Consider the following 72,089-nt stretch of genomic DNA (forward strand, 5'->3'; position numbering starts at 1 on the left):
CCCCAATACCCTTAGGGTCCAGGTATCGGCCTTAGGGGCACTGTATAATACCAAGCTAACGGAACATCCCTGGATATCCAGATTCCTTAAGGCAGCAGATAGGATCAGACCTACGATTAAAAACATGGTGCCACCATGGAACCTTAATACGGTACTAGGGGGTCTAACCTCCAATCCATTTGAACCTCTGGACTCTATTCACATCAGATGGCTTACCGTTAAAACTATTTTTTTGGTGGCAATAACCTCAGCCAGAAGGGTCTGTGAGCTGCAGGCCTTGTCCATCCAAGAACCATTCCTTACAATATTTGAGGACAGATTAATTTTCAAATTAGATCCAACTTTCCTCCCCAAGGTAGTCTCGACCTTCCATAGGTCTCAGGACATTGTTCTCCCTTCGTTCTGTGACGATCTGAAAAACGATCAGGAAACCACTTACCACACATTAGATGTCCGGAGAGCGGTCTTAAAGGGATTCTGTCACCTCCCCTAAGCCAAAAAACTATTTTAAAGCAGCCATGAAGCACAGCTTACCTGGATTAGGCTGTGCTCTTTGATCTTGAAATCCGTCCAGTAGTTACTGCAAAAAACGACTTTGATTGATATGTAAATGATGTCCTGAAGGTGCCCAGAGGGGCGTTTTTTTCTTCTTAGAGAGCCCAGTACCGCCCCTCTTTCAGTGCCCAGCCCGCCTTCCTTGTACTGTCTAACCGCCCCCAGCCTGCCACAGCCTCTCCTCCCTCTCCTCCCCCTCCCTCACGCCGAACGAACTCTCGCACAGGCGCAGTACCCACTGAGGGCTGCGCCTGTGCGATCAGCAGGAGACTGAGGGCAGCAGCTTCATCTTCGTCACTGGGCATGCGCCGAGCCCAGTGGCGTCCGATGCTCGCTCTTCCCTCAGTCAGCAGGGAAGAGCGAGCATCGGACGTCACTGGGCTCGGCGCATGCCCAGTGACGAAGATGAAGCTGCTGCCCTCAGTCTCCTGCTGATCGCACAGGCGCAGCCCTCAGTGGGTACTGCGCCTGTGCAAGAGTTCGTTCGGCGTGAGAGAGGGGGAGGAGAGGGAGGAGAGGCTGTGGCAGGCTGGAGGCGGCGGTTAGACAGTACAAGGAAGGCGGGCTGGGCACTGAAAGAGGGGCGGTACTGGGCTCTCTAAGAAGAAAAAAACGCCCCTCTGGGCACCTTCAGGACACATTTACATATCAATCAAAGTCGTTTTTTGCAGTAACTGCTGGACGGATTTCAAGATCAAAGAGCACAGCCTAATCCAGGTAAGCTGTGCTTCATGGCTGCTTTAAAATCGTTTTTTGGCTTAGGGGAGGTGACAGAATCCCTTTAAAGTACCTGGAAGCTACCAGTCTTGGAGAATAGACAAAAATCTGTTTGTCCAATTTTCAGGTCCTAACAAGGGGAGGAAAGCGGCGAAAAGTTCCATCTCCAGATGGATTAAGATGGCCATCTCTGAAGCATACAAAGTTCAGGGAAAAGATGTCCCTGCTTCACTAAAGGCACATTCTACGAGAGGCATGGCCGCCTCCTGGGCGGAAAAAGCTTCAGCCTCCTTACAACAGATTTGCAGGGCAGCAACCTGGAAAAGAGCTCATACTTTCACTAAGCACTACAGGCTAGACTTAGCCGCTAATGATGACCTAAGATTCGGACGTAAGGTCCTGTCGGCAGTCGTCCCCCCCTAATTGTATCTTTGATATTATCTCAGGATGTGGTGTCATGGAGACGACTGGGGAAATAAGTATTACACTCACCGGTAATCCGGTTTCCTGGAAGTCTCCATGACACCACATACATCCCACCCTTTTTTCTGCTATTAGCTATTATCCTTTCATCCTGGGGTTCTTCGTTAAAATACACTGGTGATGTGAGGAGGGGGTGGGGGTTTTAACCTCTCTGTGTTTTTCCTGTCCAATCAGGAGGGAGTCAATCTCAGGATGTGGTGTCATGGAGACTTCCAGGAAACCGGATTACCAGTGAGTGTAATACTAATTTCACACGAGCGAGTATTCTGCACAGGTGCAATGCGCAATGCGAACGCATTATGCACGCACTGAATCCGGACCCATTCATTTCAATGGGCCTGTGTACATGAGCGTTGTTTTTCACACATCACTTGTGCTTTGCGTGAAAATCACAGCATGTTCTATATTCTGTGTTTTTCACGCAACAGTGAATAGGGCTGCGTGAAAAACGATGCATTTTTCACGGATGGTTGCCAAGAGATGTTTGTAAACTGTAACTGTACGCATGAATGAACTTGCTTGTGAAATCTCATATTTTTAACTGAACGCATCCAGAACGCATTCGGACCTAATCCGTATTGCTCGCCTGCAAGGTGACTAAGGGAGCTAGTGTAGATTTAGACAAGTGTAAAGTCTGCCTACCGCCAGCGCAGGAGGACAAAGACCGACGTCTAAATCGCCGGGCTTCATAAATGTCCCCATTAGTGTTATTCTCATAGGCTCCAATGCTAATGTATTGGATTATATGAGAGTAGCAATCTAAAGAGTGTTTATTTCCCTAGGGGAACTATAAAAAAAAAGGTTTTTAAAATATAAAAATTAAAATCACCTAAACAATAAAAAATAAATAATTAAAAAAGGAAATGCTGTAAAAGAAAAACCCATAAAACTGTGATGAAATTGTGTTGTTTTTTTTATAATTCCACCCCATTTGGAAAAAAAAAATCCCGCTTCCCACTATATTGTATGCAACTGTAAATGGTGTCATTAGAAATTACAACTTGTCCCGCAAAAAACAAGCCCTAATAAGGACAGAAAAATAAAACCGTTAGGCCTCTTTCACACAAGCGTGACGGATTAGGTCTGGATGTGTTTAGAGTGCGTTCAGGGAAACTCGCACCATTTCTCAAGCAAGTTCAGTCAGTTTTGTCTGCGATTGCGTTCAGTGTTTCAGTTTTTTCCACGCAGGTACAATGCGTTTTGATGTGTTTTTCATGCGCATGATAGAAAACTGAACCACCCTCTGGAGTCACCTAGTGTCACGACCATGGTCATGGTTGTGACTCCTGAACCGCATGCTGTTGCCGGCGGTTTGGTTTCGTTGTTCAACCACAGGTGAGGGCCGCTAGTATGTTGCATCACTTGTGGTTGCCGCTGGCAACATGTTATTTTGTATGTTGCAGTATTGCAGCCTGAGTTGGTGCTAGGCTGCTTGCTGCTATGTGCATGCGGTTGCACCTGGCAACCTCTCTTTATAGGTGTGCCTTTTATCGGTGTGCACGGGCTGTTACATGTTTTCTGTGCACTTTCCCCTTTAAGTGGTTGTCTTCCCTTCCCTGGTGTGAGAAGGGTTAATTCCTTCCTAGTGTGTGTGCACTGGGTGTGTCTGAGTGTGGGTGTGGCTACATGGGCTTTAAAGCCTCAGTTGAGACCTGATGTCTGGGGGGTACTCCAGCCTTGTAGTAAGCTGGAGACGCCCTCCTGGTCTCTAATACCAACTGCCAGTGGGGGCCACCCTTCTGGTCATAAATAATACCTTGTCTGATGTTATGTAGATGTGTATGTGGTTGCTTTTTTATTGCAACCTTATGGTTTCCTGGTTTCCAGTGTGGTGTGTGCTGTTTCCTTTCTGTTATTGTGGACAACAGCACTTGTACATGGGTTCCAGGCTGTGTGTCTGTGGCAGGTAGGTGAGGTTTTAGTTTCCACGTACCTGCCATTGCCATAAGTTGTATTGGTTTCCCTTTATTGTAGCCTGGCCTGTGAGACTCCTGTTCCTCTGTGCCTAGGAGGAACAGGTCGTCTTACCCTGCTCCTAGTTGATTTCAACCCTGAGGGCTAGTAGGGACTTCAAGGTTCCGGAGCATGAGTCCTCCTACCTTCAAGGTCGGCTCATGTCGCTAGGAGTTAGGGTCAGATTAGGGAAGCTTTAGGAGGTGACCTGCTACCTAATTCTGTCTTCCTGGCCGAATCGTGACTACCAGCATCAGGCATCGCACGTCTGAGGGTTTTCCCCATCCTCAGCCGTGACAGCTAGTCACTGCAAACACAGAAATACCCCCAGCATGCATTTGTTTTGATGGGAAAGCTCAATTTCTGTTGTAGATTGGATTGTTTGGCTGGTGTGTGTGTTGGGTTTTTGGATTTCCCTTTGCAGGATTTCCACTTTCCTCCTATCATCGACTGAACATGTGTTCTTGCACTGGCTGGTCTCCTGTTGTTTTGGAGAGCAGCCAGAAATGTTAGAGGGGGAACCGCGGAGGAAGTGGATGTGGGTGCATATTATCATTTCACAGCGGGCCAGCAAAGGGCAATTTGTTACTTTGTTATTATGATCTCCGTGCGCACCCTGTTAAGTTCTTTAATTATTGCCACATGTCGGTGGCTACATTTGATTGGCTGTTGGGGGAGTTGCGGCCTGTCTTGACTTTCAAGGACAACAACATGCGGCGGAGTGTGTCACCTGAAGAACGTCTCATTATTACTTTAAGGTAATTATTATCAGACTCATAGATGAATGACCCACTGTTTGCCAATATATAGCCGTTTGGTTTACAACCCTGTCTTAGCCATCCACCTCTAGATTGAGGGGCAGCGTGCTGGTGTGCAACAAATCGGCGATGTAATGGCAGCGAAGCGGCTCGCAAAGCGCCAACATTAAAAGGGCGAAACCCCGACGCCCCCCCGGGTGACAGCCAATCCGGCCAGAAGGCCGCAGTCAAAAAGGGGGACTTCACAGAGGCTCTGTATGAACATGCCATCGGAGTATCAATACCTAAACTATTATAAGTGGAATGTGATAAAGCAAAAGGAGAAGAAAAAGAGAACGAGTGTTGACACACCGCAGAGACAAGACATCACTATAAGGAGCCAATGAGTGTCAGAGGATGATAACACTTGATAATCATAAATACAATAGGCGTATTTGAGGCCAAAGGCATGTTCATATGAATGGCACAAAAGAAATGGCATTATTGAGGCCAGATGGTTCGATGGTGTTTAAGGAAAAAATCAATTGCGCCTCTTTCTGCAGGAGGATGCGGTCACAATCACCGCCCCTTGATGACATTTTCACAGAATCAATCGCCTGAAACTTAACAGATAACACTGCCCCTATGACAGTCAGACACATGACATGCAATAGGGGTGTCTTTCAAGTTCGTAATGTCCATAACGTGCTCCCCTATATGCCGTCTAAATTCCCTAATAGTTTTGCCAACATATTTGATGCCGCAAACACATGTCATCAGATAAATAACACCAACTGACTTGCAGTTGAAAAATGACCTAATAAAATAGGTCTTGTCTGATGTGCTGTTGGCAAAGCTTTTGGTCTTGTCTATAAATCCACAGAACTTGCAAGATCCACAGGGGAATGTCCCTGTAAGGGAACTCCGCAACCAGGACTGTGGTTTTGGACTTTGATATAGACTATGTGTCAACATGTCTCGTAAATTGTTGCTACGCCGATAGGTGATGGATGGTCTGGGTGGGATCATATTACCAATGTCTGGATCAGATTTAAGTATATCCCAATGATCAAGGAGGACTTGACGTACAGCCTCATGGACACTGTCGTAGGTGCCAATAATTCTGACAGTGTTGTCACCGACCTCCCTGTTTTTAGGGGACAGCAGAAGATCCCTATTAGCGCCCGAGTGAATGTTGATACGCCTGTCTCAGGCATCGTTGTGGATAGCCACGATGCCAGAATCTCTGTTGGAGATCTTTCGCAGCCACCTTAAAGTCACCTAATTGAGAACAATTCCGACTCACTCTTAAATATTGTCCCTTCGAGATCCCTCTTTTCAGGGCCAAAGGGTCCCCACTCTCCCATTTTAACAAGTTGTCGGTAGCCGTGGGTTTCCTGAACACATTGGTAATCATATGACCAAATGCATCCAGTGAAATGGTGAGATCCAAAAAGGAAATGTGCTTGGAATTGATGAAGACGCCGAAGTGGATAGATCAGCATCTGAAATCAGACAGCGGTGACTTGATATAGCCTGGGGCTTCCTGGAGAGGGCACAATTCCCTTCCACCTTGGAAGATCGGGATCTGATGGACTGAGCGTAAGGGAGTTATTTTTGGATTATTTTATGTCCCCTCTCGGTTCTGTCCCTTTCAAGCAGCAGTACTCAGCACATGGAAGGTTGTAATTGCTAAATATAAATATATATATATATATACAGATGTAGCAGGGTTAGCACTCCAGCTCTTAACGCGATGAGTTAAGAAATTTTAGTTATCTTGAGACAAAAGCTATTGAAAAGCAATGTGTTTGCTTAGATTAGATGACACAACTCAGAAATCTCAAAAAACAGGAGTGTTAACTGTACTCCATCAGTACATATATATATATATATACAGACGTGGACAAAATTGTTGGTACCCTTTGGTCAATGAAAGAAAAAGTCACAATGGTCACAGAAATAACTTTAATCTGACAAAAGTAATAATAAATTAAAATTCTATAAATGTTAACCAATGAAAGTCAGACATTGTTTTTCAACCATGCTTCAACAGAATTATGTAAAAAAATAAACTCATGAAACAGGCATGGACAAAAATGATGGTACCCCTAGAAAACACAGAACATAATGTGACCAAAGGGACATGTTAATTCAAGGTGTGTCCACTAATTAGCATCACAGGTGTCTACAACCTTGTAATCAGCCATTGGGCCTATATATATGGCTCCAGGTAATCACTGTGTTGTTTGGTGATATGGTGTGTACCACACTCGACATGGACCAGAGGAAGCAAAGGAAAGAGCTGTCTCAAGAGATCAGAAAGAAAATTATAGACAAGCATGTTAAAGGTAAAGGCTATAAGACCATCTCCAAGCAACTAGATGTTCCTGTGAGTACAGTTGCACATATTATTCATAAGTTTAAGATCCATGGGACTGTAGCCAACCTCCCTGGACGTGGCCGCAGGAGGAAAATTGATGACAAATCTAAGAGACGGATAATCCGAATGGTAACAAAAGAGCCTAGAAAGACTTCTAAAGAGATTCAAGGTGAACTTCATGCTCAAGGAACATCAGTGTCAGATCGCACCATCCGTCGTTGTTTGAGCCAAAGTGGACTACATGGGAGACGACCAAGGAGGACACCATTGTTGAAAACGAATCATAAAAAAGCAAGACTGGAATATGCCAAACTACATGTTGACAAGCCACAAAGCTTCTGGGAGAATGTCCTGTGGACAGATGAGACAAAAATCGAAGTTTTTGCCAAGGCACATCAGCTGTATGTTCACAGACGAAAAAATGAAGCATATCAAGAAAAGAACACTGTCCCTACTGTGAAACATGGAGGAGGCTCTGTTATGTTCTGGGGCTGCTTTGCTGCGTCTGGCACAGGGTGTCTTGAATCTGTGCAGGGTACAATGAAATCTCAAGACTATCAAGGAATTCTAGAGAGAAATGTACTAGCCAGTGTCAGAAAGCTTGGTCTCAGTCGCAGGTCATGGGTCTTGCAACAGGACAATGACCCAAAACACACCGCTAAAAACACCCAAGAATGGCTAAGAGGAAAAAATTGGACTATTCTAAAGTGGCCTTCTATGAGCCCTGACCTCAATCCTATTGAGCATCTTTGGAAGGAGCTGAAACATGCAGTCTGGAAAAGGCACCCTTCAAACCGGACACAACTGGAGCAGTTTGCTCATGAGGAGTGGGCCAAAATACCTGCTGAGAGGTGCAGATGTCTCATTGACAGTTACAGGAAGCGTTTGATTGCAGTGATTGCCTCAAAAGGTTGCGCAACAAAATATTAAGTTAGGGGTACCATCATTTTTGTCCATGCCTGTTTCATGAGTTTATTTTTTTACATAATTCTGTTGAAGCATGGTTGAAAAACAATGTCTGACTTTCATTGGTTAACATTTATAGAATTTTAATTTATTATTACTTTTGTCAGATTAAAGTTATTTCTGTGACCATTGTGACTTTTTCTTTCATTGACCAAAGGGTACCAACAATTTTGTCCACGTCTGTATATATATATATATATATATATATATTCATTTATTTGTAAAAACCTGGATGGTGTTTTTTTTGTTAGTTTTTGAATTTTTTAGTTAGGGACTCGCCAGATAATGAGGACCCTTGATGTGGGTTTCGAGCGTACATATTTTGCAGACCTACTGGGGGAGATTTATCAGAACTGGTGTAAAGTAGAACTAGCTTACAGCACTTTGATAATTCTCCCTCATACTGTTTTTAGAAATGTCTGTGAAACATGAACTAATACCCAATTGTTAGGAACAGAGCAATGTAATTTGCAATCTATAAAATAAATGTATACCTGTAACAATAATTGTATTTGGCCTACTTTAATTAATGGTTAAATATGTAATGTGAAAATAAAACATGATTATTGTTTTTCAAATTGGGTACATTACGTACATTATAGTCATTGATGTTTTGAGCCCTGACATGTATTGTAATGAAGATGTGTAATAAAGTAGCTATTATTTTATTACAATTTAGAAGCAAGGGTATACTTGTTTAGGTACATTTTCTCACAGTCAAACACATCCTCAGTGTACTTTGGGTATGTTAATTATAGGAAAAAATGCCTACGGAGGGTTATGTTGAATGTGTCAGTACACAATAAATATAAATATGTACTCTTTAATAATGAAAACCATACAAGTGAACAAAGAATAATGTCCTTTATTTTAAAAGTGAGATTTGTCACCATAAGCGTCCATTCACATATCCGCAAAATTAGTCCGCATCCGTTCCGCAATTTTGCGGAACAGGTGCGGACTCATTCATTTTCAATGGGGCCGGAATGTGCTGTCCGCATTTGCGGATCCGCACTTCCGGATCTACACTTCCATTCCGCAAAAAAATAGAACATGTCCTATTCTTGTCCGCAATTGCGGACTAAAAAATGTATTTTCTATGAGAGTGTCGGCAATGTGTGGTCCTCAAAATGCAGAACGCACATTGCCGGTGTCTGTGTTTTGCGGATCCTGATATGGATAATTTGGTTGAACTTTGCGCACAAATCTCTGGTGCACTAAAAGGTGCACTTCAGTATTAAAGTGCGCCCAGCACAAACAATTCCGTAGCTATTATTCAGTTCTTTCTGTATAAGGGATGAAGTACTTCTTTAGCCCAGGAAGAGTCAGACACAATGCTAGTTCAAACTGGAGTCCGTGTAAAAAGCCCCCCAATCGACTCCAGACTCCTTCTTTATTAAGGCACTAGAACGACACCAAGTGGGAGATGGCTTTACAATTTCAGCCAGTCATCCAAGAAAGTGCAGGTACATATCAAAGGACGGGGGAGGGCATCAACATGGCCGAACAGTGCAATGCACACACCTCATCCCTTTATAAGGAAGGATGAGTCATGTCCATTGTCTGATCAGCCAGGCTGCCCATCCGCTATCACTGTCAGCATGGACCCCATTCAATACTGCTCAAAGTGACCAGTATCTAGTGAAGATCATTCTACTGGTTCTTAAAGATTTGGAACTATCTGCTGGATATTGCTACAGCTACTGTCAGTATATGGTACGAGTAAACAAGGCAAATATGCATGTCTTAAAAGCAGATATGTATCTAGAAAGGGATAGCAAAGCCGCAGCAGAGGTATAATATGTATCTCTCGTTATGCAGACTTCGCTTCTCTAATGTGTATAGACGTTTGAAGGGAAGAAGCCCAGCGCATTGCACTTAGTGCTCACAAACCGGAAAATGTCCCCCTACATACTGAGAACAAATCTCCAAGCCCATGAGAAGGTTTTCATACTGACGGTTTTACTGCTGGTCCTGATTCAACCCAAGTACCCTCTGCTAGAGCGTCCCTCGGTTAAATCCGACACAGGGGGACAGATCACAAGCTATAAAACACACACACATCCTAAGATAAAATGTCCGCATAATTCCATATAATATTTTGGAGCTCCTTTTGCAGAGACTGCACATACCCCGTCACATGGGAATGTAAAGAAGACAGCTGTTGAGGGTAGTACAATCCCGTCTTTGGATTTCGTAGGGTGATAACCCATGGGGCTTCCTGGGGGAATTCCTGATGGAATAAAGGGCTATAGCGATACATTCAGGCCATGATTTTTGAGTATCCTGTTCTTAATAATCCCATTAAGACGTTCAACCTTACCACTGCTCTGAGGATGATATGGGGTATGTAATCCCTGGTTGACATGTAGAGCTTTACATATTTCTGCAAAAATATGACCGGTGAAGTGAGAGCCACGATCTGACTCGATCGTTTCAGGCAGGCCCCAGAGGCAGACTATCTCGGATAGGACCTTTTTTGCTGTGGTAGTGGCGTTGGCGCATCAAACGAGCCATGCTTCTGGCCATCCGGAAAACATATCTATACAGACTAAAGCATGCTCGCATGGCCCACTCCTTGGCAACGTAATGTAGTCTATCTGTATGCGCTGAAAGGGATATTCCAGTTTGGGCGAATGCCGTTCTGGCGGTTTCACTGTTCTGCCAGGGTTGTGCAAAGCACAGACAGGCAAGAAGCTGTAAAATTGGATGCTGCAGTAGTGAACCCAGGAGCAATCCAGTGCTCTTCCACCTGCGCACACATAACCATCTTTGACTGATGCCCTGGGTAATGACTCAAATGGGCCATCATTGGAAAAACTGATCTTGGCAGACACCATTTGTTGCCAAGACCCCAGATGTCATCTGGGCCCTGTGTAGCCCCCAGAGCTATCCACTTTCTCTTCTCCTGCATCCCTGCCTGCCCCTGCAGTTTTTTTAACTCTCCCAGAGATACATCAGGAGGGACGGCCAGCATTAAGGTCTCTACAGAGGGGCTTAGAGCACCTTCCTTGGCAGCTCTATCTGCCTAGGCGTTCCCATGTGCCTACAGGGACCTATCAACCATGTGTGCCTTCACTTTCAGAATGGCCATTTCGTATGGCAGGCTGAAGGCAACGAACAGCCTGTCGATCAACTCTGCATGTTTCACTGGCTTCCCCGAACTATTCAAAAACCCTCTAGCTTTCCAGATTGGACCAAAGTCATGTGCTATCCCAAAAGCATATCTAGAGTCTGTATAGTTGTTAATCCTCTGGTCCTTGTGAATCTCACAAGCCCTTGCCAGTGCCCACAGCTCAGCCTCCTGTGCTGACATGTGTGAGCTCAAAGAGCCTTTCTCCACAACCTCACTGACTGTAGTTACAGCATATCCAGTGTGTGGCTTACCGTCTGTACCTGGAACCATCTACAAAAAGGTTTTTGTCCTCTGGAATGGGAGTCTCTCTCACCGGGCTGATGTTTGTTGACTCAAGTTCCTTCAAGGAAAAGCAGTCGTGATGGTCCTCGAGGTGATTCCCTTCTAGGTTGGAAAATTGATTAGAAGTTGAGAGGTTAGAATGGTTAGTACAAGTTGGAAAATTATTGTTTTTCACACCAGTTTCCCCCCTTTTCTTCCTCCTTAATAACAGGAAGAAGAGAAGCTGGGTTCAAAATGGTGCATCGTCTTAAAGTCAGGTTAGTAGGTGTTAGGAGAACCACTTTGTACTTAGTCAACCTGGCAGCCGAGAGGTGTTTTTTCTGGGCCTGATTCAGGATCTCCTGCACCGAATGGAGAGTATAGAGGGTCAACGGGGAGTCCAAGACTATGTCACCTACTTTCTGTAGTAGTACAGGGCAGGCGGCCACGGCTTGTACACATCCCGGTGAGCCTCGGATGACCAGATCTAGGGCAGTCGATAGGTACAGGGTGGTACCTGGACCCATGTAGTTGGGTCAATACTCCAGTTGCATGGCCCTGATTGTTATGGCAAAAGAGATAGAAGGGGCGGTCATAGTTGGGCAGACCTAAGGCAGGTGCTTTGCAGAGCTCCAAATCAGATCCTGTAGGATCGACCAGATGTCATGTGACAATTGAAAAGGTGCCTTTGATGTCAGCTCATAAAGGGGCCCTAATTTGGATGATATGTTAGGGATCCAGTCTCTGCAATAATTGATAAGTCCGAGAATGGCTCTCAATTGTCGGGTGTTTTTAGGTCTCTGCAGGTCTTTCAATGTCTGTACTCTCTAGGTGGTTAAATGTCAGGTGCCCTGAGAGATGCAATGTTCCAAAAAGATAAACTTTTCCTTGCAAAACTGTAGTTTCTCCCTTGCTAGCCTTATTCCCCGTGGACGCCAGATGGTTAAGCAATGATACAGTATGCTGATAACAGACCTCCTACCTGGCTCGCCAGATGATATGGATAATTTGAATAATTTGAACTTTGCACACAAATCTCCAATGCACTAAAAGGTGCACTTTAGTATTAAAGTGCGCCCAGCACAAACAATTCCGTAGCTATTATTCAGTTCTTTCTGTATAAGGGATGAAGTACTTCTTTAGCCCAGGAAGAGTCAGACACAATGCTGGTTCAAGCTGGAGTTCGTGTAAAAAGCCCCCCAATCGACTCCAGACTCCTTTATTAAGGCAATAGAACGCCATGTCCATTGTCTGATCAGCCAGGTGGCTGCCCATCCGCTATCACTGTCAGCATGGAAAATCATTCTACTGGTTCTTAAAGATTTGGGACTATCTGTCGGCTATTGCTACGGCTAATGTCAGTATACGGTACGAGTATACCGACAAGGCAGATATGCATGTCTTAAAAGCAGATATGTATCCAGAAAGGGATAGCAAAGCCAGAGCAGAGGTATATGTATCTCTCGTTATGCAGACTTCACTTCTCTAATGTGTATAGACGTTTGAAGGGAAGAAGCCCAGCGCATTGCGAGGTTAAACATAGTGATGTTTAACCTCTTCAGGACACATGACGTACCAGTACGGCATGTTGTCCTGGTACTTAAGGACACATGACGTACTGTTACGTCATGTATAGTTCCAATCACCGCCGCCAAGCGGGCAGTGGGTGATCGGAACCCGGTGCCTGCTCAAATCATTGAGCAGGCTCCTTGGCTAGATGCGCCGGGGGGTCCTGTGACCCCCCCCCCCCCCACCCCATGTCGGCGATTGCAGAAAACTGCAGGTCAATTCAGACCTGCGGTTTGCTGCGGGTCCGGGTTATTCTGGTCTCTGAGGACCCGATAACCCGGAACAGGATGGTGATCGGTGGTGTGATTTTACACCACCAATCACCATCCTGCGATCCTGAGAGATGATGTGACATCACCTCTCAGGATCGCCTCTGATTGGTAGTTGGGCGGGCAGGAGATTCAAATCTTCGCAGTGCACCTCTCCTCCTCCTTTTGTGTCCGGGGAGCAGAGGAGAGCGGACCGCTGCCTGCACGTGTGGATCTCAACCCCATCTGTGTCCCAACACCCATCCTTGCCCCAGGACCCGATCTGTGCCCCAGCACCCCCCATCTGATCAGCCAGGTAATTAGGGAAAGGCTAGGGAAAGGTTGGGCTAGGCAGGGATATAAAAAGGTAAAGTTAGTGGCAAATTTATTTTTTTATTGCATCACCCTAAGTAGGGTGTCTGGGGTCCACAGACCCACCAGCGGTGCTGCCGCTTGCCCCCCTGCCCTCCCCTCCCCCCCACAACTTTTTGGGGGCACAGGCAGTTGTTTTTTTGTGTGTGTGCGTCTGCTGACTGTAGCCGGCACTCTTAGTGTCCGGCCACTGTTAGCGCATCGCACACCCCACCGCTGATCAACTTTGGACGGTTGATCAGCGGTTTAAATTTGTAAAAAAAAAAATTTGGGGTTAGTCCTTTTTTTTCTGTTCGTTTTAGGAATAAGTCCGCAAACACCCGTGCCCCCACACACACGCACATTAAATAAAGATTTACATGCACGCACATACACACGCAGACACACACTCTCCTATGGCCCGCCAGATGTTCTCGGCCGAGGAGGCATACGCCCAGCTTGCCTCCGAGTCCGAGACTCCCAGTGAAGATGAGGATGACCCCACTGTCCTGTTGTCATCTGCGTGCTCCTCATCTAGCGATGATGATGAGTTCCCAAGGCGGCGGAGATGCCGCCAGGCGGCGGAGATGCCGCCAGGCGGCGCAAGGGGACCACCATGCTAGGGACCCTGTGGCCCACCCTAGTATGAGCAGCTCTGGGGCTCGTACTAGTTTTCCGGCCCACCAGTTAAATCCACCGGAGCCCCCTGCCGGTGAACTTGTCTGGTGTACCCCAGAGCCATTTGAGACTGTGATTTCTGATTTTGTAGGCCAACCAGGAATCCAGATTTCCACAGTAGGCTTCACTGAATATGACTTTTTTAGTCATTTTTTCAGTGACCAATTGGTAAATCTAATGGTGGAGCAGACAAACCTGTATGCCCAACAGTTCATTGCTCAACACCCGGGGTCCTTTTTGCCTAGGCTTGGTGGCTGGAACACCGGTCAGTGCAGCCGTGATGAGGACATTTTGGGGCCTCGTGCTGCATATGGGCTTAGTCAAGAAACCTAGTGTCAGGCATTACTGGAGTGGGGACGTCCTCTACAGACCCCGCTTTACAGTACGGCCATGACACGCTCCCAGTTCGAGGCCATCCGGAAATGCCTGCATTATTCAGATAATGCAGCATGTCGCCCCCGAGGTGATCCTGCCTATGACCGCCTGTAAAAAATCAGGCCGGTCATCGATCACTTAGGGGCCAAATTTGTACAGGCCTATGTACCTGGAAGGGAGGTCGCGGTTGATGAGTCTCTCATTGCATTCAAGGGGAGACTCATTTTCCACCAGTATGTTCCCTCAAAGCGGGCGAGGTATGGCGTGAAGCTGTACAAACTTTGTGAGAGTACCTCAGGGTACACTTACAAGTTTCGTGTGTATGAGGGGCGAGATTCCCGTATTCAACCCCCAGAATGTCCCCCCACTCTGGGTGTTAGCAGGAAACTTGTGTAGGACCTTATGCACCCACTGCTAGATAAGGGTTACCACCTGTACGTGGATAACTTTTATACTAGTATCCCCTTGTTCCAGTCCCTCACCGCCAGATCCACGTCCGCTTGTGGGACCGTGCGGAAAAATCAACACGGCCTCCCTGCCCACCCCCTCCAGGTACCTATCCTCAGGAGTGAGACCCATGCCCTTACCACTGGATACCTGTTGCTGGTCAGATATAAGGACAACAGGGATGTCCTTGTACTGTCCACAATTTAGGGTAACGGCATCACCCCTGTCCCTGTGCGAGGTACCGCGGCAACGGTCCTTAATACCGATTGTATCGTCGACTACAATCGGTATATGGGAGGAGTTGATCTCTCTGATCAAGTCCTCAAGCCATATAATGCCATGCGCAAAACCCGGGCATGGTACAAAAAAGTTGCAGTCTACTTGGTATAGGTTGCCTTGTAGAACTCTTTTGTGCTGTTCCGGAGCGCTGGCAACACAGGGACAATCTTTCAGTTCTATGAGGCAATCCTCAAGGCCCTGATCTTTTCGGACCGGGAAAGAGCAGGCCGGAGTACCTCGGGAACTGGAGGTGCCCGGATCGTTTCTGGCCAACACTTTCCAGGTATGGTCCCCCATACTGGAAAGAAGGTACGGACCCAAAAAAGGTGCAGAGTGACACACTCTGTACCTTTTTTGGGTCCGTCCCTTCTTTCCAGTATGGGGGACCATACCTGGAAAGTGTTGGCCAGGGACAGGAGGAGGATACGGAAGGACACCACTACTCAATGTGACACGAGCCCCGATCATCCGGGCCTCTGCATTATTGGTTGCTTCAGGGAGTATTACAGGGAGTACTACAGGGAGTAATACATTTATATCCCAATTTAGCCACTGACAATCGGATAAAAAAAACTATGGTTCTCAGACTTGAGACACCCCCAAAAATTGGAAAAACAAAAATTATTTTTAAAAAAGTATGCAAATTCGGTATCACTGCGTCGGTAATAATCTCCTTTATAAAAATACCCTATGACCTAACCCCCCAGGGTCCCCCAAAAAAACTGTTCAAAAAAAGAACTTTTTTGTCACCTTACGTAACAAAAAGTTTAATAGCAAGCGATCAAAAAGTCATATAGCCCCCAGAATAGCACAAATAAAACCGTTCTCTCATCCCGCAAAAAATGAGCCCCTACATAAGATAATCGTCTGAAAAACTAAAAGACTCTTAGGGCTGTTTCACACGAGCGGATGCCGTGCGTGACATCCGCTCCATGAAAGAGTGCCAAGACCCGATGCAGACTGCAGAGTCACGGAACATTAACATGACTGATAATGCTCCGTGCCTCTCTGTGACCTCTTTACTACGAAATAACAGTGACAACTTTACCTCACTGTGATTTCGTAGTAAAGAGATCACAGAGAGGCACGGAGCATTATCAGTCATGTTAATGCTCCGCGCCTCTGCAGTCTGCATCGGGTCTTGGCACTCTTTCACGGAGCGGATGTCACGCATGGCATCCGCTCGTTTGAAGCAGCCCTTAGACTTTAGAGATACAAAAATGAAAAAATTTGTATCAAAAAAGGATAATATAGTCTAAAACCTAAATAATTGTAAAAAAAGTAGACTTATTAGGTATCGCTGCGTCCATAAGAATCTCCTCTATAAAAATACCCCATGACCTAACCCCCCAGATTAACACGGTACATAAAAAAAAAAGGTGCAAAAAAGATAATTTTTTTCACCTTACATAACAAAAAGTCATATAGCCCCCAAAATAGTGCCAATAAAACCGCCCTCTCATCCCGCAAAAAATGATCCCCTACATAAGATAATCGGCTAAAAAACCTTAAAAAAAAATTACTCTTAGACTTTAGAGATAAAAAAAAAAAATTGTATCAAAAAGGATAATATAGTCTAAAACCTAAATAATTTAAAAAAGTAGACTTATTAGGTATCGCCACGTCCGTAAGAATCTCCTCTATAAAAATACCCCATGACCTAGCCCCCCAGAATAACACGGTCAAAAAAAAATAATTATACGGTGCCAAAACTGCTATTTTTGGCACTTTTCCATTTCAATCAGTTTTTTTCGGTAACAAATCAAGGGTTAACAACCAAACCAAACATAATATTTATTACCCTGATACTGCAGTTTACAGAAACGCCACATTTGTGGTCGTAAACTGCTGTATCACTAAAAGGCAGGGCGCAAAAGGAAAGGACCGACATGGTTTCTGGAAAGCCGATTTTGATAGGCTTTTTTATTGACACCATGCCCCTTTTGAAGCCCCCCTGATGCACCCCATGAGTAGAAACTCCCTAAAAGTGACCCCATCTAAGAAACTACACCCCTCAAGGTATTCAAAACTGATTTTACAAACTTTATTAACCCTTTAGGTGTTCCTCAACAGTTAATGGCAAATGGAGATAAAATTCAGAATTTAAATGTTTGGTAACCTTACCTCACAAAAATGTAATATGGAGCAACCAAAAATCATATGTACCCTAAAAATAGTTCCAACAAAACCGACACCTTATTCCGTAGTTTCCAAAATGCGGTCACTTTTATAGAGTCTCTACTCCAGGGGTGCATCAGGAGGGTTGAAACAGGACACGGTATAAATAAACCGGTCCATAAAAATCAGCCCTCAAAAACCACACAGCGCTCCTTTCCCTCTACGCCCCGCTGCGTGGCCGTACAGTAGTGAACGACCACATATGGGGTGTTTCTGTAAACGGCAGAGTCAAGGCAATAAAGATACAGTCTTGTTTGGCTGTTAACCCTTGCTTTGTTAGTGGAAAAAATGGGTTAAAATGGAAAATTTGGCAAAAACATTTAATTCTCAAATTTCATCCCCATTTGCCAATAACTCTTGTGCAACACCTAAAGGGTTAACAAAGTTCGTAAAATCAGTTTTGAATACCTTGAGGGGTGTAGTTTCTTAGATGGGGTTGCTTTTATGGAGTTTCTACTCTAGGGGTGCATCAGGGGGGCTTCAAATGGGACATGGTGTAAATAAACCAGTCCAGCAAAATCTGCCTTCCAAAAACCATATGGCGCACCTTTCCCTCTACGCCCTACTGTGTGCCAGTACAGTAGTTTACGGCCACATATGGGGTGTTTCTGAAAACTACAGAATCGGGGCAATAAATATTGAGTTTTGTTTGGCTGTTAACCCTTGCTTTGTTACTGGAAAAAAATGGATTAAAATGGAAAATTTGCCAAAAAATCTAAATTCTGAAATGTTATCTCCATTTGCCATTAACTCTTGTGGAACACCTAAAGGGTTAACGATGTTTGTAAAAATCAGTTTTAAATAGCTTGAGGAGTGTAGTTTCTATAATGGGGTCATTTTTGGGTGGTTTCTATTATGTAAGCCTCGCAAAGTGACTTAAGACCTGAACTGGTCCCTAAAAATTGGGTTTTTGAAAATTTTTGAAAAATTTCAAGATTTGCTTCTAAACTTCTAAGCCTTGTAACATCTCCAAAATATAAAATATCATTCCCAAAATGATCCGAACATGAAGTAGACATATGGTGAATGTAAATTAATAACTATTTTTGGAGGTATTACTATGTATTATAGAGGTAGAGAAATTGAAACTTGGGAATTGGCAATTTTTTACAAATTTTTGGTAAATTTGGTATTTTTTTATAAATAAAAAAGATTATTTTTTTTTACTTCATTTTACCAGTGTCATGAAGTACAATATGTGATGAAAAAAGCTATCTCAGAATGGCCTGGATAAGTCAAAGCGTTTTAAAGTTATCACCACTTAAAGTGACACTGGTCAGATTTGCAAAAAATGGCCTGGTCCTTAAGGTGAAGTAAGGCTGTGTCCTAAAGGGGTTAAAGAGGTTGTCCAGGTTCAACTCTGAACCTAGACAACCCCTGTAAATACACTTGTGTCATAGGTCCATGATTCCTATGCTACAGTACATGTCTTGCTATCACAGAATGTTTTATAACATTTAGCTCAAATATTATAGGTTAATATGGGCAAGTATGGCAGTTTGATTAAAAAAAGTTTTATATTATGGGACATTTACCAAACTGGTATAATGTGGAACTAGCAGATTCCTCCTTTCATTTTTCTGAGCTCCCTTGGAAAATGAAAGGTGGATTCTGATTGGTTGCTATGGGCAACTAAGCCAGTTCTACTTTACAGAAGTGAAAAATCTCAACCATTATTTATACCACAAATCAAACACATGTATTCTATTTTGCCCCCCCAAATGTTTTCACACCCAGACATTACAGATGGCTACGCATATTTACCCAAATAGTCAAAAAACAAAACAAAAAAAAAACTGAAAAGGGCATTGAAGGTAAAAATATAGAGTAATATTATATTTACATTACATACTATATTTTCAATTACTATAGCATCATTAACACATTATGAACATATTACTTACAGTCGCATATTCATTATGTCATGTAGGAACATTAGCTGCTCTTTAAACATATAGGCGCATTTTTTTCGGGAGCCCAGAACCACTTTGGCCATGCATAATTTCCTTGCAGAACTGGTTTTGGCAGCTCCGCCATCTGTTTTTAACCTCTATATTCAGACCAAGGACTTGTTACCAGTGGGGTACCTCAGGGATCTGTTCTAGGACCCATATTGTTTAATATCTTTATCAGCGAAATTGCAGAAGGCCTCGATGGTAAGGTGTGTCTTTTTGCTGATGACACAAAGATTTGTAACAGGGTTGATGTTCCTGAAGGGATACACCAAATGGAAAAGGACTTAGGAAAACTAGAGGAATGGTCAAAAATCTGGCAACTAAAATTTAATGTTGATAAGTGCAAGATAATGCACCTGGGACGTAAAAACCCAAGAGCAGAATATAAAATCAGTGATACAGTCCTAACCGCAGTATCTGAGGAAAGGGATTTAGGGATCATTATTATCAGAATTAAAGGTAGGCAGACAATGTCATAGAGCAGCAGGAAATGCTATCAGAATGCTTGGGTGTATAGGGAGAGGAATTACCAGTAGAAAGAGGGAGGTGCTCATGCCGCTTTACAGAGCACTGGTGAGACCTCACTTGGAGTATTGTGCGCAGTACTGGAGGCCATATCTCCAGAAGGATATTGATACTTTGGAGAGAGTTCAGAGAAGAGCTACTAAACTAGTACATGGATTGCAGGATAAAACTTACCAGGAAAGATTAAAGGACCTTAACATGTATAGCTTGGAAGAAAGACGAGACAGAGGGGATATGATGGACACTTTTAAATACATAAAGGCAATCAACAAGGTAAAAGAGGAGAGAATATTTAAAAGAAGAAAAACTGCTACAAGAGGACATAGTTTTATATTAGAGGGGCAAAGGTTTAAAAATAATATCAGGAAGTATTACTTTACTGAGAGAATAATGGATGCATGGAATAGTCTTCCTGCAGAAGTGGTAGCTGCAAATACAGTGAAGGAGTTTAAGCATGCATGGGATAGGCATAAGGCCATCCTTCGTATAAGATAGGGCCAGGGGCTATTCATAGTATTCAGTAAATTGGGCAGACTAGATGGGCCAAATGGTTCTTATCTGCCGACACATTCTATGTTTCAACTAAGGCCGAATGCATACGGCCGTGAGCGGTCCGTGGTATCCCGTCCTGGATTCCTGCTGAGAGCAGGAGCGCATCATTGGTTGCTATGACGCCGTGCGCTTCATGCCGCCGCTGCACTACAGTAATACACTAGGCCTAAAATGTACATAAAAATAAAAATTAAAACAGACAGGATAATGTTAAAATTATCAGTACTGTTTGACATGTGCTAGGCTACATATTACAGTGTATGACATGTGCTAGGCTAGTTAATATATGCTAATGTTCAATAACAATTTTCCAATTTGAATGTTACGGGGAGCCGGCAAACCCGCGCTCTCCCTATGCAGCACCACCAGAATCCTGCGCAAGTAGAGGAGCGAGGACACAGCTGGCGTCCTCATCTCCACAATAACCAGGGGGCGGGGAGGACCCGGCCACGCACGCCTCCTCTGCGTAGCCGGCGTCCTCCATCCCCTAGACAACAAGCAGCTGGGGAGCTGAGCACCGATAAGGATGAATCGGCGCTCAGCTGTGTTGAGAAATGTGATGCGAGTCATGTGAGGCTGGCCACGTCGGGGCTATTTAAACAGGCAGCCTGCTGGCTAAATATAAATATTAATCAAAAATATGCAGGTAGGAGACGTAAAACACAATCAGACTTGGGCAATTTAGGGAAAAGTAGTAGTTACCGCAACCGCGGTTACTCACGATACTGTAGGTTAGGATGCAGGTGGAGCTGGAACATAACGACTGAGGACAATTTGAGTTCTCCACGCAAGTAGTGGATATCACTCCGGATGAATGCAAGGAATATCCAGGGTTGTAATTCACCAGTTCATCCCAGGAAGAATGGTATAAGATATTACTAGTGATAAACATCCGCTTATAGGCAATGGGAGGCTTTCCCAATCATTCTACACTCCCTGCCTACACTTGCTCCCTGTGTACCTGCGTGACCTCCCGGCTTTGACTTTGGCTTCCTTGACTCTGTTACGGTACTCCTCTTATCTTCTTTAGGCCCCTGCACGTATCTAAGCGAGGGACTGCCGCCAAGTTGTACGCCGTTGGTTAGGACAGGCCGTGCAAGTAGCTAGGGATAGGGGTGCAGGTGGACATCAGGGCTGCACTCTTCCCTTCCGTCCGTGACCATGCCTATTTTTCTCTGCCGTCTTTGGCCAAACATTTGCAAAAAGCTCCTGTGCTATCTCCAGCCAGGCTGCTTCCTTTTTGTACCGGTAATGGTACTCCCCAGACTGTGTGTCCCAAATGCAGGGCCTCTCCTACACAAGGACTATCATTTTCTCCACTATTGGTTGTGGAATTTTTTTAATCTTGTCACATGCACTGCGAGGGCTGGCTAAAAAGTAGCAAGCTGCTCCTAACACTCCGAACACTCTGCAGATGCTTGCAAACACCAAACTTCCTGTGTCATGTGCTAAGTAATATCTATTAATATCACAACGCATTACATCCGGAAACATTGCTTTTTTCACGCAGCCTCATTCATTTCTATGGGGCCAGGGCTCTGTGAAAAAAACTGAATATAGAACCTGCTGTGTTTTTAACACAACGCAGAACTGATGAGTGAAAAAAAACGCTCATGTACGCAGACCCATTGAAGTGAATGGGTCAGGATTTAGTGTGGGTGCCATGCATTCACGTCACACATTGCACCCGTGTGCAAAACTCGCCAGTGTGAAAGAGGCCTTATGGCTTTGGGAGGGCTGGGAGTAAAAAACAAAAATGGAAAATTGCCCAATCATTAAGGGGTTAAAGAGTGGATCAATAAACAGGCCCCTTTAATTCAGATGTGCATCAGATATTCTAACTGTACCATCCACTGTTAAAGATATCCTTTTGCTAAAAGACAAAAATTGCATAAGTTTATGTCAATGTGGAAGGTATTTTTTTGGGGGTGGGGGTATTGTGTAAAGGATGTAATGGAGACTATTGTGAAAAAAAAATCTTATATGTATTTTGTAATTATGACATTTTTTGGAATTGTTAAGCTAACTAAGCCAAGCCCTTACATACCTGTAGATGCTGAAAGCTATAAATCATGTTCAGTGATGAAGACAGGAACATCTTCAGGATCATAGTGTAACAGAAAATTTTAATGGAGCCACCCTTACCTGGTGTCTGAAGGAGCAGCTTAACTTGGCACAGAAGACATTGCAGGACATGTAGTACCGTATGATACTGTAAAGAGGAGCTACTAGACAACCAATACAGGGGCTTTACCAGAGTCATATTGATTTGTTGGATTTGAGCCAGAGGCATTGTACGTTGAGTTTAGTTTCAACATATAATAGCTCAGGAAAGACCATTGTAAGTTGAAAATATTGTATTCTGAGGGCATTGTATCTTGAGGGACACTTCCTATCCACAATAATCACAGGCCTAAAAAATGTACATTATGGAGCAGATTCTTGCCCTTATTGACCAAATGCAGGCCTTAACACAGCTGGTCCAGGGTCTTGAGATTTCAACATCAAGAGACTATGCTTGCCCAAAATGCCACTGCAGTTGCTGCTCCAGTACCAGTCAAATCCAATGTAAATCTTCCTGATAGATTTTCCGGAGATGGGAAACCATTTATGAATTTTCAGAAGGGCTGCAATGTATACTTCCTTTGAGACCTCATTCGTCAGGAACTGAACAGCAACACGTGGGGCTCATTATTTCTTTTCTGCAGTGAGGCCCACAAGTCTAGGTCATCTGTCTGGATGCTAATGCCCCTGAACTGTCATCTGTAGATGCATGTTTTGCAGCATTGGGTCCATTATATCCTCCATGATTGCTGTTGCAGAAGTGAACCTTTTGTCTTTCCATCAAGGCAATCGCCCTGTTGAAGAATATTGTTCAGAATTTAGAAGATGGTCCATAACGTCCCCGTGGAATGAGCCAGCTTTCTGTTGCTATTTTCGACAGGGTTTGTCAGACCGCTTGATGGTCTTTATCACCTTCTGGTTGACTATACGGAGGCCACATCCTTGGAGGAGAACATTATTTTGGCCATTAGACTTGACCAACATCAAGGATAGTGCAAGAAAGAGTGTTCTGTCTTAGCAACCACCTTACCTAATCCTGAGATTTGCCTGCTATCTCCAAAGAACCGCTGCTAGCGCAAGATTACCTAATTTGACTAAACAAAACGCACTGTGTGAATTAGAACACTATTCTGACATCATCATCAAGATGTCAGACAAAGCGGGATCAGTAGTTCTTTTAGATAGCCCATGTTATAAAGCACACATATCAGATATGCTCAATGATCATGCTGTATACAAAAACTTAAATCCAACCCCACACTGACCTTCCAACAAGAGTTATCTAAACTTTTGAATGAGGGCTTACGGGTGGGTATGCTAACAGCAGTTTGATTTATGTGTGTGTAGATCAGCCGGTAACCCCTATTCTGCATGCCTTACTGAAAACACAAAAGTTATTAATCTATTCCACCATGTCCCATATTATTTCGGGGATAGGATCTCTTACTGAGCACCTAGGCGAGTGGCTGGATTCGCTTCTCCACACACGAGATGTGTTAAAAATTATTTTTCAGAAGCACTGGTGTTCAAATTATATGTGGTTAAGCTGTGATGTTGTATCGCTATACACATGTATTCATACAGTAGCCCTGATAGCTCTGCAACACCATATAGATCAGTGTAGTAATTACACTAATGAGTTAAAGGATTTCATACTTCAGACAACTAACATTTTGATGACACAGATATGAGGTTCCCATGGATGTTAAATATTCATTCTCCTTAGCAAATTTGATAATGAAATTTGGTAATGTTCCTGCCATACCAGTTTTTGTTAACTATTTAAATAACAATTCCTTTCATCTACAATTCACTTATCATTTTCATTTGTCTACTATTCATTTTTTGGATCTTGCATTAGTGGGTTAATGAAATGATTATTGCCTAATCTACTTACCATGTGTGAACCGCAGGGAACGCCATCTTGTGTGCCAATAGTCTTCATCCCCAACACACCATGAAGTCCATTCCTGTGGGGGAGATGATCAGGACCTGCAGGATCTGCAGCAATGATACATTTTTCAGTGCTGAATGCCAACAGATCTCTAGTTGATTAAAAGCTCGTGGATATCCACTGTGGATGCTCAACAGAACTTTAACATTGATCCAGAAAATTGAGAAGGGATCTTATATTTGGCAAAAAAACAACACAAGGCTCAAATAGGTTCCTACCCTTTAAAGGGGTTATCCGGGTTCAGAGCTGAACCCAGACATACCCTTATTGTCACGCAGGCAGCCCCCTGATGTTGGTATCGGAGCATCTCATGCTCTGATGCGCTCTCTTGCCCTGGGCTAAATCGCACAGGGCAAGGTCTTATTTGTTTTCAATAACAACGCAGTGTGTTTGGTGACATCACTGGCTTTGATGGGTGGGCTTTAGCGCTGCCCTAGCCATTTTACTGGCAAGCGCAGCACTAAATCCCGCCCATCAGTACCGGTGACATCACCGGGCTTCCTGGCAGCCCCATAGAGCCCCAGTACGTCACGGATCTCCAAAAAATGCCTTTGCAAAGGAGAGCATCGGAGCATGAACTCCTCCGATGCTCAAGTAAGGGGGCCAGGGTGAAAATGGAGGTATGTCCGGGTTTAGCTCTGAACGCAGATAACCCCTTTAACTTGAATACAGCAAGCAGTTCTTGCAGATAAGGCTACTATCACACTAGCGTTTTTAATGGATCCAACAGGGTTCAGCAAAAACACTTCCATTACTGATAATACAACCATCTGCATCCATTATAAACGGATCCGGTTTTATTATCTTTAACCCCTTCTACCCTGGGACAGTTTTTACTCTTCTGCCCAGGCAATTTTTTGCAAATCTGACTTGTGTCACTTTATGTGGTAATAGCTTTGGAACACTTTTACTTACCCAAGCCATTGTGAGATTGTTTTCTCAAGACACAATATGCTTCATGAAATTCATAAATTTGAGTCAATATATTGCACCTTTATTAAAAAAACTATTAGTTTTATGAAAAAAACTTTTTTTGTTTACTGTTATTTCTAACGTTCACTTTTGGGGGTCTGATCCCCTCTGCAATGCAATAAGATACATCTGTATTGTAATGCATTGCCAGTTCGTGTACTACAGTGAATAGTACACTAACAGGTTGCCTAGGAGACCCAGCCTGTGGCTGGATCTCCTTGGCACCCGTAGAAGGCAGATCTCGATGCCGTGCGAGGCATTGGGCAGTCTCTGAATGGCATCGGGCTGCCTTCTGACACATCGAGTCTCCGCCACAGCAGTGCGGGGACTCAATGCGCTCCCTCACGTGACACAAACCCCTTCTAATGTTGCGGTCAGCACAGACTGCAGCATAGAAGGGGTTAATCCACCGGCATCGGCTTTTACAGCAATGCTGGCGGATACAGCAGGGGCCCGGTTACCAGGGACTGCCACACCCCTGCAGTGATCGGGCGAGCACCGCTCTTGTGCCCGCCCGATCACCATGACGTACTAATACATCAAATTGCGGGAACGCAGTGGCTTCCATGACGCAATAGTACGTCATGTGTCGGGAAGGGGTTGACATAACCAAGAAAGATCCGTCATGAACTCCATTAAAAGTCAATGGGGGACGGATCCGTTTTCTATTGGGTCAGATTGTGGCAGAGAAAACGGATCCGTCCCTATTGACTTGCATTGGGGGTCATCCCAGGACAGAAAACAAACTACAACATGTTGCGGTTTGCTCTCCGGTATGGGAACCCAACTAAACGGAACAAAATGCATTTTGGAGCATTCCGTTCTGTTCAGTTCAGTTTTGTCCCATTGACAATGAATGGGGACAAAACTGAAGCGTTTTTTTTCCAGTATTGAGCCCCTATGATGCAAACTAAAATGCTAGTGTGAAAGTAGCCTTAGGAATATTGTATTTACCCCTGCTTGATGAACATGATAAAGTAGATAACATTTTATCCAAAGGTTGCAGAGTTGTGTCTAGTAGACCTTTCACACACAAACTAGCTTTTTTTGTCCCTCTGCAATAGCAGTTCCTACTTAGTTGTGACATATGGGCTTTTTTAGGTGCTGTTCGCATTTGTGCAAAACTTGCATATATACCTTGCCTCCAGGATTCATTACATAAGCTCACATTCAGGATTAAATATATAAATTGTAATTCACAGTATGTCATCTATGTTATTATGTGCATTGAATGTGAGCTTATGTATGTTAGCAGTCAGTGGCGTACACACAATCCATGGGGCCCCTGTGCGAAACTGATCCATGGGCCCCCCCGCCGCCGCCCCCCCCCCCACTTCCCCGGGCAATAGGAGATTATGGGGCCCCTGTGTCCCCGCCCACCCTCAAGCCACACCCACACATAGCCCTACTTATATATCGCGCCCATACCTCTTACATCCAGTGACGTCTCCTTTGATGTACAGTAGATGTTCCCTTTCTTCATCTTCTCCATTCAGACCGGACCACCATGATGATTTCTTTCAGCCATCTCTCATCTCTGCAGAGTTTGACAGACAGACATCTTAGTTTCCTACCCCCATCAGACCCCCAGTCAGCCCCCATCAGACCTCAGATCAGCCCAAAGACCCCCAGTCAGCCCCCATCAGACCTCAGATCAGCCCAAAGACCCCTCCATCAGACCCCCCACTCAGCCACCAGATCAATCATCAGCCCAAAGACCCCCCAGTTATCCCCCTTGCCCATCAGACCTCAGATCAGCCCAAAGACCCCCCCATCAGCCACCAGATCCCGTCTGAGTCAATCATCAGCCCAAAGACCCCCCCAGTCACCCCCCATGCCCATCAGACCTCAGATCAGCCCAAAGACCCCCCACTCAGCCACCCGATCAATCATCAACCCAAAGACCCCCAGCCATCCCCCATGCCCATCAGACCTCACATCAGCCCAAAGACCCCCCCCCATCAGCCACCAGATCAATCAGCCGAATTGCCTTGCTTTGATGGGATTGCCAGATTGGGGCCTGGGCTGATTTGATCATCTGAGGGGTCTTTGAAAGCAAAGACCCCTCAGACGATCAGATCAGCCCAGGCCCCAATCTGGCAATCCCATCAAAGCAAGGCAGATGGCCCCTGGCAGATGACTGGGGGGCGGGGGGGGTAGGGTTTACAGTCACTGGCACTCGTCTCTGGCAGGAAAAGCCCACAGCAACAGGGCACACTGAGGCCCCCAGCCCCCCAGGCAATCCCCCTGGCAGATAACCGGGGGGAAGGGTTTACAGACTACAGTCACTGGCACTCGTTTCTGGCAGAAAAAGCCCGCAACAGGGCACACTAAGGCCCCCAGGCATTCCCCCTGGCAGATGATGGGGGGGGTTTGGGTAGGGTTTACAGTCACTGGCACTCGTCTCTGGCAGGAAAAGCCCGCAGCAACAGGGCACACTGAGGCCCCCCCCCCTGGCAGGGGTCATCTGCCAGGGGGGATGCATGAGGAGCTGGGGGCCTAAGTGTGCCCTGTTGCTACGGCCCTGCAGGCTTTTCCTGCCAGAGATTGCCGCCGCTAAACCCCCCCGCGTCATCTACCACTCCAGGGGGGGTTCCTGGGGGCCTAGTGTGCCCTGCCGCTACCCCCTCCCCCCCAGGTCTCTGCCAGGGGGGGTGCCTGGGGGCCTAGTGTGCCCTGCTGCTGCTACCCCCCCGGTCATCTGCCAGGGGGGCTGTAGTGTGCCCTCCTGCTGCTACCCCCCCCCCCCGGTCATCTGCCAGGGCCCAAGGGGGGGGGGGTGCCTGGGGGGGCTGGGGGCCTAGTGTGTCCTGCTGCTGCTACCCCCCCAGTCATCTGCCAGGGGGGCTGTAGTGTGCCCTCCTGCTGCTGCTACCCCCCCCCCGGTCATCTGCCAGGGCCCAGGGGGGGGGGTGCCTGGGGGCCTAGTGTGCCCTGCTGCTGCCGCTGCAACCATCCCCCCCCCAGGGTCTGGTCCGGTCCGGTCCGGGTCCGGTCCGCTCCCACCTCCCCCCCTGGCTTTTACTTACCGACTGTCGCGTTACCGGCTGGCAGGGCAGAGGAACTTCAGCTCTTCTTCTGTTCTTCCGGTCGGCGAGATCAGGCGCGTGTTCCCGCGAGACCTGCACAGGAGTTCGCACAGGTCTCGCGGGAGTTCACGGGCCCGGCGCCGGCGCTGACGTGAGTGACCGCAGGAAGGAGGAGGGAGGAAGGAGGAGGGAGGAAGAAAGGAAGGAGGAGGAGCGAGGGCGGGCCCGGGGGGCAACTTATGTGACAGATGGACCATGGACGCCAGACTGAGACACAGCTGCAGCAGGGGCCCCAGGGGTCTGCAGGCGGCCGGGCCCCCTGGGGTGCCGGGCCCGGTCGCAACTGCGACCCCTGCGACCCCTATATGTACGCCACTGTTAGCAGTGTTGGTAGAAAATTCAATGTACGCATTTTGGAACATTTGAAATATATATTGCTAATACTCATACGTGCAATGTCTCAAATGCAGCTGGACATTTTATAGATAAACATGGCAGATTGGTGCCTACTTTTAGGACATTTGCTATTGAAGTGCGGAGAAAAGCTTATCGGGGAGGGGATATGAAACGACTTCTATTAGATAAAGAAGCATAATAGATGTTTTATTCAAACACTGAATACCTGAGCGGTCAAAATCTACGTAGAGAATTTATGTTACATTATTAACTTATATTATAGCAGTGCTTATGTGTCAATACCATTTTTATGGGCTTCATTTTTATTATTTTATTAGTGCTACAAAGAGATAAGGCATCCACTTGCAGTGGATTGCCCGTCCTTTCCCTTCATCAATATTGGAATTTGGTGTTAAAGGGGGTTGTATACTTGTAGCTATTTTTTATTGCTATGACTAAGAACGCATGTAGCATTTGAAACACACAAGCTGTTTTTATGGGGTTTGTGTAACAAGTGTCACTATGTCTTTAAAAAAAATGTGGAATGGCAAAAAAAATGAAGGTTTGTTTCATCATTTGCTGGATTTCCTTTCAAATATAGATAAAAATAGAACATAATAATTTACTGACACACACACTTCATACAAATTTGAATCAAACAGTCACTATAACCAAATTTTCTCAAAACTTCAACTCTGCAACTAAAATGCTTACTTAAGCTAGCCACGTACATAAACAAAATACAGTCTGCAAACAAACTGAAGAACTCACATATACTACCAAGACTGCTGATTAATTACATACTGCTATATCGATAGTTACCTGATGTTCTTCCCTGCTAGGATGTATGGCATAGGTCCTTGACAGAGAGAGGTTTAAATATAATATATACCATAGAGGCAAACCATGCAGTTGCCATAGTGCCCTAGGTGGGTAATTAACCCATGAATCTGGCATGGCATTGAACAAAAAAACACCAAAACTTGGCACCATAGTAATGGGCAAGGAGAACATGCCCCATTGTGGGGGTCATTTAAAAAAATCTTGGGTAACCTCTTTTTATTGTAAAGAGCATCTATCAGCAGGGTCAACCCTATTAAACCTGGCCCTGCTGATTCAAATGATACCTGATCATTTCAGAGAAAATTAACTTTTTATGGATATGTAAATGAGGTTGTTGGAGCACCCAGGGGACGAGATGTCACAATTTGACATCTCGTTCGTCCCTGTGTTTTTGCGCCATTGATCAGAGGATCTGCAGCTGCTTTCTAAACAGCACAGATACCTACTATGGATGCTTCAGAGGGCGGAGTTGAGCAGAGCCTCCATCTGAAGCCGCTTTCCACTTCCAGGTGTATGCTGATGTCATCGATGCATGAAAAGGGCCAGGTAAGATGTCTGGCCCTGTCAATAAAGGGGAGTGGGGTGTCTGGTAGTATGCCTAGTTTAATAGGGTTCATCCTGCTGACATATGCTCTTTAAGGCATATCTTAGCTAATATTTCATAGATTTATATGAGAATAGTTATCTCAATTATCTCTATATCTGTGCTTAGAAAATGTACAAAGCAAAGTCATTTTTCCCTTATTTTTCAGGAGGCAACACAAAATATATTTTTCACTAGCTAAAAAAATAGTATAAAATAGAAACTGTGTGCTATAAAAATGTCTCCCAGTCTTTAGAAAATCCTAAGAATAGAATGACTGATGGACTAGTTCTACTCACCATAATTTCAACCTCCTACAGGAGGATTGTCTGACTAAGTCACATGGAAAATTACCGTTTTTATTGCAAAGCAGATATACAATTGTGAATTGATTGGTTATAGCACTTGTCCTTGAGTCATTTTTTATCTAAAAGCATTACAATCTTTTCTTGTAAAGGCGATGTCACTGCTTTTGTCTTGTAAATGACAAAGAACAGGCTATACCACAAAGAATTATTCTTGTGAATTGAATACGTAGCTAGTGAGAAATATCTCTATTCATTGTAGTGTCTGCAAATATACATCTGAGTTAATGCTTGCCAGCTACAGCTCCATGAGTTCAGCTTAATATGATCCATAACAATGAATAAAGTTTACAATTAGAGATGAGCGAATCTAATCTAAACAAATCAGATTTATTAGGCATTTCATAAAAATTCTTCTTCCAAACGAATCTGAAGTTTTGGCAACTCGCTTCCGGCTATACAACGGTGCCTATCATTTTTCTATTTGAAATTCTGTACACCAGTGAGACAAAGGGGGCAGTGCGGATGAAGACTGGGAATCACACAACCTCGGGCAAGGCCCTTGGCAGCGGGTTAGCCGACAATGCTTTGCAGTCGCCTCTCTGCCATCTCTAAAGCACGGGTGCCATTGTGAGCTTAGCCACTCATGTGATAGGATGTGTCTGCTATGTCTCTGACACACCAATTAGAAACACCAGCCTGTCATTTTAGGGTCTTGCAGGGACAGTGTAGGGATTGTGAAGAATATATCTTTAGTTAGGTAGATACTAGGTAGAAAGTCAGGCTTCAACATTAGGGACAGGATAGGTGAAGTTAGTGTACTACAGCAGAAATACTAGCTTTTAAAGAGACATACACTTTTAGTGCGCAGTAGCAAGCCCTTTTTTGTAAAAAAATAAATAAACTGCTGTAAGTGTACAAAGAACTTAAGCGTAATTTAGTGCATCAACAGTGTACTATACATTTTGGTCACACCCAGGGGATGTCCCATTCAGCTTGTGTTTTTTCCCGAAAAAAACCTGTTGCAATTTTTCTTCGATTTATATGAGTGCAATAATAGCACACAGGGGTCATCCAATTCGACCTGATTTTTCCCCAAAAAAACTGTTGCCACTGCTTCTTTACAATACTATAGTGTGCATAAACACCTGAAGGCATCTGTCGCCAATAAGGGACAATTTCTTTTTATGTTTTGCTATGTTCCCCATGCCATTGGCTGCAACACAACCCTAAAGCATGATTGACACATCCCAAGGCTTAATGGTTGGAGAGGTGTTCTTTTCATGAAATGATGTGCCCTTTTTCTCCAAAAATATCTTTGCTCATTGTAGCCAAACTGTTCTTTTTTAAGCTCATTGGTCCACAGGGCTTGTTTCCAAAATGCATCAGGCATGTTTAGATGTTCTTTGCAAACTTCTGAAGCTGAATTTTGTGATGAGGATGCAGGAAACGTTTTCTTCTAATGACTCTTCCATGAAGGCCATATTTGTGCAGGTATCACTGAACAGTAGAACAATGTACCACAACTCCAGGGTCTGCTAGATCTTCTTAGGCCCCTTTCACACGGGCGAGTTTTCCGTGCAGGTGCAATGCGTGCGGTGAACGCATTGCACCCGCACTGAATCCTGACCCATTCATTTCTATGGGGCTGTGCACACGAGCTGTGATTTTCACGCATAACTTGTGCGTTGCGTGAAAATCGCAGCATGCTCCTCTTTGTGCGTTTTTCACGTAACGCAGGCCCCATAGAAATGAATGGGGTTGCGTGAAAATCGCATGCATCCGCAAGCAAGTGCGGATGCGGTGCGATTTTCACGCATGGGTTCTAGGTGACAGTCTATTCACTGTATTATTTTCCCTTATAACATGGTTATAAGGGAAAATAATAGCATTCTGAATACAGAATGCTAAGTATAATAGTGCTGGAAGGGTTAAAAAAAATAAAAAAGTTAACTCATCTTATCCTCTTGATCGCGTAGTTCCCGGTCGGTCTCGTCTTTAGCTGTGGGCTGAATGACCTGTGGTGACGTCAGATCACATGCTCCAATCACATGGTCCATCACGATGGTGATGGAGCATGTGATCTGACATCACCACAGGTCCTTTAGCCCACAGCTAAAGAAGAGACCGTCCGGGAACTACGCGATCAAGAGGATAAGGTGAGTTAACTTTTTTATTTTTTTTAACCCTTCCAGCACTATTATACTAAGCATTCTGTATTCAGAATGCTATTATTTTCCCTTATAACAATGTTATAAGGGAAAATAATACAATCTTCAGAACATCAAGCCCGAACTTCTGTGAAGAAGTTCGGGTTTGGGTACCAAACATTTGCGATTTTTCTCACACAAGTGCAAAACGCATTACAATGTTTTGCACTCGCGCGGAAAAATCGTGCATTTTCCCGCAACGCACCCGCCTCTTATCCGGGCAAAAAACATGACGCCCGTGTGAAAGAGGCCTTAGTAACATAGTAACATAGTACATTAGGCCGAAAAAAGACATTTGTCCATCCAGTTCGGCCTGTTATCCTGCAAGTTGATCCAGAGGAAGGCAAAAAAAAAAACTGTGAGGTAGAAGCCAATTTTCCTCACTTTAGGGGAATAAAAAATTCCTTCCCGACTCCAATCAGGCAATCAGAATAAATCCCTGGATCAACGACCCCTCTCTAGTAGCTATATCCTGTAATATTATTACACTCCAGAAATACATCCAGGCCCCTCTTGTATTCCTTTATTGTACTCACCATCACCGCCTCCTCAGGCAGAGAGTCCCATAGTCTCACTGCTCTTACCGTAAAGAATCATTTTCTATGTTTGTGTACAAACCTTCTTTCCTCCAGACGCAGAGGATGTCCCCTCATCACAGTCACCGTCCTGGGGATAAATAGATGATGGGAGAGATCTTTGTACTGACCCCTGATATATTTATACATAGTAATTAGATCTCCCCTCAGTCGTCTTTTTTCTAAAGTGAATAACCCTAATTTTGATAATCTTTCTTTAATCTTTGTAGTTGCCCCATTCCAGTTATTACTGTAGTTGCCCTCTTCTGATTTGCCTTTCTAGCAATCCTATGAGCAGCTGTCTCTGATTTTTTTCTTGGTCATTTTTGGGAAATTCAAACTGAGGAAATGGCAACCTGAAAACATTTTTCTATCTTCTTATGGCCTTCTCTTGCTTTGTGGTCCTCAACAATTTTTACTTTCAGAGTGATAGGCAGCTGCTGAAAATAACCCATGGCTACTGTTTTCTGGGACAAATACGAGTCTAGGTATTTATAAAGCTTTAAAATTTTCATCACCTGGCCTTTCCTAACAATGATTGTGAACAAGTCTTAACTCTTACAGGCTATTTAAAGTCTAAGTCATCTGAGGGCTCAAATCTCCTTAGGTTCCCATACTTTTGCAAGGTACTTCTTTCCTTTTTTCACTCTAAAATTGTACAAAACTAAAATAATACATTGACATTGCTTAAAATGTTAAAAAGAGTGTGTCTTCTTTAACTTTATGCCTTTTGGAGATCATTTAATATTCGACTTACTGTTCACAGTAACAGTAAAGGCAAAAAATATATATACAATGCAACAGCACTCTGCAGACCAAATAAAGTACAATAATGCCAAAATAATAGAAAGTATTCTGGTGCTAATGCTACGCTAATAAATTTGAGATGCTTTGCAAATCATTTTGTACAAAATTATTTGGGCCCGTCTACCAAACGTCAAGGCGATCTCAGTAAGACGGGAACCTAGCAATAAATACCACATTAACTGGTGCGATACTGGCTCTTATGGTGCCAAAATGGCCTCCATTATGTTCAGGTAATGCAGGCTCCTCATGCATGCCGAACCCATACTATATAATACCTCTTTGGTGCCAGCCTCCATTTTGTTCAAGGAATGCAGGTTCCACTAGCATGCTGAGCCCACTCTGTATTCCACCTTACCTGGTATAAAATGGCCTCCAATATTTACAGGGAGAGTGGGCTACAGCTTTATAGCTATACTAATTAAAATCAGCCTATAGGGCAGACAGGTTAATCAGGAGTGCAAAACCAACAGAGTCAGCCACACCTCCAATACAAACTGCAAAGAAAAATTGGGGGTCAGTCAGCACATCCAGTGCGCAGGTGCACGTTGCCATGGCTGAAAGCACAAAAGCAAAAAATATATATATGTAATTTTGTACAAAATGATTTGCCAAGCATCTCAAATTTATTAGCGTAGCATTAGCACCAGAATACCTTCTATTATTTTGGCATTATTGTACTTTATTTGGTTTGCAGAGTGCTGTTGCATTGTATAATTTTTTTGCCATTGTGCTTTCAGCGATGGCAACACGCACCTGCGTACTGGATGTGCTGACTGACCCCCAATTTTTCTTCACAGTAACAGCAATTTTGACCAGGGCACACAAATTTTTACATACCACTGTAAATTATTATGCAATGAGCTACCCTAATGTTTTATTATCTTCTGAAATACATGATGAAGGGAGAGGATTCAGGTTACCACCCAGTACAAAAGGAATGGGACCAACCAGGGCTCTATGGCAGTGGCATGGTTTGCCTATACTATATCTGTGATCTTTAACCCTTTCTCTGTCAAGGACATATCTCATGCATTCTAGAGGGAAAGACTGAACAAGTTGTTATTTGAGTTTAGCACTATATATGAACTCCTCAGAGTTTTTGTGCAGACTGCTTATAAAAAAAGTGGAGCAGTGGGGAAGAGAGGGGAGGCTGCCATGTACTGCAAGCTATAGTACAGAAGGCTGACAAAGGAAGAAGCGGACAAAGGTTGGGATGGCTGCCCCATCAGTGTGGCCATACCTGCATTGTTGATCATAACTACCTGATCCCTACTGCTAGGTTTCAGCTCTGTCACTCCACTGCCATCTGTGTAGGTCCCGCGTCTTCACACAGTCGGGCAAGTGACCACTGCAGTCAATGACTGGCCTCAGCAGTGATGTACCACCCATGCAGCGTGACACTTTAACCACTGTAGCCAGTCATTAGTCATGTGCCCCTCGTCAAACTGGATGCTAAAAATTAGATTAAGATAAATTTAAAAATAGACTCACAAAATAGCCACATGAGTGGATTTTGCACGGGAAATTTTCTGTGGGGCCCAGTCAGTTCTAACTAGGACCCTGACAGCACACTATAATGTCTTCTAATTTTCTAGTACATTCTTTGTTTCATTTGCTGTCACAGAAAGACAATTCTAGAGAGAGGATGACATTTTTTACATACATCTTATAAAGAGACATGTGCATAGATCTCTACATGCATGCATTTAAGCCTTATCTTCAGGATTATCTTTAGTTTACATCCCATTCAACATATCTTTGGTGCCCAGTATATTTTCTTTTTTTGTCAAATCTGTTTTTATAAATTTTTCAGTAACATGTATCAGATGCGTTTTAAAATACAAAAGTATCTTTCAGCAATACAATTACAAGCATTACATGTTCTTAAGGATAATACAAGGACATTAAGACATTGCACAGTCATGTTTTAGTGTCACCATAATTTGAGAGCCATAGTTTGTTTTTTTTCAGCGATTCTCTTATTTAGGGTATAATTTTTGCGGAATGAGATAATGGTTTGATTGGAACAATTTTGGGGTGCATATGACTTTTTGATCACTTCCTATTACACTTTTTGTGATATAAAGTGACTAAAAAATTGCTTTTTTGACACAGTTTATATTTTTTTTCACGGTGTTCACATGAGGGTTTAGGTCATGTGGTATTTTTATAGAGCAGGTTGTTATGGATGCGGCGATACCTTATATGTGTACTATTTTTTTAACATTTAACACAATAAAAGCATTTTTGAAACAATAAAAAAAAATGTTTTAGTGTCTCCATAATCTGAGAGCTATAGTTTTTTTTATTTTTTGGATGATTGTCCTATGTAGGGGCTAATTTTTTGCGGGATGAGGTGATGGTTAGATTGGTACTATATTTGGGGTCATATGCCTTTTTGATCGCTTGGCGTTGTACTTTTAATTATGTAAGGTGACAAAAATAGATTTTTTTTACACAGATTTTATTTACCTAATATGTGTGTTTTTTTCTTTTTTTTCTTTTTTATTATACAATCAGGGGAAAGGGGAGTTTTTTTAGTATTGAAAATACTTTTTTTTTTTAACTTTTTAAAAAAACTTTATTTCTGTCCCACTCTGGGACTTCAACTTTTGGGGGTCTGATTCACTCTGCAATGCATTACAATACATCTGTATTTTTATTTGTTAGTGTATAACACAGAGTAATATACTAACAGGTTGCCTAGGAGACCTAGCCTGAGGCTGGATCTCCTGGGCACCCATAGAAGGCAGGTCCCGATGCCGTGCAAAGCATTGAGCAGCCTCTGCAGGGCATCGGGCTGCCTTCTGACACAAACCCTTTCTATGTCGCGGTCAACGCGGACTGCGGCATAGAAGGGGTTAATCCACCAGCACTGGCTTTTACAGCGATGTCGGCGGATACAGCAGGGGCCCGGCTTCCAGGGACTGCTGGACCCCTGCAATGATCGGGCTTGCACCGCTCTGGAAATGTATCCCCCTCCGTACATGCACAGCGTTTTGCGTTACAGGGTTAATAAGGATATAGGCCTGTGGCTGGAACAAAGATCTGGGTCCTTACCTTCATTGGGCAATATTGTAATATGAGCTTCAAGTGCTTGACGTGGGAGGGTAGCTCCTGAAAGAAGGTGGTTACATAAAAGGGTCAGACGTGGCAATAAGACATCATGGAATTTTTTATAATAACAGGGTGAACCCATCTGGACCTGGGCTTTTTCCCAAGGGGAAAGAGAGCATAGTATCTTTCACCTCTTGTATGGTAGCTGGTTGCATTAAGGTTTGTCTGTCTGCTTGCGAGATGGTGGGAATGTTCAATCCCGCGAAGAATGTTGATATACTTTTTTGCCTATCTGATTCGCTAAATGGTGTGTCTGAGCTAGCTAAATGATACAGTGCGGAGTAATAGTTGCTAAATGCTGATGCGATTTCTAAGGTGCGGGTTACTTTATTTCCTGTCTTGGTGGTTATTGATGATATAAAGGATTTTTCTTTTCGTTTTTTTATCAAAGCTGACATTAATTTTGCCTCAATTTGTCGCCGTGGGCATGTACTTTTTGCTCATAAAATAAAATGTTCTTGGCAAGCTTTTTAACAGTAGTTTTAAATGTTACCGTATTTTGGACAATTCCGCCAGGGTGTAGGAGGTTTTTTTATGCAATTTTTCCTGGTTCCTATTTTTTTTTACTTCTTGTACCTAGTGCTATCAAAATACCCCTCTTGTACAATTTATGAATTTCCCATACTATAGGTTCAGATACTTCAGGTATGGGATTAGACTCAAAGAAGAACTGGAGTTGCGTCATCAGGCAGTCTACAATATTTTTATTGTCCAGTGGGGTTTCATTAAGACACCAAGTCCAATCCCTCCTGGGTAAATCTTTGCTTGACATGTGTATAAATACATCAGAGAATGTGGATGGCCCTATGTGAGCTTGTTTAAGAGCTAAGAGAGTACTATCATGGGTGAAAATATGGTCTAGACCAGGGATGACCAACCTGCGGCTCTCCAGCTGTTGTAAAACTACAATTCCCACCATGCCCTGCTGTAGGCTGATAGCTGTAGGCAGTATTTGCATGCTGGGAGTTGTAGTTTTGCGATAGCTGTAGAGCCACAGGTTGGCCATCCCTGGTCTAGATGTTGATTGGATTTAAGTGGCGGCAAAAAAAAAATGTATAGTCTAGCTCTGTTGGAAGTAGGGATCTCCAGGCGTTTGAGAGTCCCAATAGTTGTAAACGGTTGCATAATCTATTAAGGCTGTTTCTGAAATGTACAGAGTGTTTCGTTGATGCATCTACTGAAGGATTAAGTACTAGATTAAAATCACCTCCTAGTATAATAGGTCCCTCTGTGAAAGCTTGTAACTCATCCAAGTTCCCAACTATCCAAGAGACTTGTGAGGAGTTGGGTGCGTATATATTTGCAAAAGTATATACAGATGTGTCAATTCTGCCCTTCAGAAATAAAGCTCTGCCATCTGAGTCTTGATATCTTGCGAGGAAAGTGAAAGGTATTTCCCCTTGGAAGGCAATTGATACCCCTTTGAGGCGAATGTGTCATTCGTGTGATGAAACCAGAAGGAGAAATAATGGGTGGGCAGTTTTGGTAGTTTACCCGTTTCAAAATGTGTTTCTTGCAGTATCAGAATTGAGACTTTATCTCTTTTTAGCAATGACAGTAGATGACTACGCTTGGCGGGGGAGTTTCGTCCCCTAACATTATAGTACGTAAGTACAAATTATTAGGTCTGCCATAGTTAATCAGAGGAAGTGATAGAACAATGTTTCTTGCCCTGGAAATCTGCTGGCTTGGCAATAGGCCAACAATAAGGTAACAAGGGCGACCTGAGTAGACATTAAAACGGTGTTGCATCATGTCACTTGTAACAGTACAAACATAAGTGTAGTTGTAAACGTGTATTGTATGAGGTAAGTTTTGAAATGAGGTATGTTCCCATAGATCCCATATGGGTACACTAAAAACTGGGTGAAATATAGAAGAATAGACAGTAAGAAAATGGGAAGATGAAGAAGGGGAAAGGGGAAGGGAGAACATCCTGAGCCATTACCCAGCATAGTCACTCCTCTTACTTATTGTGGAAAATATATATAGGTTCACAGAGTGTTCGATCTTGTCTTGAGCCTATAGTTATACTTAAGTAAATTACATAAATGTGTGGTAGATATAGTGCATTTTCATTACGAAGACGTCCTTTTAGCCCAAGTAAAGTGTAAAGAGACAGGCATTTGAAACCCACTGCAAGGATAAATGTTATGTTACATAAAAACGGTTAACCCCTGGCCTCAATACCACATTAGAAGGTATTTGAGGCTTATAATCTTACTAAGACCATATAGCCTTGTCTCCTATCCTAGCCCATAAACCAAAATCCTGTGAGATACACATGCTTATCTGCCCTACATAGAGAGAGAGAAAGAAAATCTAACAACAAATAAGGATATAATGATCCGCAAGGATCCCATCTACAGTCGTTACTGGAATTCTTGGGAGTCGCTCCTCTTCTCCTTGAGGTTCGGTCTCGTGCTACCACTGACCAAGGCTCCATGTAAAAGTAACGTCTGCTGAAATCAGCATCTGTGATGGAATGGACATTGGTGGTATCCCCAAGCGGTCCCAGGCGTCTGAGAGATCTTCAGGTGTTTGTATGACAATCCGGCGACCATCTTTATTTATTGCTATGTCAAATGGATATAGCCATGTATAAGGCTAGTGCAAATCTCTTAGTTTCTGTAGAAGAGGCCGAAGAAATCTTATTTTAGTTATTGTTGTGGGTGATACATCTTGATATATATGGATTTGGTGTTCTTCATAATGTACCATGGGTTTTTCCCTGCTAGCTTCTAAGATGGCTGCTGTATCCACAAAACTTAGGCCGCATATAACATCTCTGGCTGGCTCGCTTTCTCTAGGAGATGGGCGAAGCGATCTGTGATTCCGTTCTATAATGATTGTGGCTGCTCTATCAGCTCATAGGAGGGAGGCGAATATTTGCTGGGCCACAGTTCCCAGGGTGTCATTTGAGTGTTTTTATGCCAAGCCTTTTATTCTTATGTTTTTACGGCAGCTTCTATTTTCCATGTCCTCTATCAGAGTGAAAGCTTTGTTAAGTTGTGTCTCTTGTGCTCTTATCATATGACCTGGCATATCACAAAAGTTAAGGGACTCTGAGACTACTTTCTCTACATGATCCACTCTATGGCCGATTGTTTGAATCTCCTTTTTAGGCCTCATGTACACGGCCATTGTTTTGGTCCGCATCCAAGCCGTAGTTTTTGCAGCTTGAATGTGGATCCATTTACTTCAATGAGGCCGCAAAAGATGCGGACAGCACTACGTGTGCTGTCCGCATCCGTTGCTCCGTTCCGTGGTCCGCCCAAAAAATATAACCTGTCCTAGTCTTGTCCTCGTTTTGTGGACAAGAATAGGCAGTTATATTAATGGCTGTCCGTGCCATTCTGCAAATTGTGGAACGCACACAGACGCCATCCGTGTTTTGCGGATTCACAATTTGCAGACCGCAAAACACACAACGGTCGTGTGCATGAGGCCTTAATCTCAGAAAGTTCTTGTAGCATAGGGCTTAAAGCATGAAGTATTGTTTTCTTTAAGAATGCCTTAGTGATAGGTACTGAATCACTTGCCTGCGGTGTCAAGCTTTCTGCATCAGTTTCGCCGACGTCGTCTGTGGCGGGAAGCTGCGCCATCTTGGTTAAGCGCTTGGGACTAGGAGCTGCCGCTCTGTGTAGGAATTTCTCCATGTCTGCTTGTTGTTTAGCAGTTCCCAGTGGAGCAGTAGCGTCCTTGGTCTTTTCTTTGCTGATTTTAACCATTTTGGTCGTGCTGTGAACGCTTCTGACGAGGAGTTGTGCTGAGTCTGTGTAGAGCTGCTAGTCTAAGCAGCCATCTCACTCTGTGGTCAGGCTCCGCCCTGGTGCCCAGTATATTTTCAAACATTACCGTAGTTCTGACCACACAGCTCTCAGGATGAGGGGTGTCTGTGTGGTCTCTTACCTCAACCACTGGCTAGTAAAAGCTTCAACCTGCCAACAGCTGGTATAAGGCCCCCAAACTGCAATTTGTCTTCTCCAGGAATCCTGAACACAGGTGTGACACAATTAGCCAAAGAGTGCAAACTCCTGATGTCCTGGTAAAGCCTGTTTTACATATAGGTGGAACAGATCCGGCAGGCTGTTCTGACCAGGAACAGCCTGTTGGATCCATCCCTGCTGAGCGCAACCATGCTCTGCCGGAATTCCATCCAGCCCCATTCACTATAATGGGGGCTGGTGGATATCGGTCCGCAACCCAGCAAATATGACGAGGAGCGGCCAGACAATGGGGATGGTGGAATACTCAATAATGTATTTCCTCCTCTACCTTGCTATAGTAATTTCCCTTTAAGTCTGTAGATAAATAGTACAGGCCTGGTTTCGTCTGGTGTCCCAATTTCTATAAAGATATACAGTACAGTGATCACCATATGGCAAGAGAGAAGCCAGATACAACACCCACAGATTTGGTTTGGATCCGAGCTCACCAGGCTCCCCTGTCTAATAGCTCACAATCTGTTTATTTTATAAAAACATCATACAAATAGGAACCAATCAGTTTTATACACATCATTTTGCAGCAGATTTTTTACTAAACATTATGAAACTGTTATTTTAACATGCACATATATTAATTATGTATGAATATGTTTAGTGATGTGAACAGGCTAGAAAATTGTCTTTGTGTACTGATCTTGACCCCATCTTTGGATACCAACATGAACCGGTACTTTCTGGTCAGATCTATCCTTAGTGACATTTTCTATTATTGACAGAATGCCCTTGAATACCCCACAGAGTATTGTTCTCGCTTGCATAGACCCTCTCTAAGAGCAATCTCTAGAAGCTACCAGTAACAGACAACCTACACTCTTAGAAAGAAATGTTTCATGCTCATCCTCAGACACTACATCTCACCAGCTGCAGTAAAAACCTACAACAGATTATGGCATATCTTTAAACCAAGGTGTATACAAAACTCCACCGAGATGGATGTTAGCAGTGTTCTCCAGTTCTTAAAGGATGAAGTTAAAAAAGGGCACACATTTAACATTTTAAATTGCATTTTACAATTATTAATGCCCAATTGCAGGGAAAGTTCTCTGTCACCTAGATCTTTCACCAAGGCTTTTAAGATCGTTAACCTTGTGATATACACTTCATTACCATCTTGAGTACTTTTGGCCTTGGTCAAATGTCAATTTGAGCCTATTCAAGATACTTCCTTACATTTGCTCATTTTTAAAACTTTCTTTCCAGTGACAATAACATAAGCCTGCACAAACCTGAATGTGTGGTTGTACCTTTAAAATGTGTTCCTACAAAATCAAGGTCCTAACAAAGGTCAAAAAGCTAGTAAGGCCACAGTGGCTAGATGGCCACGAAATACTACTAAGAAGTGTTTTGTGCCAAGGATCTACAATGCCCTCTACATATTACAGCCACATCTTGGGGAGGGTAGTGCAGTTCTCTCTAGAACAAATCTGTGCAGCTGCTACTTGGTCCTCAAGTATCACCTTCATGAAATGCTATTTGTTGGACAGAGTTGAAGGACTTTTTGGCAAACAAATGAAAAAGTTGGCATATTCAATCCCTCCCAAGTAAACTATTGCTTTCCCAGTTCCTAATGTATTGTGCTGGTGGAGGACATCCAAGAAAATAGAAATTTAGCTACCTGAAACTTAAATTTCCTCTAGTCTGGGGACAGCACAACTTCCCACCCTTAAAATTTTTTACTATCGCTCATTATAATATAAAGTGTGGTTTCTTGTCTGGCCTTTGTAGTGCTTGGCTGATTGGTTGATTAATTAATTGTTTAATTATTGCTAATTAACCTTTCTCTTCTAATTGTACCTAGGGGACAAAATATCTCATGTGTATTATGCTGGGTAAGTACATTTTTTATTATATGGTGCAAAAATGGACAGAGCCAAGTGTATATGCTTGGGAGGTTTCTGTATGGATACACCATAATATAATTTACATTTGCTGTGTGATACCATTGCATCTTTACGATATATTATCCTTGCGATCCTGAACAATTATGTTACATACCATTGGGGCATATGTAAAGGCAAAAAAGGATGTACATCACTTACCATTTCATATACAATATAGCTATAGCAGTTCTAATTGTTATGAGCAGGAACACCAGACGTACACATTATACTCCTATAATTTATAATTCTTTGGCACAAAGAAACATAAAAAGAAGATTAAATAAAGACATCAAAACTGAAAGCATTTACCTCTAATTTTGCCAGCAGGAGATTTTTTTTTCACCACTGGGAGCCAATTACTTGCTGAATGCTTCCAGACTTGCTCTCTGTCAGGACATTCAATAGTTTCTCTCGATTGAATCTGCCATTCTGCTTTACAGATAGCAGCCTCTAACATCCCCCTTGACTTCATTATCACAAGTGGGATAAAATGAACATTTTGTATCATTTATAACCAGTGATGGAAATGTAGCTAAATGTGTACATGTCTTCGATTAAGTGCTTCAAAATATGCCTAGGTATACAAACGCACATTTTCTGTATGTTCCTGTCCATATCTATGCCATAGTGTGTATTTAGATAGACAGACAGATTGCAGTCCGGGTGCTATGGATGCTGATGATTGCTAAGAGATTTTGATCGTAAGTCTTCAATTTTTTTCAGGATTTGCCCATTCAAGTCAATGGGTCAGTGAAATAAACTAAATCATACGGAAGCACTTCAAAGGATGGTCTGTTTTTCACTGATGATTGCTAGCGGATGCTGAGTGTTATTCCTTTTTTCATGCGCATGAAAATTGATGACATCTATGCAGACAAAACACAAGAACTAAAAGGTGTTCTGTACCTTTTGATTACTGATGATTAGAGATGAGCGAATTTCTCAAAAGTTCCATTTGGTTGGTTCGCCAATTTTTCCAAAAAGATTCTATTCGATCCAAATTTATTTGTGATAAGTCTCGTAAAAAACAGCTATTTTCTGGTTGCAGAGAGCCTACATAGTGGTGTAGAACACTGTGCCTTGCAGAAACATGTATAGGAAGTCCGCTGTGGTAGTGAAACAATACTATGAGTCAGTATGACATGCAGATGACAGGTGTCACTCTTATAATCACTTCACTTATTTGGTCAGTTATGGGACCAAAACTGACCAAATAACTGAAGTGTGACAATGTTAGTGTCAGGTATATAGAACCGTGCATGGGCCTAAGATGCTACTATAGCGTGAAAGAGAGCACTTCTTTTACACCGATTCACTGATTCCACATAGATTTCTACAGAACCTGTTCTATTAAACACTGATACAAGTAGAGCCCCTCTGACTAAGTGGAGAGGGTGTCAGCAGTAAGTTTGTGTTGACATCACAGATTATTTTGCCCTTCCTCTTATCCATAACAATAACCCCCAAAAAACAGATCCTGTCTGTTGAGCTTCCGCCTTCACATGGTCAGTATTTGGTCAGTAATCCATCACAATTGCTAAGACCCCAAAAAAAAACATCTGAAATGGATCCAAAACAGAGATGACATGTGAATAAAAAATATTAGCATTTCTTTGGTGTTTTGTACCCACTCCTGCTTTTGGCTACCAAATCATAAGCCAATTTTGATGCAAAATAAGGACCATGTTATACAAGCCTTACAGCTGCTACATAGACAGGATCCGTTGTGTATTTAATTTTTCCTTCTTTCTGACATATCAAAGGAAGGATCAAATAAATGGTGATGTCATCCAGGCCAAAAAGGCAAAATAGTGGTCCAGTCATGGATTGGAGAGGGTGGGAACAGCCTGAGAAGTTCACAGCGTGGCCCAATGACAGAGTGGCCCAATGACAGAGTGGCGGGGTGGCAGCAGCATGGGGAGACCACAGAGTAGTGAGGTGGAAGCAGCAAGAGGAGACCACAGAGTGGCCCAGTGACAGAGTGGTGAGGTGGCGGCAGCAGCATGAGGACACCACAGAGTGGCCCAGTGACAGAGTGGTGAGGTGGCAGCAGCATGAGGAGACCACAGAGTGGCCCAGTGACAGAGTGGTGAGGTGGCACAGCACGAGGAGACCACAGAGTGGTGAGGTGACAGCAGCATGAGGAGACCACAGAGTGGCGCAGTGAGAAAGTGTTGAAGTGGCAGCAGCATGAGGAGACCACAGAGTGGTCCAGTGACGTAGTGGTGAGGTTGCAGCAGCATGAAAAGACCACAGAGTGGCCCAGTGACGAACCGAGACATACGGACGTTTACGCAACAGGTGGCAGGAAATCTGTGAGACTGGCAACACATGGGTTGATCTGACATGTTTTCCTTTCGGATCAAATGACGTCTGTTTTGTTTCTGGTGCTTGCCACACCTTTTTTCCCCAGGTGTGGCTATAGTTTGGTCATTTAACCTTCTCTATTTATTGTTGTTTCTCCCACTATGCTATGCAGTTTAAAGCTTCTGTTGGACTTGTGGTTAGCCTGTGTTTGGTTTTCAGCTGAGTTCCTGGTGCTACCAAAGCTTAATTGAAGAAAAGTGTTTCCTTTCTCTTTTGTATTTTGTTCATATATATGTGTGTGTGTTGCCTTTCCCCGTTTGCCATTAGGCCTGATGGAGATTCATGTTCGTCCTTCCCTTTGGAGGAACAGGTAGACTCAGTCCTGACATTAGTTCCAGGGTCCTATAGGGTGAGATAGGATTCTTGGTATCCGGTGTATGAACTTGCCTACCTTGCCTACCTTTGGGGCCTGTTCATACTGATAGTCTGTCAGGACTAAACCTTTCCTAGTTTCCAGGCATTATATCCCCTTTCCCTCCAATGCTCGGTGTGGCATTTTCCTCCCACACATGAGAGTGACATAGTGGTGGGGTGGCAGCTGCATAAGGAGACCACAGAGTGGCCCAGTGACAGAATATTGAGGTAGCAGCAGCATGAGGAGACAACAGAGTCGCCCAGTGACAGAGTGGTGAGTTGGCTGCAGCATGAGGAGACCACAGAGTGGCACAGTGAAAGAGTGGGGAGGTGGGGGGGCAATACTAGCACCAGCTGAAGATGGTGGGTGGCAGTAGAACCACATTTACCCAGTGGGCCTTAAAGGACATATATTGTCCTTGACTGTAGTTACAGCTCCACACTTCGGCACTGCCGTGCACTTTGGCAGACACTGACAGGCTCAAGGACTAGCCCACTTTCTGTTCAACATAGGTGTATAGGGCTGGTACTGCCTTTTTCGCAAAGAAATTATGGCTTGGGAATCTCCACGTCGGCTCGCCACAAGCCATCAGTTCTCTGAAAGGTGTAAAGTCCACCACTTGGAAAGGGAGGGACTGCAGCACCAGCAACTAGACCAGGAGCACGTTCAGCTTCTGTGCCGTTGGATGAGCTCACGCATACTGTTATCTCTTGGCAATCGCTTCGGTGATCAATTGCTGACTAGAAGTAGAAGGACAAGCAGCAGGACCAGTAGATGATGGGAAGGACAGACAGCTCCCTTCGGCTGAGGTGGTGGTGCCTTGACTGCAGAAAAGGGCTGCAGGTCACTGGGTGATGTAATAGTTGCTGTGGCAGACTGGACCACTACATTTGCACCATGGTCCAGCATTTTCCCCCCAACACTCCATGCTGACTGCCTGCTACCGTTGCCTCCGTGAACCCCTGCACTGCTACTTTCCGAGCAGGAAGGCTTCTGCGAAGTAGGCGGTCTACCCTGGGCACATTTGGCTCCCGAGCTCCCACTGCTGCCACCCTGCTGACTCACGGCCACGCTACTACCTTGCTGGCTCAGCCGTTGCCTCACGCGCAAGCTGCCACCCTCTTCTCCTGATGATGATAAACCCCTTCTTCACCCGGCTCCCAAGTGCGATCAACTACATCATCATCGTCCTCTACTGATTGCACGTCACTGATGTGCCCTCAACGGTCTCAGGGCCAGGATCCTGACCGCTCGCAACACCAGCTCCCAAACGACTCTCATCATCACTACTTTCCCACCTACAGGAGAAAACGGCGGATGTCTCCTCCTGATCTTGGCTGGGCAGTAGCTGCTGACTGTCCTCTAGTAGCTTGTCCTCGCTGAAAAGTGGAGCCGAGCCTACGGCATATAATACTTCTCGTGCTGAGGGGACAGATCAGGATGCATCAGTTCAGTCCCTCTTACATTTTTTGGCCGGAGAAAATACTGCATCATGCTATATTTTTCTCTCCGGTCAAAAATCCTTGAACACTAGTACCCTAATAAGACATACTTTTTTTTTCTTATTAATACACCACAAAAATGTCTATAAAACAATGTACATTCACCACTGAACAGCTAATAAGACGTAGTTTTTTTTCTTATTAATACACCACAAAAATATCTATAAAACAATGTACGTTCACCGCAAAATGGCTAATAAGACGTAGTTTTTTTTATTATCAATACACCACAAAAATGTCTATAAAACCATGTACGTTCACCGCAAAATGGCTAACAAGACGTGTTTTTTTTTCTTAATAATACACCACAAAAATGTCTATAAAGAAATACACGTTCACCGCAAAATGGCTAATAAGACGTATTTTTTTTCTTATTAATACACGAAAAAAATGTCTATAAAACAATGTACGTTTTGCACCGCTGAACGGCTAATAAGACGTAGGCTATTGTCTTATTACTACACCACAAAAATGTCTATAAAACAATGTATGTTCACACTGAACAGCTAATAAGACGTACTTTTTTTTCTTAATACACCACAAAAAAGTCTATAAAGAAATGCACGTTTATCGCAAAATGGCTAATAAGACGTATGTATAGTTCCTATTAACCCCTTAGCCTTTTGGGCCTTGATGACCAAGCCTTTTTGGGCCTTGATGACCAAGCCAAATTTTGGAAATCTGACATGTGTCATTTTAGCTTAGAATAACTTTGTAACGGTTTTGCACATCAAAGTAATTCTGACATTGTTTTCTCGTCACATATTGTACTTTACTTAGGTGGTAAAATTCTACCGATAAAATATGCCTATGTTTATTAAAAATGTGAAAATTTATGAAAATTTTTAAAAATTGCCACATTTTCCTATTTTCAACTGCAATATTTCACATACATAAATACTATTCAATATTTTTATCAGAAATATATTTCCACATCTTTACTTGATTTTGGCTGCACTGGGGGACCCGATTGGGGCATGAGAGGAGGGATAAAGTTTAGTGCGGGCAGCTCCGCTGCCGGCATTTTCTGTGATCGCCGTGATAAAGTGTATCATGGCGATCACGTGATCAGAGACCGCTTGTCACGATCTCTGATCACTGCCCCGTGCCCTCAGCTACCTGCGGGCACGGAGCTATAGCGCTTGATTTTATCGCTAACTTGGACTGAAGTGCTCCAGCCCAAGGCCCCTTAGTGACCGCCGTAGAAAACACATATGGGTGGTCACTAAGGGGTTAATACATCCCGTAAATGGCTGTGTCACACAGCACTTGCACCCCAATAACAAGCAAGGTTTGCTGGAATTATTAAGCCATCATACAGTGCAAACCTAAATACAGCAGTATAACAGCAATTTGGATCCCCAATTAGTGCAGAAAGGTGCAATAGAATTGCTCCTATTACCCAGGATGTACAATCCCCTATTGGACCCTGTTCTCCTTCTATAGTGTAGATAATTCCTCCCTATCCTTTCCCTACACCTTGAATGATCTTTCCCTGAACTTGCAAATCTTTTTTTCAGCCCATTGAAGTCTTTCCTAATATATCCCTAGCGCCTGTCACGTCTCTCCCTGCACTAAGCAAACTGGAAAATGGCTGAATTCAAAATGGTTGAGGCTATTTATTGGGCTGTGACCCCACAAGGGCTTGCTGGCTGCTGATTTGCTGCATGCATGGCTTTGTGGGTGATCCCTCGTTCCCAGAGTTCTTTGCTCCATGTCCTAACATGTGCAGAAGCCAGTTTAGGAAAAAAGATGATTAGTTACCACGATGCTTGAGGAAATTCGACTTCGGTGCGAATCAAATTTTTCCAAAAATTCGTATCGAATTCCATTTCATCAACTTTAATTCGCTCATCTCTACTGATAGATCATCAGTAGAGATGAGGGAATTAAATCCTTTGGATAGATCATCGATATCTGATTGCCGGGTATCCAACATTCGAGACCCACGTCAATCAGCTGTTTGAGAAGCTAGTGATGCTCGCAGTAGCACCGCAGCTTTTTCACTGTTTCCTGCAGGTCGGTGATGACACGACTATTATCACTGGCCTAGGCGTGGCTGAGCCCCATTAAGTTCTAGGCCAGTGATAGTAGATGTGACGTCACTGAACTGCGGGAAGCAGCGAGAAGGCTGCGGTGCTACTGCGAGCGACGCAGCCTACTCAAGCAGCTGATTGACAGGGGACCTGGATGTCAGACCCTCGCCGATCAGATGCTGATGATCTATCCAAAGCATAGATCATCAATCAGTAATCAAAAGGTGTAGAACCCTTTTAATAGGATTGAAGGAAACCCTGCATAACTGATGTAAAAGCATAATTTTTTTCACTGACTAAATTGAACACCAGTTTAATATCACTTGCGTCCATGACCCCTAACACATTACTACATCTATCAGCAAATTCTTTCAGAGAATTTTGGCTGACATTATAGTATAGTTATTATAGAGTACTTCTCAGCTAAAAAATCTAACTATTACAAAATGACCATTTGTACAAGGGTCAGTTTTGACAGCAGTGTATGCTGGTTTCAACATATAGTACCACTTAAACTTAAGAAAGCTAGCAGCCTGGGAAATGTAACGTACAGAAAAAGTAACCTTGCAAACATCAAGGAGAAATGGTTCCCCAGAGAAATACTGGTAAAGCACCTTTTGTCATCTTGATCATGTCTCTGTGGGTTTCATAAAAATTCTCGACTGATATTTCAGATTTCAATGTTGCTTATGACTGGATGAATTGTTAAACAGATCAGAAGTTGGGGTTTATAAATGTTACACATCAGTTACGTTACCTTGACGTTGCTGCAGTTAACTATTTTAACAGCATGTATTTCCATAATAGTACTTGCAATATGATTGCAAAAGATTAAGGAAAGACAGGAGGCAGCGCCTCACGTGTGGTGTTGTTTGGTATTAGAATACTGTATATCTAAAATAGTTGCGCTTACCCTCTGCCAGGGGAGTTGCTAGAGTCTGAAGTGATCCGGGGCACGAGTCCACTTGAAGCCACGCCCTCACCCCATGAATCCACGCCCTCATCACCACGAGGGGGGCTTTCACAGTAGTTATTAACCCCTTTCACAGTCCCCCTTCAGTAAATGGGGGACTGCTGAATGGGGTTAATAACTACAGTGAAGGGCCTAGCAGTCTGGGCAACCCCACAGATCATCCATAACAGTGTCATCCACAGATTCCCATAAGTGTCATCCACAGATACCCCATAAATGTAATTCACAGATCTCCCATAAGTGTCATCCACAGATCCCCCATACATGTCATCCACAGATCTCCCATAAGTGTCATCCACAGATCCCCCATACATGTCATCCACAGATCTCCCATAAGTGTCATCCACAGATCCCCCATTAGTGTCATCCACAGATCCCCATCAGTGTCATCCACAGATCTCCCATAAATGTCATCCACAGATCTCCCATAAATGTCATCCACAGATCCCTCCTAAGTGTCATCCACAGATCCCCCTAAGTGTCATCCACAGACTCCCCTAAGTGTCATCCACAGACTCCCCTAAGTGTCATCCACAGATCCCCCTAAGTGTCATCCACAGATCCCCCATAAGTGTCATCCACAGATGCCCCTAAGTGTCATCCACAGATGCCCCTAAGTGTCATCCACAGATCCCCCATAAGTGTCATCCACAGATGCCCCTAAGTGTCATCCACAGATCCCCTCCCCACCCAGCGCCGCCTCCTAGCTAATTTATTCACTTCACTTGCCTCTGTGTAATCTCGCACAGGCGCACTGGCAGAGGCATCGTCGAACAAGGTGCGCTGGAAGACGGCGCACTTTGCTCGATGATGCCACTGAAGGTGATACTGCATCACAGCATCTAGTTCAAAAGATGTTTTACATCACTTCAAAAAAATGGTATGGACACAATGAGTTTTAGTGTACGAGTGTTATCCTTTGAAAAAAGCATTCATTTATTTTACAGCAATAATAATAATACACAATCATAACAACTCTCTTATCAGAGCCATGTTACTGAACACATTGTACATTGCTGCAAGATAAGGGTTGCATAGGATACAGCTGCAAATGCATTTCTCATCAGTAACACACCTAGGGAGCATCTCAGCGTGTTATAGCCTATGTTACTCAATAGGTTGTACATGGCTATAAGATAATGGGTGGATATTATGCTCAAATTATAATCGTGTTACTGAAAGGAACTACATCACAGTGTCTAGTTCAAAAGACATTTCACATCACGTATGTACGCATGTAGTTCAAACATGTTTCACTGCAAAAATTGCATTACTTCTATTGTACATTGTCAATACCAGTGTGAGGCGTGTTTGTGGAAAGGAAGGGATTCGGGACATTTAATTGTACCTCTGTCTTTAAATTAAAGAAAAAACACTTACAATTTTCCTAGTGCCGTTTAATGATCTGTGTGTACCAAACCTGTGACTTTTCACTCATAAGCCTCATAATAAAATGTCTGAATGTCTGGAAAGTGGAGTATAAAATGAAAAAGACCCATGACTTGTCCTCCAAGAATCATGTGAGTAGTGAAAAATATGCAATACTTTTTGAAAAAGTAAACTAACTTGCAGAAGATGCTGGCAATATCCAGCAGGCTGTCCTCATATCTCAGCCATTCTTATGTGGCAAGGAATGCCCTCTTAGACTTGCAGTGACAGAATGGTCTGCCTTTACATCTGTGATGTTCCAACTCGCTGGAATTTCACTTTGCAACTGCTAGAGCGTATGAATGAGTAGCATGAAGCCATTAATGATTGTTGCCATTCATGTGTTGTTTCAAGGTCAGGCAGCAGCACATCAGAGACATTTGTTGCATACTGAACCACTTTGAAGAAGCCACAAAATTTGTCAGCAGAAACAACTGCAGCATAAATGGTGTCATCGCCCTGATATTTATATTAGAACAATATTTATCTTAGAACAGCCGCTTAGGCTGATGCAACGGAAAAAAGAACAGCTTATGTATTTTGCTGGCCTCACTGTAGCTGTTGGGGGACCCATAAGGAGAAAGTTGTATGGAGGAGGAGGATCAGGAGGAGGAGCTACCAGGAGAAGGAGTCGATGTGGAAGAGCAGGATGATGCTGATTACAACGACACTGGCCACAGTGACCAATAATCTCAGTGCGGGACACAGCCAGAAAGAACTGGGTTCTTGGGCACACTAGGCAGAATGGTGAGCTGTATGCTTGCTTGCTAATGTACTGAGAGGAGCATCATTCACATGAAGCTATCTGATTATGACTAGATAGCCATGCTTTTAGACTCTTGCTATCAAAGCAAAATGGGGGAATGTTTTCCTTCTGCCAAAAGGGAGGTCAAATGACTTTATTACCTAGAAAAACTGGGTACACAGCTTGCTGCAGCTTTCAACAAGCAGACGCCGTCTGCCTGCTTATCTGGGGCCCCTCTCTGCCCCCCGCAGAGTCACCTACCTCACGGTGTATTTGCTACCACAAACAGCAGCAGCCGGTTCAGTATCATCAACATGATGAAGCAATTCTTTCATGTGCTGTGCCAGTCCTAGGCAAATTAGCAAATTGAGACCCACCGCCTCAACACCCAGGTTCACTCCTACCTGGGTTTTCTCTGGTGCATACCATGTTCCCTGACCCCATGGACTTCTTGGCAGGCAGACTGGAACAGTGGCCCAAACGGGCCTAGTATATTCTCTCTGTTCTCTCTTCCCCAGCCTCCAGTGTCATCCAGGCAAACCAGGTTGTCTTCCGCCTGTGTACAAAACATCCATTTGATTCATAATCTGACATGATAAATATAAAAGAAGGAGATAGCAGCACAAGGCAAAGTATTTAAAGTATGGTGCATGCAATCCAAACTTTGATGAAATAGTCCCAAATAGCATGTAGAAGGGATCACAACACTCAAGAGAATTATCCATAAAAGCTGGATCACAACACTCCAGGGAATTATCCATATAAGCTTTTTTCAAGTATAAAGTGTATATAATATATATATATATATGTATATATGTGTATGTTGTAATGGATCGCTCTCTCTCAGGGGGTCGCAATCACAGACTTCTCCTCTGACAATTGGGTTTATGTCCAAACTGTGCTTTATTCAGGCACTTCAGCACCATCACACACATAAACATTGAAAATAAACACCTGCCAGTCTGGACTCTACCTAATACACTTATTGTCTCTACCTCACCTATAGAGCGCTGTTCACAAACGGGATTAGATCCAGCAGCCTCCAGGCTGTGACCACACCAGCACCCTTGGAGGGAGATGGTCCAGAAGACCTCCCAACTTTCTTTCTGTAAGCGTTGCTGGGCCCCCAAAACTTCAGGCTTTACAAAGCCTTGTGGCCCCTCAGCCCTCCTGACTGAGACCACACAGAGCCTCTTAGGCTTCCCTCTCTCTCAGGCTTCCTCAGCCTTTCTCCCCCCCAAGTTATACACAGAGTATTGTTTTATCCCTCCTTGAATACAGCAGCAGGCCTCACCTGCAATCACCTCTGGAAAAAGACAATACATGTGGTGAAAGGGTGTGGACTGGCAGATCCCACAACCAAACCTATCCCCCAGTCCACATGAAATCCAGCCCAGAACAACATCAAGACAAAACTGTCTCAGCAAACTACACTTTGCTGAAACCACTGCAGCTTTCTGGATTTCAGTTATCTCACCCAGCTGAGGTATCTGGGTGGGATATACACGCCTCCCAGGAATTTTATACTGTACACATCACCACTGTGATATACAGTACAGACCAAAAGTTTGGACATACCTTCTCATTCAAAGAGTTCTTTATTTTCATGACTATGAAAATTGTAGATTCACACTGAAGGCATCAAAACTATGAATTAACACATGTGGAATTATATACATAACAAAAAAGTGTGAAACAACTGAAAATATGTCATATTCTAGGTTCTTCAAAGTAGCCACCTCTTGGCATTCTCTTGATGAGCTTCAAGAGGTAGTCACCTGAAATGGTTTTCACTTCACAGGTGTGCCCTGTCAGGTTTAATAAGTGGGATTTCTTTCCTTATAAATGGGGTTGGGACCATCAGTTGTGTTGTGGAGGAGTCAGGTGGATACACAGCTGATAGTCCTACTGAATAGACTGTTAGAATTTGTATTATGGCAAGAAAAAAGCAGCTAAGTAAAGAAAACGAGTGCCCATCATTACTTTAAGAAATGAAGGTCAGTCAGTCAGAAAAATTGGGAAAACTTTGAAAGTGTCCCCAAGTGCAGTCACAAAAACCATCAAGCGCTACAAAGAAACTGGCTCACATGCGGACCGCCCCAGGAAAAGAAGACCAAGAGTCACCTCTGCTGCGGAGGATAAGTTTATCCGAGTCACCAGCCTCAGAAATCGCAGGTTAACAGCAGCTCAGATTAGAGACCAGGTCAATGCCACACAGAGTTCTAGCAGCAGACACATCTCTAGAACAACTGTTAAGAGGAGACTTTGTGAATCAGGCCTTCATGGTAGAATATCTGCTAGGAAACCACTGCTAAGGACAGGCAACAAGCAGAAGAGACTTGTTTGGGCTAAAGAACACAAGGAATGGACATTAGACCAGTGGAAATCTGTGCTTTGGTCTGATGAGTCTAAATTTGAGATCTTTGGTTCCAACCACCGTGTCTTTGTGCGACGCAGAAAAGGTGAACGGATGGACTCTACATGCCTGGTTCCCACCGTGAAGCATGGAGGAGGTGTGATGGTGCTTTGCTGGTGACACTGTTGGGGATTTATTCAAAATTGAAGGCATACTGAACCAGCATGGCTACCACAGCATCTTGCAGCGGCATGCTATTCCATCCGGTTTGCATTTAGTTGGACCATCATTTATTTTTCAACAGGACAATGACCCCAAACACACCTCCAGGCTGTGTAAGGGCTATTTGACCATGAAGGAGAGTGATGGGGTGCTGCACCAGATGACCTGGCCTCCACAGTCACCGGACCTGAACCCAATCGAGATGGTTTGGGGTGAGCTAGACCGCAGAGTGAAGGCAAAAGGGCCAACAAGTGCTAAGCATCTCTGGGAACTCCTTCAAGACTGTTGGAAGACCATTTCAGGTGACTACCTCTTGAAGCTCATCAAGAGAATGCCAAGAGTGTGCAAAGCAGTAATCAAAGCAAAAGGTGGCTACTTTGAAGAACCTAGAATATGATATTTTTTCAGTTGTTTCACACTTTTTTGTTATGTATATAATTCCACATGTGTTAATTCATAGTTTTGATGCCTTCAGTGTGAATCTACAATTTTCATAGTCATGAAAATAAAGAAAACTCTTTGAAAGAGAAGGTATGTCCAAACTTTTGGAATATACTGTATATATTTTGGGTACACATTCTTCTTGTTTTTTTTCTACGTTGTAGATTTATATTAAAGGCATGAAAACAAAAGAGGAATAGTCTTGAAGGCATGTCTTGCTATTTGCTTTTCCTTCACTCTGTGGTCCTTCTATCTCAAATCAGTTAAAGGGATTCTGTCACCTCGTTTTAGCTCATAAAGCGGTGTCCTTTTATTGTGTTTCATAAATGATTTTAGAGATATGTAATTGAGCCTAGTAAGGTGCCCAAGGGGCTGTACTAACCTTCTTGGTGCCCAGCCACGCCCCCCTGTGAAGGAGCCCAGCACCGCCTGCGTCCTCTGAATCTCCTCCTTTCTTCACAGTTAGATCTAATCTTGCGATGTGCAGTGTCGGTATAGAGTTCCTTCCCTGTGCTGGCATATCTCCCCATAGAAACCACATAACGGTACCAGGTTTGGGCTCTACTTGTAGCCGGAACCCAGGCAGGTCCATTGGTCCCAGAAAGAAGAGGGGGAGTGGACCCCTCCCTGAAGCCGGGAGGGGAGGGGCTGGCTACAGGCTAAAAGTCTGGTGCCAGCAAGTAGGCACGTCTTTCTCTGAAGAGGGGTCGCATCCTACAAATGTGTTTAGAGGGACCCAGGAAATAGCTGAGCTCATAGCCTTTCATGTGGACTCCAGCAAAGAACATCTGAAAGGAACTTTTATCATACTCGGTAACTCCCTTTTACACTGCTTAACCCTGTTGCAACCATATAACCTGTAATCTGTAACCTCAGACCACTGTATATATATTGTCTGTGTATATTGTGTTATATCTAGTGGGCTCTTACGGCGATTAAATCTATAATTTAATCTTGTGCTATCTTGTATCTCGATCACGAATCCCCACGTCCGTGTTTTGGCCTAGCTATAAGCTACCGCGGGTTGGTTTCTGACCCTATAAAATCCCGTTAGCGGACTGGGCTTATATCAAACGAGAACTGGTGGCAGTTACCCGGGCTGAGGGCGTGCTGTTTTCACTGCGGCAGTGAAAAGGCTCTCTCAGCTTGTTGCCTCTCTGTGTCCGTGTGAACAGGAGGTGTGTGTGTAAACTATACCAGCCTAACCTTACGTGCGCCTCTGGAGGGCGTAACTTCACGTTTTTGGTGGCCCCGTGACCATACTAGGTCTCGTGAGCTCGACGTAGTTGACATCAAGCGGGCATGAGGTGTGGTATTCATCACAGCAGATATGTAGCCCTGAAAATGATAGGGAATTGCAGTTTCTATAAAACACCATTTAACCTGTAACCTTTGGAGATATATGTAGTGTCCTTCTAGCTGTTAAACGTTTCTGTAGCTATCTTTTCAGTGCTAAGTTATTGTTGGAACATTGACTTTATAACAGCAGCATTATTCACTTAGTGCTTCATTATGAGCTAAATTGCCAGGAGCTACTGGGACTCCGGAGACAAGTACAACTGGTTACTGTGCAATATTAGTGCCACATTTCAGCTGGATAACACAGCTCTGAATCCTATTACAGTGCTTGTGGAAAATTACTGGAAAGTGGAATCTCCTGACAGTCTAATAAGCCTTATTCATACGTCAGTGTTCGGTCAGTGATTTCCATCAGTGAATTTGAGCCAAAACCAGGTGCGACTCTAAACACAGAACAGCAGCAGATCTTTCCCTTATAGGGCTCATGCACACGAACATTTTTTGTATTCCGTATACGGGCCGCATTTTGATTCCGTATACGGAACCATTCATTTCAATGGGTCCGCAAAAGATGCGGACAGCACTCTGTTTGCTGTCCGCATCTGTTGCTCCGTTCCGTGGCCCCACAAAAATTATGAATCATGTCCTATTCTTGTCCATTTTGTGGACAAGAATAGGCATTTCTATAATGGGCCTCCTGTTCCGTTCTGCAAATTGCGGAAGGCACAAGGGCGGCATTCGTTTTTTGTGGATCCGCAATTCGCAGACCGCAAAAAACGGCACGGTCGTGTGCATGAGCCCATACTTTGTGTCTGTGTAGCCTACACTCCTGGTTTTAGCTCACAATCACTGATGGAAATCACTGACCGAACACAAGTGCATTTATTTACAAAGAATATGCATGCTGCTATAAAATCCACCCAAAAATAATATTACAGAAATGGTACCCACCAGGGGCGTAGCTATAGGAGTTGCAGCAGTCGCAATAGCGACTGGGTCCCTAAGCCAAAGAGGCCCACAGGACCTCCATGCCAGTGGTGTACCGGCAGCTATGTATCACCGTCCTTAGGCCTATCTGAGACTGGCACCGTGACGCTGCTTGAGCCGAGCAACATACAGCTCAGAAAACAGGCCAGAAGAGGGCTGCACTGCATCGCATGGAGCTTATTGGTTTTTATTTGGCACCATTGGGGCAACTACTGGGGTCACTAAATATAGGCATTTGTGTACTGGCACACATAAGGGCGCATGTTCTTGTACTGGCACACATTATGGGTGCAACTATGGGGACACTAGCTCTACTGGGAAAACTAAGAGGGGGAATTTTTGTACTGGCACAGAGAAGGTGGCATTTTCTGGACTGGCACGCATTATAAGGGGGTATTTTTTGCACCATCACACATTATGAGGGAGTATTTTTTGTGCTGGGGCACAATATAAAGGGGCAATTTTTGTACTAATGCACATTACGAGGGGGCATTTTTGCACTGGCACACAGTTTAACCCCTTTGGGACCGGGCTCATTTTCACCTTAAGGACCAGGCCATTTTTTGCAAATATGACCAGTGTCACATTATGTTGTGACAACTTTAAAACGCTTTGACTTATCCAGGCCATTCTGAGATTGTTTTTTCATCACATATTGTACTTCATGACATTGGTAAAATGGAGTAAAAAATTAAATATTTTTTATTTATAAAAATAAATACCAAATTTGCCAAAAAATGTGGAAAAATAAGCAAACTGCCAAGTTTCAATTTCTCCACTTCTATAATACATAGCAATACCTACAAAAATAGTTATTACTTTACATTCTTCATATGTCTACTTCATGTTTGGATCATTTTAGGAATTCCATTTTATTTTTTGGGGATGTTATAAGGCTTTGTGAGGCTTACATAATAGAAACCACCCAAAAATGACCCCATTCTACAAACTACACCCCTCAAGGTATTAAATTTCAAATTTTCACTTTATTGGCAGATTTTCCATTTCAACAATTTTTTTTCCAGTTACAAAGCAAGGGGTAACAGCCAAACAAAACTCAATATTTATGGCCCTGATTCTGTAGTTTACATAAACACCCCATATGTGGTCGTAAACCGCTGTACAGGCACACAGCAGGGCGCAGAAGGAAAGGAATGCCATACGTTTTTTTTAAGGCAGATTTTGCTGGACTGTTTTTTTGATACCATGTACCATTTGAAGCCCCCCTGATGCACCCCTATAGTGGAAACTCCAAAAAAAGTGACCCCTTTTTAGAAACTACACCCCTCAAGGTATTCAAAACAGATTTTACAAACTTTGTTAACCCTTTAGGTGTTCCACAACAATTAATGGAAAATAGAGATACAATTTCAAAATTTCACTTTTTTGGCAGATTTTTCTTCTTTTTTTTTCAGTTACAAAGCAAGGGTTAACAGCCAAACAAAACTCAATATTTATGGCTCTGATTCTGTAGTTTACAGAAACACCCCATATGTGGTTGTAAACTGCTGTACGATATTTTATTAATAACGCAACCAAATTGTGCATTGGTCAATGCCTGGTAAAAGGTTGGTATCGTATTAAGCAAGAACAATTATATAGTCTGAGATACCATAAAACATAACGTTTATTTCAATCGGTTAAATCCCTCAATATATGCGATAACACCATAACGCTGCGCGATTGGTGACCCAGAGCTAGGGAAGGAGGAGACTAATACTGGGTCTCTGAAAACTAATCTCACCGTATACTGGATGTACCTTGGGTGGAAGGCAATACCAAATCACCCAGCTAACTGGTGAACACCTATAAGACCCTCCCTGTCCCTGCGCAGCAATGGAGACTGCCCAGCTTCATCGTGCTGTGGTGGGGGGCCCTGTCACCAATGTGTTAGTGATAGTAGAAAGCACTAATGTGTCCTTATATTGCGTCCCAACGCGTTTACATCAAGGAGGATGGATATTCAGAAATGGGTGGGCAACAGCGCTACGGGATATCAGTGCTCCCCTCCCATACCTAGTGAACAGTTTACAAACCGGATTCCCAAAAAGTTGGGACACTATACAAATCGTGAATACAAACTGAATGCAATGATGTGGAGGTGCCAACTTCTAATATTGTATTCAGAAAAGAACATAAATCACGGAACAAAAGTTTAAACTGAGAAAATGTACCATTTTAAGGGAAAAATATGTTGAATCAGAATTTCATGGTGTCAACAAATCCCCAAAAAGTTGGGACAAGGCCATTTTCACCACTGTGTGGCATCTCCCCTTCTTCTTACAACACTCAACAGACGTCTGGGGACCGAGGAGACCAGTTTCTCAAGTTTAGAAATAGAAATGCTCTCCCATTCTTGTCTAATACAGGCCTCTAACTGTTCAATCGTCTTGGGCCTTCTTTGTTGCACCTTCCTCTTTATGATGCGCCAAATGTTCTCTATAGGTGAAAGATCTGGACTGCAGACTGGCCATTTCAGTACCCGGATCCTTCTCCTACGCAGCCATGATGTTGTGATTGATGCAGAATGTGGTCTGGCATTATCTTGTTGAAAAATGCAGAGTCTTCCCTGAAAGAGATGACGTCTGGATGGGAGCATATGTTGTTCTAGAACCTGAATATATTTTTCTGCATTGATGGTGCCTTTCCAGACATGGAAGCTGCCCATGCCACACGCACTCATGCAACCCCATACCATCAGAGATACAGGCTTCTGAACTGAGCGTTGATAACAACTTGGGTTGTCCTTGTCCTCTTTGGTCCGGATGACATGGCGTCCCAGATTTCCAAAAAGAACTTTGAATCGTGACTCGTCTGACCACAGAACAGTCTTCCATTTTGCCACACTCCATTTTAAATGATCCCTGGCAGAGTGAAAACGCCTGAGCTTGTGGATCTTGCTTAGAAATGGCTTCTTCTTTGCACTGTAGAGTTTCAGCTGGCAACGGCGGATGGCACGGTGGATTGTGTTCACTGACAATGGTTTCTGGAAGTATTCCTGAGCCCATTCTGTGATTTCCTTTACAGTAGCATTCCTGTTTGTGGTGCAGTGTCGTTTAAGGGCCCGGAGATCACGGGCATCCAGTATGGTTTTACGGCCTTGACCCTTACGCACAGAGATTGTTCCAGATTCTCAGAATCTTCGGATGATGTTATGCACAGTTGATGATGATAGATGCAAAGTCTTTGCAATTTTTCGCTGGGTAACACCTTTCTGATATTGCTCCACTATCTTTCTGCACAACATTGTGGGAATTGGTGATCCTCTACCTATCTTGGCTTCTGAGAGACACTGCCACTCTGAGAAGCTCTTTTTATACCCAATCATGTTGCCAATTGACCTAATTAGTGTTAATTGGTCTTCCAGCTCTTCGTTATGCTCCAATTTACTTTTTCCAGCCTCTTATTGCTACTTGTCCCAACTTTTTGGGGATTTGTTGACACCGTGAAAATTTTAATCAATGTATTTTTCCTTTAAAATGATACATTTACTCGGATTAAACGTCTGATCTGTCATCTACGTTCTATTACAAATAAAATATTGACATTTGCCATCTCCACATCATTGCATTCAGTTTTTATTCACAATTTGTTTAGTGTCCCAACTTTTTGGGAATCCGGTTTGTACAACACAAGTTTAAATTGAAACAGCAGCGCTCCCATGTTAATACAAGCACCACGCCGTAGAGCATTTCAAGCGGCATGAAGTCAATAGGCACACCTTCCTATATATTTACAATCATAGCTTATTAGCAAAGTAGCTCAATATCATCCATATCAGTTAGGTAGATATATGTGTAAATCTCCAAAAAGGGGGGGGACACTCAGCCATAACAGGTCCCATTATCCATGCGGCACCCCCACTATCCAGGCTTGGAAGCCTGGGTGCCACAGTGACAGGATCCCAAGTATCCCCCGTATATAGACTTGCACCTCTTTGTGAGGAAATTGCGATGGTGGAAACATTTTGCCCTAATTGATAAGAGAGAAAGCAGGGAATTAGGCGTCCCACTGGACATTTTACAAGATGTATGCTTGCTATACAACTTGGGCGACAATATGCCCCAGGAAGGGAAAGGCCCGTTTACCTCTCTGAAACCCAAAAGTTCTAAAATGCCCCCAATAGGGGATCCATCATGCATTGATGTTTTTCTGAATCGCGTGTCTCGGGAGCTTGAGGGGCTAGCCTTAAATCCTTGTAGATTTAACTGTACCAAAGCAGAATACAAGGCCATCTCGTCATTGGAACAGGACACAAATATAGTTATCAAGCCCTCTGATAAAAGGGGGAACTTGGTTGTCTTGGAAGTGGCTCAATATAAAAAAATGTGTCTGAGCCTATTACAAGACTAAGACACATATGAGAAGCTGCAGGGCGACCCCACCCCCACTTATCAAAAGAGACTGAGTGATATCCTGCAGAAAGCTAAAACTGAGGATCTCATTACAGCAGAGGAGTTTGACTTTCTACAATGCAAACACCCCACGGTGGCAACTTTTTATGCTTTGCCAAAGGTCCATAAGGGACTAACCCCTCTGAAGGGGCGGCCCATTGTATCAGGCATCAATAGCCTGAGTCATAACGCTGGGGTTTACATTGACACCATTCTGGCACCCTTCGTGAGGATTCTACAATCATACCTCAGGGGGCCAGGAATCTGCTCGGCCGCTTAAAGGGGTTGGTCCTTGAGGACGAGGCACTCCTTGGGTCGATTGATGTGGAGACCCTCTACTCCTCATAATCTGGGGATGAGGGCAGTTGGTTCCTTCCTCGATACCAGGGGGTGTGAGTTTAGGGCACATAACTGCTTTGTGCTCAATTTGTTGGAATTTACGCTCACCCAGAACAATTTTTTAATTGATGGGGCCTTTTACCACCAGCTCAGGGCACGGCCATGGGGAGTCCTTGCACCCCATCCTACGCTAACTTGTTCCTGGGCTGGTGGGAAAGAAACATTGTATTCTGCGATCCACCTATTCCCCAGACACTAGATGTCATCATGTGGGCAAGGTACATAGATGACGTCTTTGTAGTCTGGAGAGGGAATAGAAATGGCTTTGAAAAATTTGTACAGCTGATCAATCAAAATGAATTGGGTTTACGCTTCACCTTTGAGCTGGGTGATAACATATTACCATTTCTTGACATTGAAATCACGAAGCTACAAGGAGGTGAAGTACAGACTAAAACATATAGAAAACCCACAGCAACAAACTCCCTATTGAAATGGGAGTGCCATCGCCCTGAGCCATGGAAGAGGGGTATATCAGTTGGCAGTTGGACAATACCTTAGGATAAGGAGGAATTGCTCATTCCTTGCAGATTTCAAACTACAGGCAAGGGACTGGAGCAAAGGTTCCTAGATAGAGGATATCCCACTTTTCTGAGACCACGAAAAACAAGGGGCCTGAATGGCTGAGACCATTTTGGGGCTGCTACCATTGTAGTGGGTGTGTGGCCTGCAAATATGTTACGCAGGGCCGCGAGTTCATGGGTGGTGTTGCCCAAAAACGTCACCACATCAGAGAGTTCATTAATTGCCGCACAAAAGGTGTCATATACAAAGCAATCTGTATCTGTGGTTTGGTGTACGTGGGCAAGACCACGCGTGAATTTCAAAGGTGTGTGGGGGAACATGTAGGAGATCTACGACATTCTAGGGACACCCCCCTGGCAAAACATGTCACTAACTTCCATGGGGGTAACTTCTCGGGCCTCAAATTCATAGGCATTGAATCAGTGCCGTACCTGAGGAGGAGGGGGGACTGGGACAAAAAGATTTTGCAGCGCGAGACATGGTGGATCTTTGAGTTGAGAACTGTCCACCCTGGGGGGCTTAATGAGCAGCTATCCTTTGGCTGCTTCCTTTAGCCTGAGCCATTTAGCACATGGGTGCCCCACTAGGATGAGTAGGACATGACATTCTGTATATTCTGTATATATCTATATACAGGGAATACTTTGGATCCTGTCACTGTGGCACCCAGGCTTCCAAGCCTGGATAGTGGGGATGGCGCATGGATAATGGGTCCTGTTATGGCTGAGTATCCCCCCCCCCCCCTTTTTTGGAGATTTACACATATATCTACCTAACTGATACGGATGAGATTGACCTCCTTTGCTAAAAATATATAGGAAGGTGTGCCTATTGACTTCATGCCGCTTGAAATGCTCTACACTGCTGCGCTGCTGTTTCAATTTAAACTTGTGTTGTAAACTGTTCACTAGGTATGGGAGGGGAGCGCTGATATCCTGCAGCGCTGTTGCCCTCCCATTTCTGAATATCCATCCTCCTCGATGTAATACAAAGAGGGAGGATTATTTCCTCCCTGACGCCGCCTCCCCCTATCACATGATACGCATATCGTGGAGCGTCATGCAGCGTCATGGAGCCTGGCGGTCATGTGATGTCTGGGGGGAGGAGACAGCAGTCACTGCAATGCATTGCCGGTGTGCTGCCACTTTTCTATACCCGGACAAAAGTCTATACCCGGAAGTGATGTAGCTGCACCGGAAGTCACGTGGACGCATTGGAAGGAGGAGGAGGGAGGTGTGCGCACTGCGCAAGTGCATTCGGCTAAAGTATAGTAATCTGGCAGAACGCCGCAAGCCCGTAATCTACTTTAATTTGTACCCTCGCGGGCTCGGCCTCGCTGTGCTCGGCATTTGCTAAAACGGACTCTATGCCGCCATTGATAGTAAAGAAAGAAATGGAGGGTAAAGAAAGAGATGGATGGTAAAGAAAGAGATGGATAGTAAAGAAATGAAGGGCTGGGAAAATGCAGGGGCGTTCTGCCAGATTAACATACATTAGCCGAATGCGCTTGCGCAGCGTGCACACCCCGTCCTCTAGCTGATTCCAACGCGTCCACGTGACTTCCAGTGCAGCTACATCACTTCCAGGTATAGACTTTTCTCCGGGTATAGAAAAGTGGCAGAACACCGGGTCAGTTACATGACCCGGTCACATGCTACAGTCAGCTGACCGCTGAGGGGACGGGCCGACAAGTTTGGCATTTGCTTTAAAAAGGTGCCATTTCACATGTGGCATTGTTGCTGCCACAAGCCACAATACAGCCTACATCCGTGTGGATCGAGATATGGGAGGCATAAGATAAGTAGCATGTTAATGAATGCACCACAGCAAAACAGCATGTTATTTAATGCACTGTTAATCAGCTGAAAGAGGTGATTTTTAAAGCTATCATCACCTCTGGATACTGGCGAGTAGTCCCCTGATGAGTTGGACCTATGTCCAACGAAGCACGTTGAAATGCAATATAAGGACACATTAGTGCTTTCTACTATCACTAACACCACAGCACGACGAAGCTGGGCAGTCTCCCTTGCTGCGTAGGGACAGGAAGGGTCTTATAGGTGTTCACCAGTTAGCTGGTTGATTTGGTATTGCCTTCCACCCAAGGTACATCCAGTATGGGTGAGACTAGTTTTCAGAGACCCAGTATTAGTCTCCCCCTTCCCTAGCTCTGGGTCACCAATCGCGCAGCGTTATGGTGTTATCGCATATATTGAGGGATTTAACAGATTGAAATAAACGTTATGTTTTATGGTATCTCAGACTATATAATTGTTAAACTGCTGTACGGGCACATGACAGGGCACAGAAGGAAAGGAATGCTGTACGGTTTTTAGAAAGGCAGATTTTGCTGGTCTGGTTTTTTGATACCATGTCCCATTTGAAGCCCCCCTGATGCACCCCATGAGTAGAAACTCCAAAAAAGTGACCCTTTTTAGAAACTTCACCCCTCAAGGTATTTGGCAAAACTGATTTTGCTAACTTTTTTAACCCTTTAGGTGTTCCACAAGAATTAATGGAAAATAGAGATTGCAAATGTAACTTTTTTGGCAGATTTTCCATTTTAATATTTTTTTTCCAGTTACAAATCAAGGGTTAACAGCCAAACAAAACTCAATATCTATTGCTCTGATTCTGTAGTTTACAGAAACACCCCATATGTGGTCGTAAACTGCTGTATGGGCACACGGCAGGGCGCAGAAGGAAAGGAATGCCATACGGTTTTTGGAAGGCAGATTTTGCTGGACTGTTTTTTTTTTACTCCATGTCCCATTTGAAGCCCCCCTGATGCACCCCTAGAGTAGAAACTCCAAAAAAGTGAACCCATTTTAGAAACTGGATAGGGTGGCAGTTTTGTTGGTACTAGTTTAGGGTACATGTGATTTTTGGTTGCTCTATATTACACTTTTTGTGAGGCAAGGTAACAAGAAATAGCTGTTTTGGCACCGTTTTTATTTTTTGTTATTTACAACATTCATCTGACAGGTTAGATCATGTGGTATTTTTATAGACCAGGTTGTCACGGACGCGGCGATACCTAATATGTATACTATTTTTTTTATTTATGTAAGTTTTACACAATGATTTCATTTTTGAAACAAAAAAAATCATGTTTTAGTCTCTCCATAGTCTGAGAGCCATAGTTTTTTTCAGTTTTTGGGCGATTATCTTGGGTAGGGTATGATTTTTTCAGGATGAGGTGACGGTTTGATTGGCACTATTTTGGGGTGCGTATGACTTTTTGATCGCTTGCTATTACGCTTTTTGTGATGTAAGGTGACAAAAAATTGCTTTTTTTACAGTTTTTTTTTTTTTACGGTATTCACCTGAGGGGTTAGGTCATGTGAAATTTTTATAGAGCAAGTTACTACGGATGCGGCGATACCTAAAATGTATACTTTTTTATTTAAGTAAGTTTTACACAATTATTTCATTTTTGAAACAAAAATAAATCATGTTTTAGTGTCTCCATATTCTGAGAGTAATATTTTTTCAGTTTTTGGGTGATTATCTTAGGTAGGGTCTCATTTTTTGTGGGATGAGATGACGGTTTGATTGGCACTATTTTGGGGTGCATATGAATTTTTTATCGCTTGCTATTAAACTTTTTCTGATGTAAGGTGACAAAAAATTGCTTTTTTTACACCTTTTTTTTGTTTGTTTTTTATGGTGTTCATCTGAGGGGTTAGGTCATGTGATATTTTTATAGAGCAGGTTATTTCGGATGCGGCGATACCTAGTATGTATACTTTTTTTTACACAATAACAGCTTTTTTAAGACAAAAATATGATGTTTTAGTGTCTCCATATTCTGAGCCATAGTTTTTTGGGCGATTGTCTTAGGTAGGGGCTAAGTTTTTGTGGGATGAGGTGACGTTAGATTGGCACTATTTTGGTGGGCATGCGCCTTTTTGATCGCTTACTGTTGTACTTTTTGTGATGTAAGGGGACAAAAAAAATTGTTTATTTAGCACACTTTTTATTTTTTACGGTGTTCATCTGAGGGGTTAGGTCATGTGATATGTTTATAGAGCCAGTCGATATGGACACGGCAATACCTAATGTCTTTTTGTGTTCCTAATTTTTACCAATTATTTTTTACTTTATTTGGGGAAAATGACGTTTTTGTTTATTTTTACTTGAAACTTTAAACTTTATTTTTTAAACTTTTTTTTCCCTTTATTTTTTGTCTCACTTTGGGACTTCAACTTTTGGGGTCTAATCCCCTTTACAATGCATTCCAATACTTCAGTATTGGAATGCATTAGCTGTATGAGTAATACAGTGTGTATTACTCATAAAGCTTCCGGCCTGTGAGATCCAGGGGGCTGGATCTCAGAGGCTCGTCACAGAAAGCCAGCGCCGATGCCTCAGGAAGGCATCGCGCTGCCTTCCATGCCATCGGGTCCCCCCTACAGCCCCACGGGGACCTGATGGCACTGCTGCCCACCGCAACCTGTAAAAGCCGCAAACCGCAGGCCTGAATTGGACCCCCCGCGCGCGTTGTCCCCAGGTGCCTGCTCAATGATTTTGGCGGACATGGTAAGGGGGTACTTTTAGTACTGGCGCACATTATAAAGGAGTATTTTTTGCACTGGCAGCACATTATAAGGGGGTATTTTTTGTATTGCACACATTATAAGTAAATTTATTTTGAACTGGCAAGCATTATAAGGAGGTATTTTTTCTACTGGCACACATTAGGGGGAATTTTTCTACTGGGACACAATGTAAGGAGAATTATTACTAGAGATGAGCGAATTGACTTCGGAAGAAACATCCGAAGTTGATTCGCATAAAACTTTGTTCTAATACTGTACGGAGCTCCCGCAAGTATTAGAATGTATTGGCTCCGATGAGCCAAAGTTATTGCTTTTTACCACTTGGAACCAAACCCGAGTTCAGGAAAAGGTTTTTTACAGTACAAATTAATTTATTACGTTATACTTATAAAACAATACCTTTGTCTCATCGAAGCCAATACATTCTAATACTGTTTCATCTGAAGTCTATTCGCTCATCCTTAATTATTACCACTGGGGGACTATGGGGAACTTAAACACTATTAACACTAAGGGCACTCTGGCAGATTATTTCTATTGGTGGAACATTGAAGAGCACTATTACTGTGGGGGGCACCCTGGCATAATATCAGCTTAGCACAATTATTTTTGGGAGACATTATGTTTACAACACTGTCAGTGTCAGGAACACTATTTGCTGGGTGCAGTCATTTTTTTAGGACACTATGTGCCAATAATTATTAAAGGGGTACTAGCTGTGTGATACTAGTATTTTCAGGGGGGCTGTTTCTGAAGTGTCCCATTGAGGAGCACAGTGGGCACAGTATTGAGGGTGGCAGGTGAGGAGGAAGATCGAAAAGTAGGAAACTAAGATGACATTGTCAAACTCTGCAGAGACGAGAGATGGCTAAAATCATCATGGCGGTCTGGTCTGAATGGAGAAGAGGAGGAAAGAGAACATCTACATCAGAGGAGACATCACTGGATGTAAGAAATATGAGTTTCTGTATTGCCCTGTATGTTTTGTAGCACCATAGATAATGTTTTCCAAGCATGTCTTTAACAGTAGGGCTGGAGGGAGTGGGTTAGGTTTAGAATTTGGCATGGGAGGACGCTGTTTCAATTTTTGTGCACCCCGTCCCTTGCCAAAAAGCACTGAGAGAAAGGGGGGCCCAAGCGAACTCTTGAACCAGAGCCCATGAGCCTTTAGCTACGTCCCTGGTAGCCACTGTGTACTCTATGTGGTTAAAAAACATGCCAATTTAAAAAGATTTTGTTTTTAAAGATATTGTTTTGTATTAGCTAAAAAGGCTTGATTTGGCAGGTATCCTTGGCTAGAAAGAAAATCATATTGTCTTGGAGGCAATCACATTTATGCTGATCAGCCTTAACATTAAAACCTCATGTAGTCCCCTTTGCTTCATAAAAACCGTTCTGTCCTTTTGAGGCATGGACAACACATCACCTATGAAGGTGTTCTGTGGTATTTGGCACCAAGATATTAGTAGACACAGATCATTTAAGTCCTGTAAGTTGTCAGTGACTTGATGGATCATCCTTATTTTTCCAGCACATCCCACAAATACTCCACAGGTTTGCAATCTTTGAAATTTAGAGGCCAGGTCAACACCTTGATTGATCTGTCAGCAGAAAGAACACCCCTCCCCTGAGAAAGGACACGTCCCCTAAGCCAACAAGTTTGAAATAAATCTAGCAAAACAACTGTAGAAGTGAATGGCGAAATATCTGGATCCATGTGAGGTACAAGGCTGGTTCTAGTTTTGTTAGAAAGAGAATTGTCATGTACTAGATTATGCATGATTTTCAGTTTTCACATTATTCATGGCATAACCAGTTGAATTATTTTCTTCCTTACTTCTAAACATTACTTACCATACATCTTTCTATCTCTTTTCTGACTACAAAACACTATGATTTCCAGCTTCAAATGGTCAATGCCCATATAAAATATGTGAAAACTCACTCCTGCTGGTGATGAGCATTGTCATCATGGTGCACCAAGGGGTTAAAGAAGTACTCCAAACAATTATCAGGCTTTGCTTTCTGGCTGTGCTTTACTGCCATTTCACTGTGGCTCCCTAGTGTGCATATAACTTAAAAGCTTTTTGATCTTCCCAGAGACAACTCTTCAACACCATCAAAAAATAGGATCAGTTGACGATGCATAGCCCTCCGATTGATTGATACCTGCAGTCTTCACCGTGCAAATAAACTGTATGTATTAAAACAAGGTACACTGGAATATATCAAAAAGAAAAGGCTTCAGAGACCAGCGACGATGACAGATTGAAATACGGTAACTCGTCTAACCCTTCTCCTAGCCTCACATTTACACAAATAACCATCAGCACCTGCTGAGCCACATGCAATATGAAATACCTGATAACTCAATCTGTGAATGCCAAGAAAGAGATTTGCAAATATGCAAATAGGGTGGCCGATGTTCACATGAGCAGTTCTTACAGATCTTTAATTCAGGCAATATGCCATAGTCTAGCAAATAAACTTGAAAGAAGTGCCATACTGAAGTCATTTTGTGCTGTAGAGGTCATTTCACAAGATGGCACATTATAATGTGTTACAATAGTCAGGCCTTGATTCGAGTCTTGAATATTTTGTCTAGTAAGATAGAGATTTTTTTTCTAGAAAGCAGAAACCAATAATACTTCTATTTTTTCTTTACACGCACCCATTTTGGTATTGTGATTTATGTTTGACTCGTAAAAAATGTCAAGTTTTAAGTACTATTTACTATTTTTTTTTTTTACAGGCGTAGCCACCAGCCAATTGGTAACTGAAAGCAAACCGAGAATTATGAATGCATGAAAACAGTGTATTGTGTTGCAGTTTTCCCTCACTTTTTGGGTCCATGACATTTTGTTTTGTTCATAAAACAGCATGTTCTAGGTATGGCATTGTTTCAGGAATTTCCCATAGACTTCCCTGTAGATAAAAAGAAGCCTGAAAAAACACATAAAAATGTGTGACCAAGCTGCCACAAAAAAGTGTGTGACAAAAGGCTAGGGCTGATATATGGTCTCATATGAAACCTTTATTTAATTATCTAATTTGAATATTCACTTTTCATCTACCTATAGAAGGTGTTATCCTATTTGATACAGAGATACCCCATATCAGGTAAACGCCAGGAATTAAAGTATAACTTTCAAGTGAATTGTAAAAATTGGCAAACATTGCTTCTCTAAACTCAAAATATGTTCTACAGTAGAAGAGATCTTAGCAAGCTAAATGAAGCCTACCTGTCAGGTCCCTTGTGCTGCTGTCACAGATAAGGTAAAGGAGTAAACACCACACCGACAACCAGGGGGTAAGGGAAAAGCCACTAGGCCTCAACGCTAGGGAATGGAAAGGGTCACCACTTAAAGAACCCTACTCCTGGCCCTGACTCCTAACTGTATGGGCACCCCTTGAAGGTAGAAATGCCCATACACAGGAACCTGGAAGCCCTGGAGACCCTGAGGAGCCCTAAAGATATTGGCAGGGCTGAGACAACCCATCTCTTCCAAGATGAAGGAACAAGCGTCTCCCTGAGGCCTTGTAACCACAACTAAGGGGAAAAACTGTCAGAGAACCCACCTAATTTACGTTGAGGTGCAGGCCTCGTCATTAAAATAGGTGCATTCTCTGGAAGCCCATGTGCCCAGACTGGAATCTATGGCAGCTCAGAGCTTGAGATTTTGTTTTACAGATTTCAATTTTGTTTTACACCAGTCTTCTTTTACGCCACGCCTGCTTTTCAGAAAGTTGTTAGGGTGACGTAGAAATGCCACTTGCCCCTAAAATTAGGAACAATGGTGTTTAAAATGTCACAAACTGGTCTCCCTAAGATCAGTTATTGTTTTGTTTAAGTAGTCTTCTAGGCATTGCTCCAGGTTAGCCAAAATCCTACTTCACACTGATGAGTGGCAACACCCTGAAACAGCTGTCTGTGGATGGATAACTGGCTTAGGTCTTCCCAGTCACATCCTTAAAGCTTGTAAAAGAGCTGGACCTTTACATAGGGGCCACTTAATATGGTGAATCTGGTGATCTCTTAACAGAGACACCTCATTGCTTGGTTTTCCTTCCTTAGGGTCGATTCACACATCTGTGTGTGTTTTGCGGCACCAGTCAGCCATTAGTCAATCGCTGGAAGCAGTGTAGCACTGCAATGGGGAAGCAGTGGCTTTGGAGCTCGGCAAGCTCACACACATACCATGCCTAGCCCACGTGTTCAACTTAGTGGATCAGCGGTTTATCAAAACCTACCCCAATTTGATTATGCTACTGGTGAAGGTGCGCTGCGTGTGTGCCCATTTCCGAAAGTCATCTACAGCTGCCGTCGGCCTGGCAACGCTTCAGCAGTGCTTGCAATCGCCATGTCACCGACTGTTGTGCGACGTGAGTACGCGCAGGAACTCCA

Source organism: Bufo gargarizans, chromosome 2 (assembly GCF_014858855.1).
Source record: "Bufo gargarizans isolate SCDJY-AF-19 chromosome 2, ASM1485885v1, whole genome shotgun sequence".
Lineage (NCBI taxonomy): Eukaryota > Metazoa > Chordata > Amphibia > Anura > Bufonidae > Bufo > Bufo gargarizans.